The 71,640-nt window shown below is 42.3% G+C and overlaps 2 protein-coding genes and 2 non-coding genes across 9 annotated transcripts; 3 read left to right on the forward strand and 1 right to left on the reverse strand.

Moving 5' to 3' along the window:
• Positions 1-2,119: 2,119 nt before the first annotated feature.
• Positions 2,120-30,883, reverse strand: LOC140916751 (P2R1A-PPP2R2A-interacting phosphatase regulator 1-like). Of its 3 annotated transcripts, none has more exons than XM_073358486.1 (10): positions 30,414-30,883; positions 20,484-20,562; positions 13,208-13,264; positions 10,845-10,888; positions 10,708-10,762; positions 10,056-10,148; positions 9,305-9,393; positions 7,512-7,576; positions 5,742-5,838; positions 2,120-4,058 (listed from the first exon to the last, which is right to left on the reverse strand). In XM_073358486.1, exons 1-10 carry the CDS (start codon positions 30,866-30,868, stop codon positions 3,899-3,901), a joined length of 1,194 nt encoding a protein of 397 aa, XP_073214587.1. In that variant the 5' UTR covers positions 30,869-30,883; the 3' UTR covers positions 2,120-3,898. The 3 variants fall into 3 exon arrangements, with proteins under 3 accessions (XP_073214587.1, XP_073214588.1, XP_073214589.1); XM_073358487.1 differs by having other exon boundaries at positions 10,056-10,130; positions 30,414-30,874; XM_073358488.1 differs by lacking the exon at positions 10,056-10,148 and having other exon boundaries at positions 30,414-30,873.
• Positions 30,884-39,498: 8,615 nt separating this feature from the next.
• On the forward strand, positions 39,499-55,532 carry LOC140916753 (PABIR family member 2-like). 4 transcript variants are annotated; one of them, XM_073358492.1, is made up of 10 exons: positions 39,499-39,703; positions 41,539-41,617; positions 43,497-43,553; positions 44,046-44,089; positions 44,169-44,223; positions 44,435-44,536; positions 45,327-45,415; positions 47,126-47,190; positions 52,155-52,251; positions 53,536-55,532. In XM_073358492.1, the coding sequence occupies exons 1-10, from the start codon at positions 39,588-39,590 to the stop codon at positions 53,684-53,686; spliced, it is 855 nt and encodes a 284-aa protein (XP_073214593.1). In that variant the 5' UTR covers positions 39,499-39,587; the 3' UTR covers positions 53,687-55,532. The 4 variants fall into 4 exon arrangements, with proteins under 4 accessions (XP_073214593.1, XP_073214594.1, XP_073214595.1 ...); XM_073358493.1 differs by lacking the exon at positions 53,536-55,532 and adding an exon at positions 50,407-50,564 and having other exon boundaries at positions 52,155-52,240; XM_073358495.1 differs by lacking the exon at positions 39,499-39,703 and adding an exon at positions 40,008-40,040.
• On the forward strand, positions 50,456-50,586 carry LOC140917829 (small nucleolar RNA U109). Its single transcript, XR_012161019.1, has one exon. It is a non-coding gene; the product is annotated as a small nucleolar RNA U109 (small nucleolar RNA).
• Positions 53,300-53,444, forward strand: LOC140917828 (small nucleolar RNA U109). The gene has a single exon (XR_012161018.1). It is a non-coding gene; the product is annotated as a small nucleolar RNA U109 (small nucleolar RNA).
• Positions 55,533-71,640: the final 16,108 nt, after the last annotated feature.

Raw genomic sequence — 71,640 nt, forward strand, 5'->3', positions numbered from 1 at the left:
AGCCAAGAGGTTGAGGCTTCAGAGACCATAGTTATCACAGGGGAAATGGGTTTTTTTGGTGCTGGCTCCTTAAGATGAGTCTACACTCTCGTCTTTTTGGATGTCTTCTCTGAAGCCTCCAAGGTCTTCCCTTTCTTAGGTTGAAGGGGTGCTGTATATGTCGAGACAGATGTACGGGGGTCTCCTGACCTGACTCAGAAGCTGGTCAAAGGAAGCATTCCATCATCAATAGTCTTGAGTTTCATATTCCTGTTTTTCCTTGCCCTGGATTTGATGGCCAGGTAGAAGTGGCACTTTTGGGAGACTTGAGGCTCCCGCAAAGCAATGGACACACTTGGAGTGGCCATTGCCTACAGGTATAACCTCTAGGCAGGGGAGGGGCAGTGTTTAAAACCTGGTGAGCCAGGCATGCCTGGCCAGGAAAATAAGGCTCCCTAAGGCGAGAAAGGAACAAAACAATCCTCTTACTACTTACCTCTAACTATAACTATCACTAACAACTTACTGTACTACCTGATCCTAATGAACAGCTATAGAAATGCAGAATAAAAGATAGCTGAGGCACACTCAAGGTGGACATGTTAAGGCTCCATCTCAGGCAGAGATTGAGAAGGAATTGAGGGCAGTTTGCCCCCCTCATCCTTATATAGCCTTGGTGTCCACTATGAGGAGACATAGGGAACATATGCAGGCCAAATGGACACTAAAGGAAAATCTCTGATCAAGGTCTTGAGAGGTGCATGTGCACCTGAAGTAGGAGCACCCATAGGGACTCAAAGAAGCTTTGTTCCTATCGCTAAAAACAACATTTTGTTTTAAGAAGGCCGTCTAATTAGAGTTTATCACTGGTCACAGACTCCTGAAAGTTGGAACTCCATGTCCAAATTCAGTTGGACCTGCAGAATACTATAGTCCTGGCCCAGACTATGAGTGGGAGAATTACAGAATTACACTCTAGGATAAGTAAAGGCATGAGGCCTGACACCTGAGGGAGTGCATTCAGAGACCAGAAATGGGAGAGACGTGAAGCTAGCCCTATACCGATGAGATTAGTTAAATCAAGCTTTAAAATTCACAACGTTCATCTGTTTTGGTATTTACATGGAGAATTAGTAAAAGGTAACTAACACTATATGGGTTAACATGACTATTAACCACTGACTAAAGCCGTGTATGTAAACACAATTATGTGGCCATGCAAATTAGCACAATCTGCTTATTCTCTGATCTTGCAGCCTGGTTGCTTTCCAGATTTTAATCTTTCATTTAAAGGGAAAAAAATTCTCCTCCCAATGTTTCCAAGGTGTGTTGCAGCTAGCTGATAGCATGGACAATGAGGAATCCAAGCACCTCTTTCCTCACAAATTGGAAGTGATTTCTGCTTTTGTACAAAGTGGGATGGAGGGGGAGCACACAGAGAAGGGGAGATTTCTCTTTTCCTCAGTACCAAAAGTATTAACTGCCTTCTGAATGCCAAATCACAAAGACTTCCCCACTCCTTCCTGGGAGCCAAAAGCCCCAGTGTCTATTACCTAGCTGTTGAAACTTCTAGAATGAGCTATGCATTTTCAGGACAAACATCTCCAGCACACTGAACATGGATAATTCTGGGGCAGCATCACATGCATTTTAGTTAATATCTAAGTAAGGAAGAGACTGTGCTTTTATATCTCTTCAAATCACTAGAACCTAGTTTGTTTTTAAATATACTTAATTCTGTCGAGAACTTCCAATCTGCTGTGTGGGAACATTGCAGAAACTAGGAGAAAGTGTTGTAGAATTTAGGTCCAGGTTGCCAAGAAGAGGATGAAGCATTGACTGAAATAAGCACTTTGATTGAAGGAAACAAAAACACCAATGCTCCCCAGGTGAAAGTAACAAAAATATTGTTGAAATCCTGGACACAGTGCACGTTCCAGAAGAAACAACAGCTTTACTTATTTTTTCAGTTCTCTTTATTGGCACTTATTTGGAAAACCAGCATAAATATTTCATAGAGAAGAGACATGTTGACCCACACACAATATAACTACCGTAATTACCTTTCTGTTCATGCATCTTTTAAAAGGATTGGCAATCAGATATTGAGGCCCGTTCATGAAAAATGAGATAAGCAAGATAAAAATCTATAATTTTGCCTTTATCACAGAAGAATGAATGCACAGTAAGTCTTTGGCATATGGCTGAGATTATAAAATAAAGCCATGCTGTATTAAAGCAAGCAAGCAGATGTTATACACAATTTTGTCTGTCTGCCATTGGGAAAGGTAAGCATGAGTCTCAGAACTTTATGAAAACTGATCTGTGGAGTAAGGAAGCTCAGTTGACAGTTGCAATAATTTAGATAAACATGGAGAGTCAACAATAAACCATGTTCACAGTGTTTGAGCTAAGAGTGAGACCACCACACAGATTCCATATCTCCATATTATACAGGAGAAATAAGTCCTTAGTTCTCACTCATCCCAGATTCTTCACATCTTCCGTTTCCTAACCTTGTATGCTGCTGCCCTGTCAAAGTTCTTCTCTGTGAAATAGCCATATGACAGGGTAGAGAACTACCACCGTACCTTGTTTTAGGAAAGGCTCACTACATTCAGTGCCCACCTTTAGCCCTGCATTACAGTTTTACTGTTTAGGAAGGAAAAGCTTTGCTTCATTATTAAGCCCTTGGGGGCTGGCAGACTCTTGCTTCTGTCTTAGGAGTCTTCTAGGTTTGCTATCATGGTGCTTCTGGACATACTAGCTTCTTTCAAATCCATTATAGGAATTCTCCAACATCTCTAAATTGATCGATTCTACACTTGTGATCAATAATTTTTCACTTTATAACATCAGAAATCTCTTTATGCTATGATACTGAGGAACTGGAGGCTGCTTCTACTGAGTTGCTATTACTCTACAGAAGAGATTAAAACACAGTATGTGGTCCGTAGCAGAGTTAAATGTTCATGGATTATCACTTCAGTCTGGACATACTCACTCAGGGTCCCTCCTTATGGCTTCCTTTCTCTCCAACTAAAACCCATTGTTAAGACTCTACCACCTCTAATTTTCTTATCTGAAGCATTTAATTTAGGGATTTTAAGCATTTCATGCACTGTCCCAATACACTATTCAAGTTCCTTCTGTGGGAAAACAGTGCTAGGAGAATGCCTATCACTCTAGATAGTCACACAGGGCGGAAAAAAGGAAGCTGGTGATTTTGGCAGGCAATTTTTTCCATGTTAAGTCTGTATTTAGTCACACCAGCAATTATGATTACAAATAAAATGTAACATATGGACAATTCATCCCATCTGGTTCTTTTCATCCAATCAGAACATAACATTGATTAACAGCCAAACAAATTAGGACTTAGGCACCAATTATATGTTGATACCCACATTTACCTTTTAAAAACAGCAAATGAAATACCCAAAGCTTGTGGAGTAAAATTAATATTAATCAACTGATCCCGTTGATTAGCTTGACAAAAAATGACAGAATCCGATCCGATAAAGGCTATCTGTTACCTAGATCAGCACCATTACAAACTAGTGACAACTGAAAAGATGTAGTTTAAAATGCCTTGTTTCCTCTTGTAGAATAATATATGTATTTGCAATTTATTATGCCAATCAAGATGATCTATTGTAAGTCAAAACACGTATGCAGATATTCGCATATTAAAGAGAACGTTTGGAGTTTAAACATGAACTGTATTTAGTAAAATGTCATACAAATCACTATAAACTTCCTCAAGGAACTATTATGGAAGTTTTCTAGAAATAAAGACATTTCTGGAAGTTCCTATGAGGAACAGGATCAGATAAGAAACTCAGTCACACATTGTAGAACGTTGTCTTTTTGCTCTCCAGCTTGGCTGTTTACCCTCCAGCAGAGGAGTAATAAAGTCTCAATTTGTGGGTAATTTAGCTGAAAAATCTATGGTCTTAAATGGAGATCTGGAATTGGAAAGTGAGGCTGGAGAATCTCTGGTGGTGACAACTTCAGCTGGTGAATCATGGGAAGAGCCAGCACTGCTTTGATTGCCGTCAAGAGTACCTGAAGTCAGACTGAAAAAAAGGGGAATGTAACAGGAGGATATGGAAAATACAAGAGCAGCATTTTTGGGGCAATGCATTAATTTACATAGGTTTATTATTCAACATCTTTAACATATATATGTGAAACAACTAGCTTTAAACATGCACTTAACTGTCTTTTAAAGTAACCTAACTATAGACTCTAATTTTACCTGATTGCCACTAAATAGGGTTTCATGGGACTTACTGCAGCTTGAATTCCAGGAAGGAATTTTACATTTTAAATGATATTAAACATGTCCTATGGAAAAATAACTGAAATATTGATTGCTTTAAGAGAGTAGGAGCAGGTCTATTGCTAATGCAAAGCAGTCTAATTTCCACAAAGCAATCATCTGCATTTTAATTAACCAAAATGAGATATTCTAATTCTTACTAAATTTCAGATGTTTAAAATTCTGGTTTTGATTAGCTATTAAGTCGCTTTAAAAGCAAATATTAGTCATCTTCAAGAACAGTTTTATATTTCATATAAAAATACAAAGAAGTCTACAATAATTTTGCTCTCCAGTCAAACCATAATATTTTATCAAGTAGTTAATTCATTCAGCTGACTCAAAGAATTGCTTATACATTAGAAACGGTCAGACAATGGAACATATACAAATAAAGAAATGACAATCATTCAGCCAACTCTATCATCATTTTTATCTTCTATTACAGGAATTCTCCAACTGGGTGCCCTGACAACACAACTGCCAGCAGGCTCAGTGGCAATGGCAACTTATACTGCACAATATGTGGTATTATTAAGGCCCTACTTAACTTGCAATATTGCGGAAATTGCAGATTCCGCAATATTAGGCTTCTACCACAAATTTGACAGCTGAAGCTCAGTCCCAGGCGGCCAACAGGGAGTCCCCTGGTGGCTGATAGCGAAAAATCATGGAAAAGTAATAATGGTCTTTATTATTGTAAATAATAAGGTCCATCATTATTTTTCCTCAATTTTCTATGGCCTGTTCACAACTCGGGCACAATTTTTTTTACAATCATCCCACAATTCAAGTAGGTGCTTAAGTATTAGGGAACAAGTGCATTAAAACGTATCTACCGATTACATTTTACAGTATCTATCATAGCAAAATTATAACTATGTAGGGTTATTACTATTATTTTCTCCTCTAAAAAACATTCAAAAAAACAACTTCACTCTTTAAACCAGATGTTCACTATAATTTGCTGCACAGTTCATTTTCTCTATCTTAGCACAGTCACAGATCATATGCAGAGAGATCAGACGAGCATTCACCATACGGAACTAAGAGCAAGAGTATAAAGAAGTGACAATTTGCATTAATCTGCAAAATTAAAAGGCAAATGATCTTAAGATCTGAAGCTATTTGCTCCAAAATAGCCAGTCATTGGGGGGTCTAGTTACGAAACATGCTTAACTCCCATAAATGCTAAGCATACCAATAGGAGAACAGAAATCATTTATCTGTTTTTGAAGTCCTTAAATTATAGGCACTGGTACCCAAATATCCAGTTTGTTTGCAATACTTACCTGGATATGCTGAAAAAATCCAAGGCTTATTATATATAACACTGTTTGACTTCAAGCATGCCCACCCATGCCTGATGTCTAGAAAAAGAGACTGAAAACATTTGAGCAGTTTCTGATGAAAGTTACAAGGCACCAGTAATGCTTACCATGCACCAAGGTCTGTCAGATGTGAAACTTCAGGAGAAAGCATGCTAGTAGTTCCTTGAAAAAATCTCTTTGGCTCATCTTCAGTATCCATTTCACCTTTAACAAAACCATGCAATCAGATTCATATTATGCATTAACACTTAAAATACAACTCTGTCCAGATTTAGAGGGATCATTAGCATAGCCACTTTAGATAAACTTCTATCTTAGATCTGGCGCAGATGAAAATATATTGTGACACATTCATACACATTCTTAACATTCAGGTGTTTTCCCCCTTCTCTAAAATACATATTAATTTGAATTTTCCAAATACACCTCAAGTATGGGTGGGATAAAGGTGCTTTACTATGCCACAGTAAAGATATTAACCTAAATATAATTAAACACTAACCTCAAAGGATAACATTAACAAAGAGACACAGACAATGACAATTTGAAATGCCCAGTGGATTAAAACTGTCAACCCCATTAACAATTACTAATTTGAACATGTAACTACTACAAACACAAATATTAAAATATTTACCTACTTCTTAGTTTCATTAATTGAGTAAGCAAGCGCTTTGAAAGTCAGTGAAAAAGCATCCTCCATTCAAATAGTTCTTAAGTTATCGTACTGAGATCCTCTCCTCAACACCCCCCAAAGTAATTTGTAAAACTCCCTCAATAATAATAATTTATTTTCTTATTGAAGTCCATTTTGAAATACGTGCAGTTCAAAGGGGCTGGGATAAATGAGAAGGGAAGGTCTCCCAGCAGCAACTTCCAATTCACAGATTCTCTCATAGAGAGAGAGAGATGCATCTCAAGAGTGTTTCACACACAACCTGGCCCACCACATTCCCTTCCTTCTATGGCAGTACAGCTTGGTTATCAGTACTTGAAACATGACTTAATGAGCCAAAACGTTACTGTTATGGAAGTGAAGGGTGAGAAAGCTTTTAAAAACAGATGCAATACAATGACTGTTGAAATGGAGGCTAAGAGAAGCAAGTGGAGGTGTACAGACTGAGGCACACCTTCCAAAACTTAAACAACTTTTAAATAAAATTACAAGATGAGATGGCTTCTGGGCATCTAGATGTTGAATTTTGAGGCCTGTAGTGAATGAGAATGCAGAGGTTTGTATACCTATAACAGGGCTCAAAAAAGAACTAGATAAGTTAATGAAGGATAGGCCCATCAATGGCTATTAGCCAGGATGTGCAGGGATGCAAAACCATGCTCTAAACTAAAGTTTCCCTAGCCTGTTTGCCAGAAGCTGGGAATGTGTGACGGAATGAATCACTTGATTACCTGTTCTGTTCATTCCCTCTGAAGCACCTGGCATTGGCCACTGTGGGAAGACAGGATACTGGGCTAGATGGACCCAGTATGGCCATTTCTGTATGGTTACCAAGAAAACCGTATGCTTGTGATTTTAACTCGATAGCATCTCTGTGCTTCAATTAACTGGGACCTTTCTATAAATGAATGGAATTGTACCAATATCTTTATATTAGAGATTCCATTGGTTCTTTACCAAATGTGTAATCTTGCATCAGTGGATGGGTAGTAGGACAGAGTGACCATTTTAATTATAGATTTATTGAACAGTTAATTTTTCAAATATTGTACTTCAACAGTCCAAACTCCTGGCCATTTCTTTATAGCATATCTTTTGCTAAAACTCAATTGTTTCCTAGCAAGTATCAGTCCGAAAACAGGACGATCAAGAAAGCTATTTGAACAATTTAAAAGTTAACAATTAGAAACACATGCTGTACCTTTTCTTTTCATTGGCCCAAGAACACTTGGGCGAATGCAGTGAATAGGACTCTGACTTCTCCTGCTAAAAGAGTATAAACAGTATATTGGTACATGATAACTGGCATAAATAGCATGAAAAACAACTAAAAGTGCAGAACAAGCATGTTCAGTGCAAGCTGCTCCCTTTAAGGCCAAACACCAACATAAAGGGAAGTAGACAATAGGGATAGCCCCAACAAAAAATATTTTAAAAAACAAACACAAGACATGACTGACCCTGAAAAGTTTAACCACAAAATACTTTTCCAGAAAGCCTGGTTTACAGACTGAAGTTTTCAAAAAGCATTCCCAACATTTCCTCTAATACAGACATCTATATGAGCCAGCAAGTTTCTCTACAATGTACTTTTAGTGCTTGCATCCAACTAAACCCATGAGCACACAAACCTGGTCAGGTTCTCCGACTCCTACTAAAGGTGGGTCCATGAGTAACTGAAAGTAAGCCGGTTTCAGAGTAACAGCCGTGTTAGTCTGTATTCGCAAAAAGAAAAGGAGTACTTGTGGCACCTTGGAGACTAACCAATTTATTTGAGCATGAGCTTTCGTGAGCTACAGCTCACTTCATCGGATGCATACCGTGGAAACTGCAGCAGACTTTATATATACACAGAGAATAACCAATTTATTTGAGCATGAGCTTTCGTGAGCTACAGCTCACTTCATCGGATGCATACCGTGGAAACTGCAGCAGACTTTATATATACATAGAGTATTCTCTGTGTATATATAAAGTCTGCTGCAGTTTCCACGGTATGCATCCGATGAAGTGAGCTGTAGCTCACGAAAGCTCATGCTCAAATAAATTGGTTAGTCTCCAAGGTGCCACAAGTACTCCTTTTCTTTTTGTGAAAGTAAGCCACCGCTCTAAACACAAACCTAGCAGAGTGCTGTCCTTTGTGAGGCTGTAGATTAGTAGCAGGACTAGTTAGTTTCATCATCTGTTTGCATTATGTTACTGGACAAAACACGGAGAGCCAAAATATTTGGTCTTGCACATACTGGTGAAGACTGTGAATGACCCAGGAATTTCAGGACAGAGAGGCAGCCCTGGCCACTGGTAAAGAAAATTAAAAATGCCCAAGGTCCCTGCAGTAACAGTCATTTCTGCCAGAAATACAAGGTCACTTACAGCAACAGATTTGGCAGTTAAGTTCCTTTTCACCTGCACTCAGAACCATACTCTCCACAGCCCAAAACAGTGTCTTCCAGCAGCCTGACCACCCAAAAAAGTTATCCTATTTCTGGCAACATTAAATTAAGGTGGGAGAAAGACAGTAATAATAACCCTCTCTGACAGGCAACCCATAACACCATGAGGCCATGATCTCTAATTGGGTCCTATAGATGCTATTATAATTTAAAAATTTTAATGTTTCCTCTTAATACTTTTTGCTAATCTACACAGGCTGGTATTGTCCCAGTTTCAAAACCTGGGAATTAATTCATCATCATCTTTTAACAGAAGTTCATTCTACTCTGTATGTGATTACGTGCTAAACAAAACCTATTGAAAAAATCTGATACAGGCTGCATTGTAACCCAGCTTCCTGATGTCAGGAATAAATATTTTGGTACTTTATAAACTCTAGAATTTAAGTTGTATGGATTTACTATGCGAGTTGGAGATCTAAATTACCAAAAACATGGTTTAGATTTACTATGTATCAGTTAAGTCCTGATATTTCAGATGCCTCAAGTGAACAATCCATATTAACAGTATGCAGAGTCAGTTTTACAGACTTGTACGTACTTTAAGAATCGTCTTGTTGGACTGGGACTAGGGCTTGGAGGTAATCCACTGCTACTCACCAAACTTTGCAAAGACGGTGAGAAACATTGCTGAAAACAAAATATATTGCAATATTTAAATATAAATATCATGCTTCATTCCTATTGCATCAAACTAATAATTCTTGACATACAGAGAACTAGAGGGACTTGAGGAACACAAGTAGGGCCTTAATGAGATAATTTTACCATTTTAAAACAAGCACCTCATCATTCATCTAAAATGACTACTTGAGCTATTTGACTGGGAAGGTATCACTTTTGGTTAAGTCTTGAAGAAAGTTCTAGAACAATTTAGACTGATTTCTCATGTACATACAGAGTGCATGCAAGTTGGTAGTATTATATTGATCAGAATATGTATGCATCTCTTTACCTTGGAACAAACCAACTGATTTAGTTCCTAAAAACCCCACTTTCCCCCAAAGAAAGGTAGACAAAGAATATGGCTTTTATTTATCACCAATGTACCAACAATTTATCAATAAATATACCCACTATGTATTGACATTTATGAGATGTTCTGTAGATAAATTCATGGGATGTACAGCTGTTAGCGTGCCTTTTTAATATTTTAGTTGTCTGTCTGCAGTGAATGCCCATGCAGAAGTCAGGGATATGGGAAGTTTCATCCCTTGCTAATGTTAGTGCTAAACAAAAACTTAACTATCGGTACTCATGAAGGAAGACCTCTACCACTTTATTTTTCTTACCTTCCCTATTCCTTTGGTGGGTGAAGGAGCTGGAGAAACTGGGACAAAGTCTATTTGCTTGGGAGAGGATGATTTCTGAAAATCATTGTCACTCTATAAGTATAACAGATCATGTAATTACAGCCAATTGCTTTAATGCAATATTTTCAAGGGCCAGGATATACATTAAATATTATACAAAGCATAGCTTTGTTGTGGAATGGAACCACATGATGCAAGTCAGCCTCACAAATGGCTACATGTAAGAATTGGTTACTATGACTACGTAGAAGACAAATTTCATACTTTTGACAAAACAAAATAATGTTAAGCGTTATGTGCCGATATTAAAGTATCTATAAAACAGAAAGATATAGACGTGAATGGAACTACCTTTAGACACATCAGGAAAAACTATGTCCAATAGCTGTAGTGACAGCCATGTGTCATTGAGCTACTGGTGATTTCATACCTTATTAGTACAAAACTTGTTATAAAGGCAGCAATAAAAAGTGTGTTACTAGACAGAAACAATTTGATGTTGAACAGCAAGCCTAATCTGTTTGATTTTCCTCTAAAAGAAATTTAAGATACTATGGACAACAAAATGCACCAATATGAGATGTCAGAATACTGAAGACAGAAACTCAAATCTAAAGCATAAACACATTACCAGGCTCAAGCTTTCCTCCCACGACTGGCTGATCTGCATTGCTGTTTGCACTTCACTGTAAAGAAGAAAAAAAAATCCATCATCACTGGCCTAGAGACACAGAGTTTAGGTATTCTCATTTGCATACTAACACTCACCGTTCATGTACTGTTTCTCTGTTCATCAAATCCATTCCTTCTTCCTGAAAAATATTAATATAAGAGAGACACAGTTAAGAGTTGTTTTATAGAGCTTTCTTTTGCTAAAAGGATTCAGACAAACTCTTCCTCTTCAGGTCACAATCCGGATGGGCATCTCATCTCATTCCATACACCATTAGCATACCCAGTGAGTGTGCAACTTGTGCAGAACAGAGCATTTTACTGATGGTTAGCAAATTGTTCCACATTATGGAATTTTTTATTGTTTCTTCTAAGAAACTAAGAAATTCTACAAAAAAAACTTGTTAAAATGTATTAAGATAGCAAAACAAAGCATTTTTTTTTAAAGAAAAATAAATTGCATGCACAAACTTAATTCACTCCTTGTATGTATGCATGCATTACAATACTGTTTTTAAATACACAAGCATGTACCATTCCTCAGAACTCATTCAATGCATAGATTGGACAGTGTGCAGTGAAACATGGTAGGAATCCACTTATTGAACAGAGGAGGAATAAATATATGTTAGATGATTCATCCACTGCTTGCTGGCATCCTAGGTATTGAATGATGCAGTCTATGTAATTGAAGACTATGAAGAAGGTTTTTTTTAAAAGGCACCAAACGGATGCTAAGTGCCTAACACCCATTAATGCGTTTGTCAAGCTCCTCCTATCGTAATACATATTTTCAAGGAGTGCAGCTTTAACTCTGACATATCCTGATTTAACTTTAACCTTCAGTGATTCACAAACTATTTTAATGGAGTTTTTATATGGAATAATTACTATGACTATGCAAAAATGTAGGACTCAAATTCCCCAAAATCTGAAAGTTAGCAAACAATTACTATACCATTCTATAGCTTAAAGTTTTAATAGAAATACAGTGTCAAATATGAAGTAACATATATTGCGCCATCCCTGCACCTCCCTTCCATCCCATTTGTGTGTACATATTAACATTAGTCCTTTCCTATATTAAGAATAAAAGGAACTCTCTGATGACTCCTTGTCCTTGTTAATGCTAAGAAATGAATAAATTACACAATAAAAATGAAACAGGCAGTGCATTTCTTCAGGATTACTATATGCCTCAAGTGTTTGAGGAGGCAGGAAGCTGGAGACCAAGTACCTTCAACCACTTGCAACACGTACCCTGGAAATATAATGCCTGGAGAGTTAAATTGCTTTTACAAAGTGAGAAAAATAAAAGTCACAAGATTTACAAGCATTTGGAAATCATGTGTTTTCCAAAATGAGACTTTAAAAGGGAGTCTATCATATGGCACAGCTTTAACTAAACATTTATTTTAATAGCTTAAATCCCTATAATAGAGCTTGTACTATTAGAGGTTTCCTTCTGGAAATTTACATTTTATGATTCTTCCTCTTCTTCCAAAAGAAAACCAAGATAACTGTTTTTGTATTAAATCTAACTGTACTTTGAGAAACAGGCTTGTATTCAAAACAGAAGTGCATTCTTACTTCACCATTTTAATGCACTTACTGCATTAATACATTTGGGGAAGGTATGGTAACCAGGGTTTTTTGTGGTTTTTGTTTGTTTGTTTTTTGGTTTTTTTAAACAAAAAGTGGACAACTCAGCACCACCAATGTTTCACAAGAAGGAAGATTAGGTGGTTCAGAAAGTGTGAAGTTGTGGGACTGTATACCATTATCCTGATATCCCTCAACTTCACATTAGCTTGTCAGCTTTGAGAGTCTCCAAGCTTAACATGCAGCAATCAGCAGCAACCTTCTTACCCTGATGGGTGCTGCACCCATCTGCTTCTGTACTGAACATTGGTATATCTCCTGTCAGTTTCTCTGACTGATTAAATATAGCGTGCCATGCTGCACTACACAAAACTTTTAGGTTTGCCCGATCATGGAGACTGAGATTTGAACACCACAGACTCCAATGAATATCATTTATGGTTATGCACAATTCAGTTGGGAGGAAGGCAGACAGTATATCTGAGCCCAGAAAAATGCAACTGACTCTAAGTTCTAGATTGGAAATGGGGCTGCAAGAGATAGGGACCACCAGCTTTCTTTGTGGGGAGAAAGATGTCTGATGGCTAACCACTTTTATAAATAGGACAAAATCCTGGTTTCAGTATAATATATTAGGACACATTCTATATTTTCTGTAAACTTTTGTATCTCTGAAAACTGATTCAAACTGCACCTTGAATTGACAGATTTTTGCTGAACACTCTTTACAAATCAGCTATTACTTCCAAGTGAAGTCATCAGTGATCATTAGTAGGATACACCAGCTTGTGTAAAGCCAATAAAGCAATCTTTTTATGTCTTGTTATTTACAAAACAGAACTAGAATCATCTCTTACCTGTTTGATTTGATGAAGGCGGCTGCTAGGAATACGAACAGGAGATGATGGCACCAACTGCAAAACAAACACCATACAGCTGAAACATTTTTAAAAACTGCAAAATCAGGGAGGTTAGACACTATTTTTTTTTCTAATATGTTATTTCATTCTCTAAAAGATAACAGCCACTTCAATATCACCAAAATAGCATCTAACACACTTTGCATATGTTAAATGCAATACATTTTGCATACAATTATAAGTGTATATTAGTTTTATAAGTGAGAGCACTAGACTATTTAATTATGAAATTGCTCAGCTTAGAAATGACTCCTAATTATTGCGTGCCAACCTCCATCCCACTTCAGTCTCACACTACTAAAAACCCTCACCTTCCACGAACTGTATTGGCAATACTGGCCACCCATCGTGGTTGCAACAGTACAATAGGTAAAGTAGCATAAGCACTTCCATCTTAAAGCTGTTGTACGTTGCTCATAATGCTAAAAATAAAAATCTATTGAGCAGGAGTTTTCCAGGGCTGGTCTCTGCCTGCAGATGAATATTTTTGACATGGAAGAGCAAGCGAGCTTCGGCCACTGAAGTGTAAGGAGAGTGAAAATATTTCTCCAGCTCTTCTGCCCTCAACAGCTTAAAATGACAAAGTTAAAATAGGAGAGTGAAATGGCTTCACTGAGTAGGAGTGCCTTTGAGCACTCTGTTACCATTTTCTCCCTTGCTGCTGCATAGGACAAATAAAAAACAAAACCCATAAACATTTTCTATTAACAAGGAAAAATCTGAAGGATCAAGTACTAAATCAATCTGGCAGAGACATAAGCCACACTCTAGGGGCTCTAGATTCTTTAGTTTTATACTTGAGTTGACTGCTAGTTTGATAAAAATGATAAATGTATTAACTCCTAGGTATTGAGCCAACAACTTACTGTGTAGTTCATCAAAGAAAGCAAAACTTTCATGATGATTCTCAGCATAGACATTCTCAAGTTGTGGGACAGGTCTTACTTATTAAATCTTTTTACTGGAATTTCTTAATCCACCACTATATAATACAATTAGTTACAAGCAAATTTATGTTGAATCAATTATTGAGTCATTCTCTTTCCCTTACCATTACACATTTGAGTAATTTATGGTGCTCATGACCATCAGGGACCAGAAGGCTTAGGCATGAATCACACAGTTCTGCTAATGACTTATTTCTTTTGAACAAAGATCAACTTTGCCACGTTGTATTGTGGCTTTGTAATGAGGATGAGTGTTACAGGGGTGAGGGCTTCATTCTTTCAGACTGCATGGAAACTGCCAGGTGAAAAGTAAAGGGAATCACATAGCATAAATTACATGCACTTTCTAGTTAATTAAACTCCACCCTGTAGATAGTGGGCTTCCTCAGTTTCACACAAAACATGCCTTAAGTTTTCTACAAGTCCAATGCTACAGGATGTGGATCAGCATTCAATCACCAGCTAGCTGTATCCTACTTCAATTAGTGCCATGGAGAATGCAAATTGATCCTCCTAGGAAGACAAGGTGAGTGAGGTAATAATATCTTTTATTAGATAAACTTCTGTTGGTCAGAGAGACAAGCTTTTGAGCCAGACACAGCTCTTCTTCGGAGATCCTCCTGTTTTTAGAAAAGTCACACAGAGAATAGAACTTTTACTGTTTGCTTTATAAACTTGGACTGCATACACTCAATCCAAGCAGCATGCACTACTTGCTTGGGGAATGAGCATATTTAAGAGATGGTCTCTCAAGACAATAAGCTGAACACAAGACCAACAAAACAGCCTGCTCACAACTAGTCCTGGAAGCAGGACTCAATCAACAAAGAATTAAAGGAAGGTAGCGTAATAAATGCCAACAAACATTTCCACAAAAGCATTAATGGTAATCTGGGTTACCACTTGCAACTCTGAAGCTCCTGGCTGGTGAAAGATGCAAAATCCTGCTACTAACCTAGAACTTAAAACCACTGCTCAGTGCAACTGACTTCACAAATTACTGCCCAGCATCTAATTTTCATTTTCAAGTTAGCTGGTCACAGAGTTCACAGAGAAAAGTCTCCAGTTTCAACTGTCAGCTCAGTGCTCTGAACCACTCACTCTCAATCATCACATTTTAGGCCAGAGAACAGACCAGTGAGTTATGAGGAACTCCAAGGTGAGGGCTCCAGAGGTGGAGGAACCAGTTTCCCATTATAATCCTTTGGGCTGGGTTTGAGAGGAATTAATGGATTCATGTCAGGGTGTCCTATCCACCCTGTGACCTTTTGATGTTCAGACAACAATAGTATCAAATGTTAAAGCTGAATTCAAGCATTATGTAAACGTCTTGGTCTTCTCTTTTCGGATGTATAGTGCTGGTTTACTTGTTTTATACACTGGAACTTAGAATTTATTTGGTTTGTTATAAGAAAAAATGATTGAAAGAGTTTAATAATAAATAAGAGCTCCTTTTGGACTTCAATACCACTGAATTTTCAAATAGCTACAATTGTGAAAGATTTTCTTCCATCTGCAGAGAACCGCAAGACAACAGCTCATTTATCAAATTTGGACCTGGATAAGTGGAATACATTTTTGTGACCTCACAGCTTGAAACTCCTACGTAGAAATGTAGCTACTTGCCCTGAAAAAGTTTCAACTGGTACAGAATACAGAAGCCCACCTGCTGAGCAACATAGGATGCCACGAGCATATCGGCTCAGTGCTCTATTTCACTGTCTCCTAATGACCACTCCAGACTGAATTAATGAACTTGCAATTTATTATTTACAGTTAAAAACTAGAAACAAAACTCTGGTCCTAATAACCTGGACGAGCCCACTGAACATAACTCAGGGCTGCCGATGTAGTCCTGGTTAGTATCTGGGAACTGCAGCCCAATATGCCTGGTCTAAGAGTGTGTTCCACACTAAGAGAGACGATGGCTTGAGGTCTGAGAGCTGGAGGTGGGTGCAGGCAAAGAGATCAGGAGAGGTCAGAGGGTGTTGCAGTTAGCCTCCTAGCTGTGGTATCTCCACACCCACAGAGATGGGACTGGAATTTTGTATGGAAGCACAATCAAAGCATGAGAAACCCTGATTATAATTCTAGACATACTCCCAACTGTTTCCTTAACAGCAGACTAACACAGACTAGGCAGACAGTGTTACTGACTGCACCTCAATCAGGAGGAACTTAAATCTTCTTAATATGCCAAAAGTGTTAATATAGTATTAAAAACACATTGACTACATGATTAAAATTAAAATACAGTCACATTCTCAGACCCACTTTTCCCTCACTACTAAAATTTAATTTGCATGAAAACTTGGATGAACTTTTCTGAATTCCAAAGGTTAATTTTATGAAAGGAAGAAAGTACTTTTTAAAAAATCATTAAACACCCCATTAAAGTTAACCCTGTTTAGTATTTTTAAAAAAACATTTCCCCATGCAACCTAAGACTATACCTATGTCATCTACTATTCTCAACCACTGTAATAAGCCACCATATGATGCAAGTTTCTACATTACTGGTTCTGCCATTAGAAAAGTACATTAGTAGTGCTTTAATGCACACCCTGGCTGGTTTATTAATAGAATATAGCTCCTTCATGTTATGCTTCTTTTTCAAATCTTTTTAAAAACACAAGTTTTAGGGTTTTATGCAATGTCCGCTGAAAAAGATTACTTCATAACAGAACACTGTGGTTTTTCAGGTCAACACTACCCTCCTTCTGTCAGTAGTACAGTGGTACACTACCCTCCATCTGTCAGTAGCACCAGAAGTGCTTGCACTGACTAAAGAGGGGCATCATTGAGGTCTGAGAGCTCGGGCTTGCAGCTCCCCACCGAGCTCCCCGCTGGGAGCTTGCTGTCTCAAGGTGACAGTCTGAGCTTTGAGCCCCATGTAGGGTTCACAGCAGGGAGACAACCAGCCTTTCTTGACAATTTCACTGCTGCCTCAGGCTCAGAGAGAGGGGCTCACAGCTGAAGCTGTGAAATCAACAAGAAAGGCTGGTAGGCTCCTGCTGTGAAATTGAAAATGACAGCTAACAGCACGCAGTGTCTACACAAACACTGTGTCACCCTAATTACACCGACATAAGCACTATGCTTCTCATCGAGATGGAGTTAATATGTTGGTGTAGTAGGGCACTTATATTGGTGGGTGCAAGGCTGTAGTGTAGACACTGACATAGTTAGGTCAAGCTGCCTTACGTTGAACTAACTCTGTAATGTAGACCAGGCCTAAGACGATGTATACACAAGAAAAAAGCTGGGAATAGCTATTCTGCACTGGTTTCTTAGGGCAGTAGCGCCTCTGGTGAAGATGCTCTATGCCGACGGGAGAGCACTCTCCTGTCAGCATAATTACTCCACTTCTGCGAGAGGTGGAAGCTATTTCGGCAGGAGAGCATATAACTTGCATTACTCGGGGGGGGGGGGGAGTGTCTTTTTCACACCTCGAGCGATGTAAATTACATTGACTCAAGCGGTAGTGTAGACGTGCCCTTAATGCAAAATAAGAGTGTCCACATAGGAAAATGGTGTAGAATAGCTGTTCTGCTGTAAATTTAAACCCTAGCTAATTTCCTGAATAGAAAAGTCCTAAAGTGAACAAGGAATTGCTTTAGGGTTCCCACCTCAACCTTTTAAGTAAGATTAACACTTTAAGATTATCAGTTTATGACAAAAGGCAGGTTGAGGGGAGGGGTGAAGGAAAGAGGAAACTTTATCAAATGGATTTATAGATTTTAGATTCCTTTTAAACTAATACCTTTAAAATAAAGGGTAATATTAAAGATGTATCTCCACTGAAACAAATTAAATGCTGATAGTCTGAATTTTTTTTTCTGATGAGCAGAATCAGACATTACTGCATTACTGACAGCTGGTGAATTGTCCTAAGATCAAAAAGGCCCAGTTAGCTGATCTGAATGGGGCTTGGAAAGACAGCATACAGTGTCATACTGTACACTCAAGTGTGCTCCACCATACACTACAAGGACTGCATACATCTTAACCAACTCCCATGATTTCTGAGCTAGATTCCACCCAATTCCTACTGTGCATGGCCAGACTGGTAGAGCATTATGAAAGGGGGTGAGGCACTCCTAGTGTATGGCACTCTGAAGGTGTAAGGAAGGATGTGAGATCCCCAGCAATACCAGATGTGCATGACTGGAGAGAGGATTCTTCAGCTGAATTGGTGACCTGCTTTAGACCTCTTTTCTGGCCATGATGTAGGCTATTGGCCTTAATAAGGAGTACTTTATGCCCTTTTCCTGCAAGGCTACTCTGCTCCCAGCCAGGGAAATGGGCTCTCAATCCAAAGAACAATGACATGTTTCCTTGCCTTTCACAGTTCTTTCTTGCATATACTCTCAATTATCATCTCTCCCTTTCCTGGGAAATATCTGTCTTTTACTAAGTAAGCAGATACCTCATTCTCTGGAATATTTTTACTACTGCTGTTGGTGTGACGGTCCATTGCTAACAGTCACTTTTCTTCGCTCCCCAACCTTGTTTATATTGCCTGCTTCATCTTCATGTTTTGGGTCACTTGTGAGGGCAACAATACCCTTTTCTAAACCACTGTAGATCTTATTAAAAAAAAAAGTAACAAAATCAAAAAGGTAACTTCTATGAAGTACATGAGATATCTTTAGTTCAGTTAATCTTCAGGACAGACTAAGGAACTAGATCACCCCACTTGCGCCTCTTTGGCTTTGTATCCAGGTCAACCGAAAAAGAACCTTAGTGTTTCAAAACTGTTTTTCTTAAAGGGCTACTGCCCTCTTTGTAAGTGCTGACTCTTGCTAACCACTGGTTAAGTGAATCTCTTCAACACCGTAGGAAAAACAAGTTAACTGCTGGAAAGGAAAGCAATTTATCTTTGGTCTGAAAGCAAGGATAGAAATTTCAGCCTAAAATTTAACTTCAAACAAATGCCTGAATAGAAAAGGCTTCTGACTAAATGTTTCCTCAACCATAATTACAGTGTTACTGGCACTACATCATGTTTTGTTTCTTAAGCGGCAGGCACGTTGCTTTTATGTTATGCTCATCTGTTGAGGCCTTTAAATAAAGGATCTCAAGACTACTACAAAAACAAATCCTCTCCAAACCAGTTGTTTGGCCTAGTTTTGAAATGGAATTTTAGTTTTTGTGTGGGCAGAGAGGCTGTATGGAAGGGGTGGACAGGAATTAAAAGTTATCTCCACTTAAAGTAACCCAAATAGCAACAAACAATCATCAAGTTAGCATATGTCTGAGCATCTTGTATACTGTATGTAAGAAAAAGAGAAACTGACATTAACACAAGACACTCCATCGGTCCAGTACATTAGTTGTGAACTGTATGCAATCAACATGTAACTATACTTACGCCAGTTTCTTAAAATTAGAACATATTTCAGGAGAAATGTAACAGTTTTTGGTTAAATTTTTTAAATCTAGGCAAAAATTCCTCTTGTTTAAAAAAAATGAGAACTGTTTTTCCTTCCCATGCCCCCCAGAAATGCATCAATTTATGTATCTGTGGTTCTTTCAATATGGTCAAGAAATCCTTTAATATGCCAGCACTGACTCCAAAATACTACTGGAGCAGTCCAAACCACTTTTTGACCATAACTCAGACTATAATGATTTACTTAAAAGAAACACTATTTGAAAATAGAAGTTGCATCTTCTTTGGGTTCATAAATAAGTATTGTACTAAATTTTGAGGCAGACATTTACTAACAAAGTCATTTAAGTTTACAAAATTGTGATAGTGGAAATTTGTTAATTAAGATTGGATGTTTTTCTAAGATATATACTCTAGTTCAAACAGGCATTAATTCAGTGAAGTCCTATGGCCTATGTTTTACTGGAGGTCAAGGACAAAAATATTTCAGATAAATTATCATCACAGTCCTTTCTGGTTTATAATCTACGATGCAATATAAATGTAAAGTCAGTGGATTTATTTAAAAACAAACATTCAAAGCAGAGATTATTGAGACCTAAGAATAACTGACTGATACTTCTGAATATACCAATTCTCTTTCCAAATTGGTCTTCTTATCCAATCTTAGAATATCTGCTTAAATAAGTTATGAACTAGGTTGTCTTCAGAATGACACAAATGTGTTTTCTAAAGCTAACTGATCTTTAAAAAGAATTTCACTACAGCTGCAAAATATGTAGTGTTACTTTTCAATTTACACTCTTATCTTTAATCCTGTTTAGACCCAAAGAACAAGTGGGCAACATGTTTGCGCTAAGCATTTTCTTACCAGACTATGACGATTCATCACTGTTGTACTGTTTCTGCGGGTTCGCAAAATGTTGGCCTGGAACACCTGTGAATTATCACTGTGAAAAGAAACACTTGTCAAATTTAAGAGCCATTTCCCTCTCCTTCACCTCCTAAAAAAAAAAAAGCCTCAATATAAGCTATGTAAGTGTGTGCTTTCATCCTCTCTTAACCCAAAGTCTCTCCCCCCAAAACAAGTTCCAACTACCACAGTTAATGACATTAATCATGCTGAGTCCTCACTAGAGTGGCTGCAAATTTTGTATGGATATGTGTCTTCTATGGAAATGTATGAGTTTAGAGTGTAGCTCTCTATATGCAGTCCTTAGCACCAAACACCATTCATTCACTAGAATTTGAGATTACGCATAATCAATAGATGGACTGACGCAAGCCTCCATACCAGTATTATCAAAGACAAATCACACTGCAGGTCAGAAGTTTTGTCACTGGGAGCACCTTATAAGTTACAACCCCTCTTCACCAAGGTGCTGATACAGCACTCAAAATGTAAAATTAAGCACTCAGTATATCCATTTAGAAAGTTCTAATTATTTTTTGAAGTGGTATGTCGGTAAAGATGAAGAGGAGGTTACTTACCTGTAACTGGAGATTCTTCGATATGTGTGGTCCCCATCTGTATTTCAGCATGGGTTGTGTGTGCGCACCATGTGCCTGGAGCTGGACAATCTGAAAGTAGTGTCCACTGATCCACGATCACACCCTGGATCACCTCATGCCTCTGACCAAGGGATAAAGAGAGGGGGAACTCTCCAGTTCCCTCTCTATTGTGAATCAGAGGCAATCCAAAGCAGAGGAGGAGGGCAAGTAGTGGAATACAGATAGGGACCACATATCTCAAAGAACATCCAGTTACACGCAAGAAACCTCTTCTTCAAGTGATGGTCCCTATTGTTTTCCACAGTGAGTGATTAACAAGCAGTAAATAAGAAGCGAGGATGTACACCACGGGTTCTCAAACTTTTTTTTTGCTGGGCCCCCACTTTGAAAATATTGCAGTTAAAGGCACTGAAGCCTTTCAAAAAGTGTTAAAGTAGGGTGACCTTTGGAGCAGGGCACCCGGCCAGCAGTCACCACTCTCTGGCCAGCCAGCTCTGAAGGCAGCACCTCTGCCAGCACTAGTGCAGAAGTAAGGGTGACAACACCATACCATCTCGTGACACCTCCACAATAGTCTGGAGACCCCTATTTGGTCAGGACCCCCAGTTTGAGAAACACTGATGTAGACAGTAGGGTTGAGCAAAGGAGTCACCAGCAGAGGAGTCCTGGACTAAGGCACAGTATGTCTCACAAAAGTGTGAACGGAGCCCCCACCTGGCTGCTTTACAAGAAGGGATACCTCCTGAAGCAATGCCATAGTTGCTGCTTGTGCTCTCATTGAATGGTTCTTATTCTATGGGGAGCAGGGAAGGTTTGATAGTTGATAGAGTAGACGGAGATCCATTTGGATATCCTCTGAGTGGAGATTGCTTGTCCCGATTCTTTCTGCTATAGTGATGAATAGTCTCTGGGACTTCCTGATTAGGCTTGTTTTGTGTAGGTAAAAGGCAAAAGGCCCACTAGACATCAAGAGCATGGAGTCTCTGTTCCTCTAAGGAAGCATGCAGTTTAGGGAAGAACACAGATATGTGGATTGATCGGTTCAATGAAATTCAGCAATAATTCTGGGCTGAATGTGGGGTGTAAACATAACAAAACCTTATCTTTACGGAACACAGTGTCAACAGATTCCATCGCCATCACTCCAAGCTCATCAACCCTTCTGGCTGAGGTGATGGCTAAAAGGAATGCAACCTTGATGGAGAGAAGGGACACTGAGCAGGAAGATAGGGGCTCAAAAGGGTGGCCTTGTGAGTCCTGAGAGAACAAGATTCAAGTCCCATTGAGGAACAGGCTTGTGAACAGGTGAAAAGGTTCTGATTAGGCCTTTTCAAAATCTGGTGGTCAGAGGGTGAGTGAAGACAGAGTAACCCTGAGAAGGAAGATGGTATACATTAATCACTGTCAGGAGGACTCAGAAGGAGCTAAGGGATAGGCCTGATGCCTTTAGAGAAAGCATGCAGACTAAAATGAGAGGAGTATCTGCATTTTCTGGAAGAATGTTCCTTTGATGTGCTCAAGAAGAAAAACATCTCCACTAAGTCCAGGTCTACACTACAGACCTATATCGGTATAACTGCATCGTTCAGGGATGTGAAAAATCCACACCACAATGATGTAGTTATACCGACCTAACCCCCCATGTAGCTAGCACATCGACAAGAGAGCTTCTCCCACTGACATAATCTACCTCCCCAAGGGGCAGTAGCTAACTACATTGAGGGGAGAAGCTCTCTTAAAACTGCCTAGTGGACTCCTTCCTATTATTAGAAAGTATGTCTCATACGGCTGTGGGACATGACCATTCTAAGGAGGATCATCCAAAAACCAAGCCCTGAGGTAAAGTGAACATGGATTGGGGTGCTTGATCTTGCCATTCCTCTGGGTCAGTAGCTTGGGAAATGTTGGGAGATCATCAGTGCTCAGGATGACATGCGCAGGAGATTTGAAAAATAAAAACTGTCTGAGCAATAGGGGGAGATCAGGATAACCCATGCCCTGTCCTGATGGTAGGAGCAGTAGCAGAGAGAATGCATAGTTCAGGTGATCTGACCAAGGAAAAAGTAGAGTATTGCCTGGAGAGTGGTGACCTAGGCTCGTCTGGAGCAGTATGCGACGCATTTTCTGTTTGTTACAAAGGTGAACAGATCCCTAGATGGGATTCCCCATAGATCAAAGACTTTGTGCAGTACCAAGTTGTGGAGTTCCCACTCATGGTTGACTGCAGAATGTCTGCTGAGAGTGTCTGGGAGCATATTTCATTTTCTGGGAAGGGAGGCTGCTGATAGGGTGATTTTGTTGCCAATGACAGACAATGAGACCAAAGCATCTGGCATGATCGGTCACTACTGTGAATACTTTGGTGAAGACTCAGTAGATGAGGGGAGGAAGAGGGGTGTCTCTATGCTGAAAGAGAGCACTCTGTACTGAAAATGGTCGAAGCCCATCATGAATATGAGAAAGCATCTGTGAGTGGGATGAATATCTACATGAAAGTAGACATCCTTGATATTGAAAGCTGTAAACCACATGTCCTTTTCTAGGACTGGTATTATAGAGCCCTACATGACCATACAAAACCTGAGTGAACTTGAATGAAATGAATGGGGTAGCAGAGGTTGAGAATCGGTCTTCATCCATCCTTCTTTTTGGGTATAAGGAAAGAATAAAAGCTGCTCTCTTGGTATTGAGGAGGGACACGTTCTATCACTCCTTGCTCTAATAGGGAGTCCAATCTCTTGCTTGAGAATAGTTTCCTGAGAGTGCTCCTTGAAAGGTGGAGGAGGCAGGGATGCAAACTTGATCATATAGTCAGAGTGGATGAAGTTCAGTACCCACTGGTCTGTTGTCACTGTACTCCAGGTGTTGAGAAAGAGTGCTAGACGACCTCCAAATGGTGTGTAAAGGTGGGGCAACATTGGGCTTAATGCCTCACAACTCTTGAGATCCCATCAAAAATAGTGCCTTGCCAGTAGGGTTGTGATTGGGATGCTGAGCCGGTTGCAGAAGGTGCGGGGAAGCAGGTCCTTTGAACCCTTTGCCTTTTGTGTGGTGGTTCATAGGGCCTCTAATAAAAAACTTGTTGAACCCATGGGTCTAGGTCTAGATGACTGTCGATGGAATTTCTTCACAGGGACAGGTGTATATAACCCCAGAGAGCGGAGGGTAGCCCTAGCATCCTTCAAGATGACTCATCTGACTGAATAACTGTAATTCATTGAAGGGGAGGTCCTCCATGGTATTCTGGACCTCATGAGAGAACCCTGACACAGTGAGCCATGACCTTCTGTACATAACAATGGCTCTGGAGGATGTGTTAGTGGCATCGACTGCAGATTGGAGAGAAGTCTTTGTTACTAGTTTGCTTTAGTCTATCAAAGCCTGGAAACAAGCTCTGTCCTGTTGTGGAAGTCTGTCAGTTAATTCTGCAAACTTGGGTAGTTCAGAAAGTCATACCTGACCATTAGTGCCTGATAGTTGTCTGTCCTGAACTGGAGGCCAGATGATGAGAAGACCGTTCTGCCCAGTAGGTCTAGGTGCTTACCCTCCTTGTCCACAGTGGTAAACCAGGGGTGTTGCTGTCTAGCCCTTTCAGAAGCTGCTTGAACCACCAAAGAATTGGCAGAGGGGTGAGAAAATAAGAAATTAGCCCCTTTGGCTGGCACATAAGAGTTTTTCTGCCCTTTGAGGGGTGGGAGCACAATGGCTGGGGTGTGCCAAATCTTGCTGACTCCAATATAGCTTCATTAACAGGGAGTGCTATTTTGTTGGATCCAGATGGGTGGAGGATGTCAAGGAGCTTGTGTATGGATTCCTTAATCTCCTCAAGAGGAATCCGTAGTTCACCTGCAATTCTACAAAAATGACCCTGGAACTGCCTGAATTCTTCTGGGGGGAGGGAAAGAAGACATAGGGGTTACCGCTTTGTCTGGACACAAAAATGGTAATCTTGCTGGTTCCAGTGGAACTGCCAGATCCAGTGCATATTGTTCTTCCTCCTCTGAAGGATCCTGGGGTGATCTGACCGCCTCCTTCAAGGGGAAGCAAGAAGAGACTCCTTATCGACTCTGCAGGGTGGGTGTCAGTCCCAGGACCCACAATGTGGCCAGCAGGAAGTCTCGAAAGGGAGAAATGGTGGCCCCCATGACATGAGGTGCCAGCAGCTCCAAGCTAAACGTAGAGTTTGGTCCCAAGTTGGTGTAAGTCTTTTGGGAAATGGAGGATATATAGGGTAAGGAAACGAAGGCTCCTTGGGTGGATCACTCTCCTGATGAGGAGAAAGCTGAGTTCTGTTCCATAGGTGGTACCGTTGGTACTACTGAAGGAAAGCTGTACCTCGGGGAAGGAGCGGGTGATAAACTTCTCCAAGTGATCGACTCCCCAGGTGGTGTTATGACATCTCTAGAACGAAACAGACCCAATGGAGGGGATTCCAGATCAGGGGGAAGCGAAGATGTTCTGTGGAGCAGCATGGGACCCAGGTCTCTCCAGTGTGAGAGGAGTTGTCTTTGCCCAGATCATTGTAGCTGGAGAGGGTGCTAACAAAGATGGTGCCAGGGGTAGGCAGTGAGCGGTCTATGTCGGTGCCTGTAGATCGCATTTTGGTACTGATGGAGCCCAATATTTATGGGCTTTCTTGTCAAGCCTCTGGGACTTAGGACATGCTAAGTCCTCTTGGGATGAGGTGCCAGGCTTGCTCAGAGCTGAATCCAACTTCTTCTAAATGGATTTCGAGGAAGACTTAATCTCATGCATATGAGAGTCCTTCCTGGGTTCCTGAGAAGATCTCGCCAGTGGTTCTGTAGAGGTAGATTATCTGGCACCAGTGTTGGAGGCTCACTCCTTGCTGAGTTAGGCCAATGCAAATGTGGGTGGGTGGGAAGTCCCAGCCTGGGTCCGATTGAGACCTCAGGCCCTTTTCCATGAGGTGTTTTTGAATGGAGAGTTCCTGCCCTTGTCAAATATGGCTGGGGAATGAGTGGCAGATACTGCACTTCACTACGATGTGTGCTTCCCCAGGGCAGTACACAGTGCTGGTGGTCATCACTGACTGAGAAGGATCATGGGCAGGAAGTGCAGAGTTTGAAACCAGAGTCCTGGGCATAGTCTAGTACCAGCATGGGGCAGGGGGATGTGAGGGGAGGGAGTGTTCCCCCAACAATTAATCTAGCACAAAAAACTATGAAAACACTAAAACTATAAACTGTACAAGATGCTAAAAACTATTTACAAATCTAAATCTTATCTTAAGGGATGAAGACGAAGCTAAGGACACAGAGAAGTTCCAACCTGGACCATGCAGCAGTGAGAAGGAACTGGAGAGGCGGTCAGTCTGCCTCACCTTTTATCACCTCAGTCAGAGTCATGAGGTGAGCCAGGGCACATGCACAGACCAATGGACATTACTTTTAAATTCCCCAGTTCTGGGTGCATGGAACACATGCATAACCCACAGTGGAATACAATAGGGACCATCACTCGAAGAAAGGGCAGATTAATTTAAGATTAGTGGTCTGGATTATTTAATGCAAAATGCTCTCTTTTTAAATATACTCTAGTAGCAAGTTTTTCTGCCATTTCCTACATTCCTGATAGCCAAAACGTTGCACTTTATGAATAATCAGACTGTATGAACTGAACACATTTTTACAGTAATTAATACTATAGTTTAAAGCCCAGTCCTACAATCTGGTCCACATGCCCACACACAGTCCCACTGACTTCTGAATGTGTCAACCTGATTGCGAGATTTGTATCAAAGTGCAAAAAGTCACCTACTTTATCTTTTGCTATCTTAACTAATTTCTGATCTCAAATGGATGGACACAACTACCACCTTATAAGAAGCTTTTTGTCTTTAAAAATACAAGCTGGACAGTGGCATTAGCTTGTTCTCCAAGGTGGGAACTGAGCTGTAGTTCAGTAGAGAAATTTTCAGAAGCTGAAACTCTCATAGTTCAAAATGCTTGTTGTATCTGTTAGACAAAAACAACTTTAGAATATTTTTAGTTTGTTCAGTCATACGATCAGTTGTCCTTTAAAAAATTGTAAAGATTTAAGATTCAAACAGGGATCGTTCCATATTGATAAATTTAATAATCTAAATGTTTGATGATGACAACTATTCCAACTGTAGTAAACAACATACAAAACAAGAATTTTACAGCATTACAATTTATACACCCATTTGTTTTCCAGCAACTTTCAATGACATTATGTTGGAAATTAATATAAAATAAAGCTACTAAATAAGGCTTTACATTCTGCAGGAAAAAGCTAGTATCAACTTGTTCACAGAAGCTATTTCAGAAACTTTCCATTCTTCTTTAGGAATCCAGTGCAGGCCTTTTCACCAAAATTATACCCCATCTTTATTTGCCCATATTTGGCAATCGCAATTCTTGAGGAAATCATGAAGAAAATCTTCTCACTGGTTTCTCTTGCATATGCTAATTATTTATCATCTGATACAGGAAGTGGGTCAGGGAGAAGTTGAAAGGGGCTATGACCCAAAATTTAGAGATGAGCTTTTTCCTCGGCTGAGATTAGTAGTGAAGAATTATCTATGGCATCTAATTTATAGGTAGACAGACAGCAGTCATAAAGAATACATCCTAGATTTAGGAATGGAACCAAAACACAGAGAAAAATAGTTAAAGGGCCATGGAGGGCCAGAAGAGTGGCCACGGTTGGACAATTCCAACTACTCCTCTTTTACTGACTTTGTTTCTTTAACATGTAAATGCTAAACAGAAGACTAGACACAAAGGCCCTGATCTGCAAACTCTTTCTGCACAAGCAGCAGTGCTGGTCAAAACTCAGAATTTCCCTTTCATGGGAAACATTTTAGAAACTAGTAAGAGTCAAACACTTATAAGATGATATTCACTTAACATTAATGATGACTGGGAATAAAAAAAAATGAGCACAAAATTCTTTACTGTTCTTTTTAAACCAGTTATAGTAAATTTTGTCCTTAAGAGTAGAAAGATTTACACCATTCTCGGAGCTAGCCATCTACTAATAGCTTCTTATAAATCTCATGTTTATAATCTACAAAATGAATTTAGAAAAAATACTAAAGATACATGTACAAGGCTGCATTTTAAGTAGTCTAATGTCTACAATATAGTTCCTGAATCTCTCACTATAGTGTTCCACTTGCCAACACAAGCTACAATTGTCCAAAGTAAAATTAACAGGCCTGTTACCACACACAACTGTCCTCATCTTTAATGCAGAAGTGAAACCCCTAGAGGTTAAAGGGCCCAGTAAGTAATTTTCCCTCATGATTTGACTAAACTCTTCTCAGATAATTTATTATTCTAACGTTTGTATAGTGCCTTGCATCATGAAGGATCTTAACAGCACTTACAATCTTAAACTGAAACACAAATAGAGTGATTACTGTTCTATCCACGGCTGCCACCACTGCCACAAGTGAACGCAACAGCTGTTTTAACTCCATGTATTACCACTACAAAATAGTTTAGAATAAGAAGTAAAAAATACAGTGTCTAACTGAAACATCAGGGAAAGTCTAGTCAGGCAAATTCTAACTAGCTACCTACATATTTCCACACATACAAGGGCCAAAATAGTGGCCCTCAGTTTTACAGTTCTCAGTTTTACATCTTATCCAAAAGAGAACAGAGCACCAGATACCACTCTGAAGCATTAGTAGTAGATCTACAGTTTCATATGGAAAAGCATACCAAATCATAATACCACTTTCTACAGCATCAGCATATCTCATCCAAATATTAATTAACTCTGCTTAGCTATTGAGATGCAACTGGATACAAAACATGCTTCTGTTTTAAGTATGAGAAAGGCTGTATTCCACTACATTTTATAGAAACTCAAGCTGCTGTTGCCTCAGAAACAACAAAATCGAAGTATGGCAGTGGGCAGATACCTTGACATAAGGGCCCAGTTACATCAGCTAAGGTGGAAAACTGCATATTAAATCCAGTCCAGGAATCCACTGAGGATAGGTCAGCCAGTTGGCTCTTTCCATCTCTGGCTCTCACAGAAAAACTAATTTGGTGATGATGCAGTGGACATATGCTCCTGATCCCTGGCGAATGGTTATGTATTTGACAACATATGTGTCAGTGAGAAGTGCATTAAAGCACATTCCAAAGGGAAAGAGTGTTTTAAACTTTCATCAGGAAAATCAAACCCTGCATTTAACCTGAACAACTATGATCAAATATCAAAAGTGAGCTTGCTCCCAACAGCCACTTTAGGGAGGCAAGGTGAAGATGGAGACCAGCCTGGGCACTTCCTCAGTGCATTAGCTCCTGGGGAAAGGGACTGGAAAGCACGCGTGGACCAAAACCTACTCTCCTGCTCTGCCATGCAAAAAGGAGGCAAGAAATCTGTGTCCAGAGAATAGGCCTCTTCATTTCACCCTGGAATATGACAGGAGGAGTCTGTGGATGAGGTGAGGAACTCTCACCACAGTCCAGGCCTGGGGTTGGGGGGGGTGGAGGGGCGCCAGGCCCGGGTCTCGCTCGCCCCTCAGCCCGGGGGATGAGGGAAGGGGGGGAGGGGCGAGCCCGGGGGATGAGGGGGGAGGGGCGGGCCCGGGTCTCGCTCACCTCAGCCCGTGGATGAGGGAAGGGGGGGAGGGGCGGGCCCGGGTCTCGCTCACCTCAGCCCGTGGATGAGGGAAGGGGGGGAGGGGCGGGCCCGGGTCTCGCTCACCTCAGCCCGTGGATGAGGGAAGGGGGGGGAGGGGCGGGCCCGGGGATGAGGGGGGAGGGGCGGGCCCGGGTCTCGCTCACCTCAGCCCGGGGAAGAGGGAAGGGGGGGGGAGGGGCGGGCCCGGGGATGAGGGGGGAGGGGGGAGGGGGGGGCCCGGGTCTCGCTCACCTCAGCCCGGGGATGAGGGAAGGGGGGGAGGGGCGGGCCCGGGTCTCGCTCACCTCAGCCCGTGGATGAGGGAAGGGGGGGGAGGGGCGGGCCCGGGGATGAGGGGGGAGGGGCGGGCCCGGGTCTCGCTCACCTCAGCCCGGGGAAGAGGGAAGGGGGGGGGAGGGGCGGGCCCGGGGATGAGGGGGGAGGGGGGAGGGGCGGGCCCGGGTCTCGCTCACCTCAGCCCGGGGATGAGGGAAGGGGGGGGGAGGGCGAGCCCGGGGATGAGGGGGGAGGGGCGGGCCCGGGTCTCGCTCACCTCAGCCCGTGGATGAGGGAAGGGGGGGGAGGGGCGGGCCCGGGTCTCGCTCACCTCAGCCCGGGGATGAGGGAAGGGGGGGGAGGGGCGGGCCCGGGTCTCGCTCACCTCAGCCCGTGGATGAGGGGGGCGCTGTTCGATCTCCTCAAGCTCCCCCCGTCGCTCGGGGCCGGCGCGCTCCCCGCCGGCAGCTCCAGGTCCAGCTCCATTTTCTCTTGAGCCATCGCGGCGGCTCCGGCTGCTCCTGCTCCGCCGCGGGGCCCATTCACTGGGGGCGGCCGCAGCGGCTCCTCATGCCGCCCCCCGCCCCGATCCGGCCCGGCCCCCCCTACAGGCCCCGCAGAGGCCGCTGCAGGCAGAGCCCGGGGGCGCTGCGAGCCGGGCGAGGGGGGCGGCACCAGCAGCGCCCCATGCTGGGGAGACGAGAGGGGGCGGCCCCTTCCCCCCTCCGCCGCCGCCGCTTCCTCGGCCCCTCTCGGCTCCCTGCGCGCGGCGCCGGCCTTGCCGCCTCCTCGGGGAAACAAGCGACCGGGCCCAGGGAATCGCTGGGAAGCAGTACGCATGCGCCATAGCGACCCAGAATGACAGACGCAGCAGAGTCAAGAGGTGTCAGCACATGCGCAGTGTAACCGTAGTGAGGCGCCCGGCGCCTGAGTTGCCATTGCGCCTGCGCAGTACATCAACGCCCGGAGAAAGCGGTTAAGAACATCGGGACTGCCATTGTGGGTCACATCAATGATCCAGGCAGCGGAGTCTCCTGTCTTCTGCTGGCGGCCGGGGCCAGGGGGCAGGAAGGGAATAGCACACGTTTCAGATCAGCGGCACTGCTATGGGTACCCGCATGGCCCCACAGGATGCCAACATTGTTATGGCTGACTTAGAACAACGCTTCCTCAGCTCTTGTCCCCTAACGCCCCTACTCTACTTGCGCTACATCGATGACATCTTCATCATCTGGACCCATGGAAAAGAAGCCCTTGAGGAATTCCACCATGATTTCAACAATTTCCATCCCACCATCAACCTCAGCCTGGACCAATCCACACAAGAGATCCACTTCCTGGACATTACAGTGCTAATAAGCGATGGTCACATAAACATCACCCTATACCGGACACCTACTGACCGCTATTCCTACCTACATGCCTCCAGCTTTCATCCAGACCACACCACGATCCATTGTCTACAGCCAAGCTCTGCGATACAACCGCATTTGTTCCAAACCCTCAGACAGAGAAACACCTACAAGATCTCTGTCAAGCATTCTTACAACTACAATACCCACCTGCTGAACTGAAGAAACAGATTGATAGAGCCAGAAGAGTAGCCAGAAGTCACCTACTACAGGACAGCCCCAATAAAGAAAATAACAGAAGGCCACTAGCCATCACCTTCAGCCCCCCAACTAAAACCTCTCCAACGCGTCATCAAGGATCTACAACCTACCCTGAAGGACGACCCATCACTCTCACAGATCTTGGGAGACAGGCCAGTCATTGCTTACAGACAGCCCCCCAACCTGAAGCAAATACTCACCAGCAACCACACACCACACAACAGAACCACTAACCCAGGAACCTATCCTTGCAACAAACCCCGTTGCCAACTGTGTCCACATATCTATTCAGGGGACACCATCACAGGGCCTAATCACATCAGCCACACTATCAGAGGCTCGTTCACCTGCACATCTACCAATGGGATATATGCCATCATGTGCCAGCAATGCCCCTCTGCCATGTACATTGGCCAAACTGGACAGTCTCTATGTAAAAGAATAAATGGACACAAATCAGACGTCAAGAATTATAACATTCAAAAACCAGTCGGAGAACACTTCAATCTCTTTGGTCGCTCGACTACAGACCTAAAAGTGGCAATTCATCAACAAAAAAACTTCAAAAACAGGCTCCAATGAGAGACTGCTGAATTGGAATTAATTTGCAAACTGGATACAATTAACTTAGGTTTGAATAAAGACTGGGAGTGGATGTGTCATTACACAAAGTAAAACTATTTCCCCATGTTTATTTCCCCAACCCCCTACTGTTCCTCACACGTTCTTGTCAACTGCTGGAAATGGCCCACCTTGATTATCACTACAAAAGGTTCCCCCTGTCCCACCCCACTCGCCTGCTGGTAATAGCTCACCTTACCTGATCACTCTTGTTACAGTGTATATGGTAACACCCATTGTTTCATGTTCTCTGTGTATATAAAATCTCCCCACTGTATTTTCCACTGAATGCATCTGATGAAGTGAGCTGTAGCTCACGAAAGCTTATGCTCAAATAAATTTGTTTGTCTCTAAGGTGCCACAAGTACTCCTTTTCTTTTTGCGGAATAGCACAAGTATCAAGTGGTCTACTGTGCAGGGGACTGCTGCTGCTGCTGCTGTGTGTGCATGTCCTCCTTCCCATTATTGATGGGCTGTGCTTGACCCATGCAGTTCCCGCGAGCTCCTGCTCCCTGCCTGTAACTTCAGAAGGTTGGATCCTTGGGGACTTTGTTGTGGATTGTTAGCTGAGAGCCCCTGGGCTGGAGGCAGGAACTCAGTGGCCTGAGAGCTGCTGTCTCACGAATACTCTTTAATTAAATTAAATTAAAGAGTGGGAAATTCAGAACCTGTAATGGAAATACTTTTTATGCAATGTGTAATTAAGCAATAAGTAATTAAACACAGGGCATGAAGGACAGAGGCTACAACAGAGATACACAGCAGTGCCACGTGAAAGTCAAGGAGCTCAGGCAAGCCTACCAAAAGACAAAGGAGACAAACGGTCATTCCGGGTCAGAACCCCATACATGCCGCTTCTATGATCAGCTGAATGGCATTCTAGGGGGGGACCCTACCACTACCCCACCACTATCCGTGGACACCTGATAGGGGGGAGTCTCACGCAACACAGAGGAGGATTTTGTGGATGAGGAAGAGGAGGAGGAGGAGAATGCGCAGCAGGCAAGGGGTGAATGCGTTCTCCCTGGCAGCCAGGATCTTTTCATCACCCTGGAGCCAATACCCTCCCAAGGCGGGATCCCCAACCCTGAAGGCAGAGAAGGCACCTCTGGTGAGTGCACATTTGTAATTAAGGTACAGGATTTAAAAGCAATAGTGTTTAATGTGTGATTTGCCCTGAAGACTTGGGATGCATTCGCAGCCAGTACAGCTACTGGAAAAGTCTGTTAATGTGTCTGAGGATGGAACTGGAATCCTCCAGGGACATCTCCTTGAAGCTCTCCTGGAGGTACTCTGAAAGCCTTTGCAGAAGGTTTCTGGGGAGGGCTGCCTTATTTCGTCCTCCACGGTAAGATACTTTACCATGCCAAGCCAGTAGCAAGTAGTCTGGAATCACTGCAGCACAAAGCATGGCAGCGAATGGTCCTGGGTTTTAGTCGCATTCGAGCAACATTCAGGCGATATCTTTCTGTGTTAGCCTCAGGAGAGTGATATCATGCACAGTCACCTGGTTGAAATAGGAGACTATTTGTAAGGGAACAGTAAAAGGACCCCATTTATGCTGGGCTGTTTGTGTTTGCCTAAAAGGGATCATCCCTGAGAATAGCCACGCGGCAGGGGGAGGGGTGAAGGGATCATGCCAAATAGCCACGCAGAGGGGTGGGGGAGATGTGTGCTGCACATCCACCCAAAAACCGCAGTCCCTCCTTTTAAATGGCAAACCCAACCAGCATTGCTTGCTATGGGAAAGGAGGGCGCTGCAGTTTGAAAACCTTCCCACATGTTATGAAGGCGTTAGAAGCCAAACCCGCGTACCTTTTGGCTTACCATGGCTGCCTGGAAACTGAATTCTGTTGCCCAGCCATGTGTGATGTGTCACCATACTGGCAGGCACTCAATATAAAAGGGAATATGCAACCTTGTACCTAAAGCACATGTGCTGTCTGCTGTGAATTGCTTGATTCACTGTGAAAGAGTCTCCCTTTTGTTCTCAGAAATGTATCATCTTAAATTTTACTCTCTCTTTTTATCCCTCCACAGGTGCAAATGTTTCTATGCTCCCCCTATCATCTCCGTCCCTGAGGTTATCACAGATTAGAAGAAGGAAAAAAACACACTTGCAATGACATGTTTTCCGAGCTCATGCAGTCCTCCCGCACTGATAGGGCACAGCTGAATGCATGGAGGCATTCAGTGGCAGAGTCCAGGAAAGCAATAAGTGAGCGCGATGAGAAGAGGCAGGATGAAATGCTGAGGCTAATGGGGGGAGCAAACGGACATGATGAAGCATCTGTTGGAGCTGCAAGAAAGCCAACAAGAGCACAGACCACTGCTGCATCCACTGTACAACCGCCTGCCCTCCTCCCCAAGTTCCATATCCTCCTCACCCAGATGCCCAAGAATGCGGTGGGGAGGCTCCAGATACCCAGCCACTCCACTCCAGAGGATGGCCCAAGCAACAGAAGGCTGTCATTCAAACAGTTTTGATTGATTGAAATAAATTTGTTTGATTTGTAGTGTGGCTACAATAAGCAATGTGGCCTTGTCCTTCCCTCCTCTCCTCCTCCCTCACCCCACCTGGGCTACCTTATCAGTTATCTCCCCTTTCTTTAATTAATAAAGAAAGAATGCATGGTTTCAAAACAATAGTGACTTTATTTCCTTTGCCAGCTGTGATTGAAGAGGGGAGGGTGGTTGGCTTACAGGGAATTAAAATCAACAAAGGGGGTGGGTTTGGAGCAAGGAGAAACACACACAACTGTCACACCGTAGCCTGGCCAGTCATGAAACTGGTTTTCAAAGCCTCTCTGATGCACAGTGCGCCTACCTGTGCTCTTCTAATCGCCCTGGTGTCTGGCTGTCCAAAATTGGCAGCCAGGTGATTTGCCTCAATCTCCCACTCCACCATAAACGTCTCCCCCTTACTCTCACAGATATTATGGAGCACACAGCAAGCAGTAATAACAATGGATATATTGGTTGTGTTGAGGTCTAACCTAGTCAGCAAACAGCGCCAGAGAGCTTTTAAACGTCCAAAGGCACATTCTACCACCATTCTGCACTTGCTCAGCCTATTGTTGAACTGCTTCTTACTACTGTCCAGGCTGCCTGTGTATGGCTTCATGAGCCATGGGAGCAAGGGGTAGGCTGGGTCTCCAAGGATAACTATTGACATTTCAACATCCCCAACAGTAATTTTCTGGTCTGGGAAGTAAGTCCCTTCCTGCAGCTGCTCAAAGAGCCCAGAGTTCCTAAAGATGCGAGTGTCATGCACCTTTCCCGGCCATCCCACGTTGATGTTGGTGAAACGTCCCTTGTGATCCACCAGTGCTTGCAGCACCATTGAGAAGTACCCCTTAGGGAACCCCAGAGCAATAAAGCCATCCACAAAGGTCTGCACATTTCCCAGAGTCACTACCCTTGATAGCAGAACATCAGTGATTGCATTGGCTACTTGAATCACAGCAGTCCACACAGTAGATTTGCCCACTCCAAATTGATTCCCGACTGACTGGTAGCAGTCAGACGTTGCAAGGTTCCACAGGGCTATTGCCACTCAACTATTGCATCTCAACCATCAGGGCAGCTCTTATCTTGGTATTCCTGCATTTCAGGGCAGGGGAAAGCAACTCACAGAGTTCCAGGAAAGTGGCCTTACGCATGAGAAAGTTTCACAGCCACTGAGAATCATCCCATACTTGCAACACTATGCGGTCCCACCAGCCTGTGCTTGTTTGCCGGGCCCAGAATCGGTGTTCCACTGTATTAACCAGCCCCACTGCTGCCATGATGTGCCAATTGCGTGCTTTCAGGAACATGTGTCCATATCCTCCTCACAATCATCCTCGTGCTGCTGTCTCTTAGCCAGGTTCTGCACCTACTGCAGTATAATGTGCGAGGTGTTTACAATGCTCGCAACAGCAGCAGTGCGCTAAGCAGGCTCCATGCTTGCCATGCTATGGCGTCTGCATGGGTAACCCAGGAAAAAAGGCGCAAAATGATTGTCTGCAGTTGCTTTCACAGAGGGAAGGAGGGAGGGGAGACTGAAGACATGTACTCAGAACCACCCATGACAATGTTTTTGCCCCATCAGGCATTGGGAGCTTAACCCAGAATTCCAATGTGCAGCAGAGACTGCAGGAACTGTGGGATAGCTTCCCACAGTGCACTGCTCCGTGAGTTGATACTAGCCACGGTAGTGAGGATGCACTCCGCTGACTTAATGTGCTTAGTGGGGACATACACAATTGACTATATAAAATAGATTTATAAAAATCGACTTCTATAAAATTGACCTACTTTCATAGTGTAGACATACAGCTGTGAAGCTATCTTCCAGAGATTAGACAAATCCTGACTCTTTTATTAAATGCTCAAAACTTTTCTGTTTAGTAAACTTCTTCCACCATAAACAAAACAACACTCACATCACTTTCAAAGCTGGAGGGGGGGAAAACAAAGGGTTCTCTCTGTCTGTGTGATGCTTTTGCCGGGAACAGAAAAGGAATGGAGTCTTAGAACTCAGTAAGTAATCTAGCTAGATATGCGTTAGATTCTGTTTTGTTTAAATGGCTGATAAAATAAGCTGTGCTGAATGGAATGTATATTCTTGTTTTTGTGTCTTTTTGTAACTTAAGGTTTTGCCTAGAGGGATTCTCTATGTTTTGAATCTGATTACCCTGTAAGGTATTTACCATCCTGATTTTACAGAGGTGATTCTTTTACTTTTTCTTCTATTAAAATTCTTCTTTTAAGAACCTGATTGTTTTTTCATTGTTCTTAAGATCCAAGGGTTTGGGTCTGTGTTCACCTATGCAAATTGGTGAGGATTTTTATCAAGCCTTCCCCAGGAAAGGGGGTGTAGGGTTTGGGAGCATTTTGGGAGAAAAGACGTTTCCAAGTGGGCTCTTTCCCTGTTATATATTCGTTAGACGCTTGGTGGTGGCAGCAATAAAGTCCAAGGGCAAAAGGTAAAATAGTTTGTACCTTGGGGAAGTTTTAACCTAAGCTGGTAAAAATAAGCTTAGGGGGTTTTCATGCAGGTCCCCACATCTGTATCCTAGAGTTCAGAGTGGGGAAGGAACCTTGCCAATATCCCTTATAACGATACCAGCAAACCCTTTTTACTGTAGACCAGTGATTTTCAACCTTTTTTCATTTGCGGACCCATCAAAAATTTGAAATGGAGGTGCAGAACCCTTTGGAAATCTAAGACATAGTCTGTGGACCCCCAGGGATCCACACACCACAGGTAGAAAACCACAGTTGTATGACAACCTTTTATAGACACCTTATTAGATATAGTCTGCAGACCAGCAGGGGTCTGCAGACCACAGGTTGAAAACCACTGCTGGAGATAAGGCCTGAGTTACACCTCACTGAAATAAATGGGACAGTTCACACCTAGGGTTGCGAATACCAACCCTCCCGGTTTCGCCGGGAGACTCCTGGAATCGGGCTCTATCTCCCAGAGGTTACTGAAGCCAAACCAGGAGATTTTAGGCACTAAAAGTCTGGCGGCGTAGCGGGGCTAAGGCAGGTTCCATGCCTGCCCTGGCTGCGTGCCGCTCCCGGAAGTGGCCGGCACATCCCCGCTGCCCATGGGGGAGGGCAGGGGGTCTCTGTGCGCTACCCTCTCCCTCATTCCGCAGCTCCATATTGGCTGGGAACTGTGGCTAATGGGAGCTGTGGGTGCATGCAGAGCACTCCCAGAGCTTGCACCCCACACCCCTTTCCCCAGCCTCAGCCAGGAGCCCCCTCCCGCACTCCAAACCCCTTGGCCCCAGCCCAGAGCCCGCACCCCAACCCCCTGCCCCAGCCTGGTGAAAGTGAGAGAGTAGGGTAGCCAGTTTTGGTTGGATGTATCCCTAGAGATTTCATCACATGATATAATCATTCATTAAAGATTAATCTTTAATTCCTGGATACTCCAGACCAATCCTGGAGGATTGGCAAGCCTAAGTGAGGGCGGGGAAGAGCCCACGACACAGGGAGGGAGGATGGAGTGAGAGGGTCAAGGCCTGGGAGAAGGAAAGAGGTAGGGCAAAAGTGTTTGGGTTTGTGTGATTAGACAGTTTGCAACCCTATCAGAACTATTGTTCCAAGCTTCCTGCAGATTCAGAAAAAAACCCCAAAACCTGAGATTCTGGAGAAAAAGACAGCATCTTCATAAAGGTGCTGGTAAACCATACTGTTGCATACTAGTGGATGTGACGTTTCTCACTTACTATGTTACAGGGCAGGCAGACAAAGACAGAAATGCAATCAAGTCGAGCGTTTGACCTTGCTTTGCTTGGCCAGCAAAGGATAAGATCACATACAGCCAAACGCTACGTGAGAAATCCTTGCAGGAATCATATTGTACAGATTTGGGCAAATTTTTGTAGCAAATTCCTGAAGATAAGGGTGTAAATTGTGCACCGATGCTGCCCCAAATCCCAGATGATTTCCTTTGTCTTTGGCAATCATATAAACACCTAACAGATTGGATGGATACACAAAGGTGCTCCACCAGACTATGTGATGTGGTTATGGTCATATTCTAGTGTACTAGAGCAAACCATAGGAAAGCGGCTATGAGGTGTTGCCACCATGGATAATATAGTAAATATATAGCACAAGCAGAACCCGTAATTAACAGGTTCCAAGAAAATTCCACAAGGCGCTAGTGGTTAACAGGGGGCCTCGAACCCACAGTCCCTACATCCAAAATTCAAAAACTCCGGCTCCAACCATTGCATACAACGTCAAATTTCTTACTGCCTATTGGGCCATTTCAAACACACGCCCTCCCGGTTCAGCCAATCAGCGTACCCGCCCTTCCCTGGCGCCCGGGCTTCTCCTTGAAATCAAAGCTCTCCGGAGGAGGCTCTTCCACGCATGCGTATTGGTATGATGCAGCTGCAGAGCCCATGCGCGTTTCCAGCACACCAGTTTCCCCCACCCCGCCGGCTGCGTGTGGCGCATGCGCAGCGCTTCCAGTAGCGGCGCGTTCTGTGTGGTGCTGCTCTAGGCCCGGTCGCTTGTTTCCCCGAGGAGGCGGCAAGGCCGGCGCCGCGCGCAGGGAGCCGAGAGGGGCCGAGGAAGCGGCGGCGGCGGCGGAGGGGGGAAGGGGCCGCCCCCTCTCGTCTCCCCAGCATGGGGCGCTGCTGGTGCCGCCCCCCTCGCCCGGCTCGCAGCGCCCCCGGGCTCTGCCTGCAGCGGCCTCTGCGGGGCCTGTAGGGGGGGCCGGGCCGGATCGGGGCGGGGGGCGGCATGAGGAGCCGCTGCGGCCGCCCCCAGTGAATGGGCCCCGCGGCGGAGCAGGAGCAGCCGGAGCCGCCGCGATGGCTCAAGAGAAAATGGAGCTGGACCTGGAGCTGCCGGCGGGGAGCGCGCCGGCCCCGAGCGACGGGGGGAGCTTGAGGAGATCGAACAGCGCCCCCCTCATCCACGGGCTGAGGTGAGCGAGACCCGGGCCCGCCCCTCCCCCCCCTTCCCTCATCCACGGGCTGAGGTGAGCGAGACCCGGGCCCGCCCCTCCCCCCTCCCCCCTCCCCCCTCATCCCCGGGCCCGCCCCTCCCCCCTCATCCCCGGGCTCGCCCTCCCCCCCCCCTTCCCTCATCCCCGGGCTGAGGTGAGCGAGACCCGGGCCCGCCCCTCCCCCCTCATCCCCGGGCCCGCCCCTCCCCCCCCCCTTCCCTCATCCCCGGGCTGAGGTGAGCGAGACCCGGGCCCGCCCCTCCCCCCTCATCCCCGGGCCCGCCCCTCCCCCCCCTTCCCTCATCCACGGGCTGAGGTGAGCGAGACCCGGGCCCGCCCCTCCCCCCCCAACCCCGGGCCCGCCCCTCCCCCCCATTCCCTCATCCCCGGGCTGAGGTGAGCGAGACCCGGGCCCGCCCCTCCCCCCCCCCATTGCAAGGGCACTGGAACAATTCCTGCAGTGGCCGTGCTGAGAGCCATTGAAGCAAACTGTGTATATGATGGAAACGACTTCAACCCTGGGAGTGCGGTAGCCGCCAGCCCCCCCCCCCCCCCGTGGTCCATAGGCTCGGGTTGAGGGACTTGGGTCTGGGGTGTGCCCGTTCCTGGGCTCAGAGGGGATGGGGGCCCGGCTGTGGCATCCTCCTGCCATCCTGGGGCTCCTCTTCCCCATGTCTGAGAGGAAGCTGTGGGTTTTGATGGTTGCTGCCCTGCTGTTAGACGTAGAAGATCCATCCCCTTACCTATCAACCCTTCTTTCCCCATAGAATCATAGGTTGAAAGGGACCTCAGGAGGTCATCTGATGCTTATCCAACTGATCCCTATTCCATCTTTGGTACCGTCTCCAGCTGGGAGAATGCCCACAAGGGGCTGCTCCCCAACCATGGTGCAGTGCATTGTGCAATCAGGAGTTCCATAATCCATTGGGCTGGCCCTGAAATGGGTCTATTATACAGCCTTTTTGTCAGGTGCACGAAGTCTTTGAGCAAGCAAGACAGGCACTCCCCTTCCATCCAGTCCGTAGTTGCTTCACTTCCTGTTGATGTTTATGGACAACTAATTCCATATAATTCTGCAGGTTCTCCATGTAGGTTAGGCTCAGTTTAACTGTCACCTCTTCAAATCTTTTGTGGTTCTTTGCAATGCTAGAATTGTGTTAATGGTATAAACCCTAGTTGGGGGAAGCAAGAGTGTGGATGCCAGTCTACTGTCTGCTTGCTAATCTCAGTCCAAGGGACTAGTCTGCTGAATACCACACACTAATTAGAACTGTGCAACCAAACCTTTTCTGAAGATCATATTTGTAGCTGGTTTTAAAACAAATTTTTTTTAGACTTAAGGAATATGGCTGTCTACAAAAGGCCCCTGAGCAATCTGTCAAAAAACACTAGCATTTCAGATACTGAAAAGTAGAATGAGACCATTAATTTCACTCAGCTAGAGAGAAACTTGAGTCAAAAGCTCTTCAAAAAACAACACTGAGTCTGGTGGCACCTTAAAGACTAACAGGTTTTTTTGAGCATAAGTGGCGGCTTTTTTTAACCTACAAAAGCTTATGCCCAAATAAATCTCAATCTTTAAGGTGCCACCGGACTCCTTGTTTTTGTGGATACAGACTAACACTGCTACTCCCTGATACTTAGCTAGTCAAAGGTGACAAGCTAGTATCCTCCATGCCCTTACCTTCTCTAGTTTTTTGAAATAATATGCCAAATAGAATGGGAACATGTCAGTATCTTGAAAAATGTAATACAAAAAGATTGTATAACTGATGTGTGCCTTAAATTAAAGTAACTATTGTAATCTCTTTCAGTGATAATTCACAGGTTTTTCAGCCTTATGTGTTGCGAACCCGCAGGAACAGTACAACAGTTATGAACCGTCATAGCATGGTAAGTAATCTTAAACGCAGTGTTCACACCTCAACAGTGTGTAATTGAGTGAGGGGAAATAAAAAGTTTAAACTTCATTTAAAGCTGTACTGAAATATTCTTACAGACCTCTTGGCTGCAAAATGGATTTCTTTAAATTACTTGAAAATTTCCTCTGAAAAATCAAGAAATTTTGTAGATATAAGCAGGATACTCCACAAAGCATATTACTGATTACTACCCTGCCTTTTTGTTTTGGTTAACATTGCCCATAGTTGGGATACCATAGCAGAGTGGAATCCAGCATCTCTTCTGGTCTCAAAGCTCAATGCATGGAATTTGCCTGTGGGAAAGAGTAATTGCAGTCTCATTTTAAAATAACCCTGCACAGTTGAACTGTCTAAAAAAAAAAAACACCACAAACCTTCTACTTACTTGACTCTCTGATAGGGTGATGAGAGCTGGAGGTGGACAGCAGGCTTCACAGCAACAGATTAAGAGAAGTTAATTTTAGAATAATTCATATGCTGAATGTTACTCTACTCCTTACTGTTTAGAGTTTTCAGCATACAGTCCTGTGATTATTTCACTTTAAGATGTTTGACTCTTTAAATGTTTCCTCATCAGTTGTTAACTTGGACAAATCATGGGAAATAGCATTACTGTTTTTCAGCTAAAATCATTTTATTCCTATCTTTATAGGAAGTAAAGAGTAGGTCTTGGCTCTTTAAAGAGGTTATGGGACTTGAAAGGTCCTAAAATCAATAAAATATCTATTGCCTCTGTCTTACATAGCAAAAGAATAACAGAATTCTGGGTCTAAACTTTTTGTTATGGAGCTGTCACTTCACTGTCTTCCCCATGCCTAATGTTGTTGTTAGTTATAGTAAACGCTTATTTTATGGTAGTGCCCAAAGCCCTAAATTAGATCTATGTGCTGTACAGACCTAGCTATGAGACAATCTTTGCCCCAAAGGGGTTAAGTTTATTGCAAAGGGCTATTTCCAATATTTAAATTCCCTACAACTTTTCCTGCTGGCACTTCTGAAAATTTGTGATACCATTATAGCTTATCTGAGAGAAATTGTTTAAGGTATGTGAATAATATCTTACCACTTAAGTACAAAGTTAGATTTTTGTAATGTTCTAACTAAATGGCTCTCAACCTTTTCAGACTACTATACCCTTTTCAACCTTTTCAGACTGCTATACCCTTGTCTTGCATGCTCCCAAGTTTCACCTCACCTAGACTTCTTGCTTACAAAATCATACATAAAAATATAAACGTCACACCACCCTATTACTGAAAAATTGCTTTTTCATTTTTACCATATTATAGAATAAATAATTTTGGAATATAAATATTGTACTTATATTTCAGTGTATATAGTACATATAGTACATAGAGCCATATAAACAAGTCATTGTCTGTTTGAAACTTTAGTTTGTACTAACTTGGCTAGTTCTTTCTATGTAACCTGTTGTAAAACTAGGCAACTACCTAGATGAGTTGATGTACCCCCTGAAAGACATCTGCGTACCCCCAGGGATATACGTACCCCTGGTTGAGAACCACTGTTCTAACTCATGCTCACATTCTTATTCCAGTACCCTACCTTAATTGTTTATTATTGCTACTACATTTGAGGGCAATAGCCAGTGGCTTCCTACAGTTCTGAGAACTGTGCCATCCACTGATTAATGGAATGAACTTCGTAAGAAGAGAGCACTAGCTATACTAAGGTCAACTATCATCTTACTACAATGTGGTCTGAGTTCTGAGCACTTATTGACACCTGGTTATCTTAATTCTAATTTAAAGAGAACATAGGTAACTGAGAATAAGTTGTATGCAGACTACTGATTTATGATTGAGAAGTGGATGTTTACTCTTTTCTAGTTGCTGTCATCATCTCCCATTCGAATTCCTAGCAGCAGACTTCATCAAATCAGAAGGGTAAATTGCATTATTCTACTCCACATGTGATATTTTATCAAAATATTTCACTCTCCTTCTCTTCGTGAAGTATTTGATATGGAAATGATACTGCTGGCATTTCTTCTCCATTAAATCATTTAGCTCTGTTTCATCCCCTAACCTAGAGTGTTAGTCTCTAAGTTGCCACTAGTACTCCTTTTCTTTTTGCGAATACAGACTAACACGGCTGCTACTCTGAAGTCTGGAGTGGTGTCCTCATAGGGCTTGTTCTTTCTTCATATTGAAGTGCTTCAGCACTTTCAAAGCTACTATTATGATCTACGTATTGGGCTCTGGGATGAACAGGGAGACATGGTGAGTTGGGACGGATGACAGGCCTTTCCTTCTGGAGTGTTACTCTGGCTTGTTTAAATTCTAAAGGCAGATGACTGAACTAGGAAGAGTTCATTCAGCTTTGAGTACCATGATGAACTAAATATTATGAAAGCTTATAGCACTTATCTCCTGCAGGAGGAAGGAGTGGATTTAATGAACAGAGAAACAGCACATGAAAGGTGAGTGTGACTGAAAAATAAGAAAGTATCCAGACTCTTCATCTTTGTAGCCACTGATGGGATTTTTTGTGTTTTTTAGGGAAGTGCAAACAGCAATGCAGATAAGCCAGTCATGGGAGGAAAGCTTGAGCCTGGTAATCTCTTTACAGATGTTTAAATTTTTAATTCTACTTCTACGCTTAACCATTGGCTTTAAGGAAAAAGTGGAAATGACTTTGGAAATAATTTTAGAAAACATAAGTTTGGTGTTCAAGTTGTTCCACTGATTTGGCCATTGAAATGTTGTGGCTTGGGTTCTAAAGATATGTACTATATCAGCGTAAGGGCAACATTTTGTATTTACAGAGTGACAATGACTTGGACAAGTCCGAGAAATCTTCCTCTCCAAAGAGAATAGACTTCACCCCAGTTTCCCCAGCACCTTCACCCACCCGAGGAATAGGGAAGGTAGGATAAATGAAAAACAAGGAAGAAAACACAAATTTCAGATTAAGATGAACTGCAAAGGATTTTTTTTTAAACTCCCAAAATAATTTACTCTTTTTAAAGAAGAAAGTCTAACACCATTGTTAAATCTAACTACTGTTGACTTTTCTCAATATCTAAAACTTACTACCTAACCCTGCAAAATCTGACCTGCTGACTTCCTGGTTCCTTCACCACGTTGAGTGACTTCAGCAGCTGCATTTTGTGTGCTTTAGGGAGGGGAGATGCTAGGGAGGCGGCTGTGGTAATCAAATTGAAAGATGAAGGCCTGGATGAGATTTTAAGCTGCCTAAAAAGAAAGAAAAGGATGGATCTTAGAAATACTATGGAGGAAGCAGCAAGATTTGGATACAAGCTGTGTATGTGTGGAGGAAGAGAGGGAGGAGTGCAAGACCCCAGTGAACAGGTCTGAGTGCTGGGAAAGATGGTGTCAGCAGTGATAGCTTGGGGTCATTGGAGCCTTTTTGGGAGGAAAGATTAGGAGTTCAGCTGTGGCCATGTTAAATTTACAAGGATGGCCCTTTCCCTTTATTCTGTGTTGCTCCTGGGTCTCTTCACTGCAAACCCGGGAAGGGTGCAGTGGAGACAAAGACCCTCCCCCAGCACCACTTCTTCTCCCTCTCTTACCAAGCTTCCAGTAGGTGGTTGTTGGCCTTGTTACTTTCACTGGGGATTTTGGTTGGGGTGGGAAAAATATTGATGATTTAAAAGCAAGTTGCAGAAGTATTTTATTGTTTAATTCTTTTCCCAGCAATGTTTTTCACCATCCTTACAAATGTTTGTGAGTAGTAATGGATTACCTCCAAGTCCTATTCCTAGTCCAACAAGGCGATTCTCAAAGTAAGTCAATTTGTCTCAGTAACAAATGCATACTGACTTAGTTTCAATAATAATCTGGCAGTTTAAGACAGTTCAGTATTAAAATTCAGGCCTGGAAATTGATTTGAAGCAATTTTCATTTGTAATCTCAACTGGAATCCATTAATAGAGTGACTTCTGGATGGTTCTAGTTTTGTCCTGCTTTAAAAGGTGGCTGAAGTTTCCTTTAAAAATGACCTGCTGACAAAATATTGAAAGCTTTTTTTCTTTTTAAACTGCCCTGATGTTGAAATTAGAGACCCCACCATTGCCCCACATCCCCCAAAATTTTGAATGTTCAACTTTGCAAGAGGAAGTTGAATGCTAGCATTCTTTGAATTCTTTAAATTTAGATTAGACTGGGTCCTTCATAGAGAATCTCCTAATGCTTATGAGGCAAACTTTTTAAATCCCTCAGATGTATACAAGCAGTATACCTAACTTACAAATGGATAAAATGAGACTGACATTCCACAAGTAAAGAGAAATTAAATGATCTACCAAAGATCATATGGTAGATATCCTTGTTAGGGGGCTTATTCCTTCACCCACTTCCTTCCCTGGTCCTTCTTGCATGAACAGAGAGCAACTATACCCGAAGTCCAAAGGTGCAAACAATTCAATGTTTATTGGGGTGAACTTCCAGCAAGCATGATTCCAGTTTCCTTCCTTAGTGTCCCCCTTCCCAGCTCTGACACCACAGAGCCTTACACCTGTGTTCTTGTTCCCATTCCTGCCCTTAGCCAAACATGATTCCAATTTCCGCACCCCCATTCCTTGTTCCCATTTCTGCCCTCCCCATACCCACCCCCTCACTTCCTGATTTACTATATAGTCTGCAGTCAAACTTGAGTTTTGCTTTGCTATACCTTAACCAATCATTTTCCTGAAATTTAACTAACCAATCTGAACATATTGTAACATGATTATTTAATCAATTATATCCCACCACCTTAGTTTACACCCAGCAAAATTAATTATACAGCAGACAAACAATCACAGAACCAGACTTTATACAGACAAACAATGGCAAAGTGGGAACTATAATGACAAAAAATACAGAAGTGAGGATTTCACATCCCAGCTATTGATAAGTGAGTTCTTGCCAGACAGGATGCTATCAAACTAAGTTTCCTTTTACATCTTCTAGGCACTTCCCTTTCTCTGGAGGTGACAGGCATTATCAGGACAGGAGTATATTCCTAACAGCCCAATAGCACCTTATTTCAATGTGACTAGTTTGGAGTGTGAGGATGTGACCGGTCGCTTCCCAGCTTATGGCTGCCTCTGCTGCTTAGCCAAAGGCCTTAGCCTAAAAACAGGGCCTCAGACTGTCGCAGTAAGAGAAGGACCTTACACCGGCAGACAGTGATTTTGATTCTTTTATACCTCTATAACTAGCCAAGTGATAAAAATACACCTAAATTCTTAGAGTACAGGCCTTTACTGACAGGCCTGAATATCTATATCCTAACAATCCTTCTCTAACGAGACAACACCATTCAAAACCTAACTTTTCTGTTTAACTACAGTATCAGACTCCCAATTGCCTACGTATTTGAACTGTACAGAACTGTTTTAAAACAGGAATTCACTTTTTAAAATGTGGTTGTATATTGATGTAGTATTTAAAACATTTAGTTCAAGCTTAAACTTTTTAGAATTTATTGATACCAGTATTGGCTCTTTTAGCAGGAGGAGTCAGAGTCCAATCAACTGTATCAGGCCCAGTGTTCTTGGTCCCATTAAAAGGAAAGGTATGTTTAAATACTTCTGATATTGTAGAGATGATAGACTTTCTGCCTTTAAATCCTAATGCTAAGCTAAGCAGTAGCCTTTCCTCAAAATATAGTGCGTGCTCCTCCATGATGTATTGGAATTTGCCAATCCAAACTTCCAGCTGTAAAATAAAACAAAAGGGCTTGCCTAAAATACTATAAATCTGACTTCTACTAAACTTTACAATTACTTTTAAAATAGTCACTTGTATTTACTATTTAAAACTTGGAATGTTTTTCACCTTTGACTATTAGTAAACATGGGCTGGAAACTGGAAAGATTGACTTGCTAAAAATCAGATGTACATAAAAATCTATGCTAGATGGGCAATCATTTTTAGCTGCAGGAAGCTGTAAATTAAGACTCATTCTAAGATAAATATGCTTCACCTTTAAAGTTTTTTTAGATTCTCTGGCAAGGTGGATCAAAACATAGTTTAAAAAACATCAAAATTGGATTTTGATTTAAATTAAATAAAGGTTTGTCTTTAAAGTAAACCTATTTAAAATTAAACTTGAAATTGACAACCCTATGTTTTACTAGGCTACTTTATACGCTAATGTCATTTAAACTAAATACAAAAATTATTAAGCAGTACATGTTTGCTGCCACGTTTTAAAGACAGTTATACCACTGAACTGGTGGAAGTCAGTTTAAGCACCTGGAGCCAGAGTCTAAATATTTAAACTAGGTTTGGACTCGCTCTTCTGAGGGTATAGAGAAAATATTTTCTTTTCAGTTTATGCATCCAGTTCAGTTATTACTTCATTCAAAGTTAAGAAACCCGTTGGGAGTTGAAAAAGCAGGAAAGCTTGTTTCTTTCACTCTATGAACAAAATATGTGAGAGCGCATTAGGTCTGCTAGTTCTAAAACCTTGAAGGACATGGTGACCAAAACCAATCAGTTCAATTCACTAACTAGAGATAATACTACCTTTGTTTTAATAAACCAGTTAGTGTTAAATACAAAACATGTTTTGATTTCTCTTATATAGCCAACATTTTAAGGTAGTTTTATTTTTTAAAATACTGTATTTATGCATTTAATTGAATTTGAATTTCTAGCCAAATAGATCTCGACACAAACCACAAGTAAAAAGTTAATCTGGTAAATAGAAATTTATGAATTATGCATTTTTAGCATAAAATGTAATCTGAATAAATAAATTCAGCTATATAATTGCTTAAATATAGAGTATCCTTCTGGTTAGCAAAAAAATTTAATATAAAAAGCTTTATTTAGTTGCATATCACCATGGTTCAATGGATACCAGCTAATGAGAACTGGCCTATCCTTAAGAAAATAACAAGTACAAATGCAAAACATAATTAAAATCAGTGATTTAAATCGAGGTTTCCGGCTTGAGTTTAAGGTTGAGGGTTGTAAATTCAATCCTTGAGGGGGCCATTTAGGGATCTGGGGCAAAAATTGGGGATTGGTCCTGCCTTGAGCAGGGGGTTGGACTAGATGACCTCCTGAGGTCCCTTCCAACCCTGATGTTCTATGATTAAAATTGGCGTCTGCCTTGTATTCTGGGATTACTATATTACTGTGGCTCCCTCTGTATTTAACCATTTTTGTTACGTTAGAAATATATCTGGCTTCCATAAATGATGTTCTGAAGGAAATAGATTGTATAGTGGTACATTTCAAAAGTTTATTCTAATTATGGAAGTATTCCCTTTTATATGTTTACTGAATATCTTTGAAATTTTATACCCAGTGTTTGTTTTATACTATGAAAGTTCAAAAGATGGATATTTTGAGAATTAGAGGGATGGAAGTAGCATAGAGTACATGATAGTGTTTTTCCTTTGAAAAATCTGCTTTTCTTAACAAGAAATGTGGTGGTGGTATGGTGTTTGAAGTAAAATTTATATAAATTCTCCATATTATTATTATTTGGCACTACATTAAACTGAGGGATTTAAAAAAAAACTATTTACCAATGCTTATGCGGCAAGTACTTCTCCACCTACCCCATCCAGTTCTGTTGATCTTTCCTTACTCAACCACACTAGTGACATCTCCTTTTATTCTCCCTAAGTGTGTATTTATGAAATTGTGAAGTTGGTTGTTTGCTTTAAAAAAAAAAGTGGCAAAATAAATTGACCTACTTCCAATCTGTCAAATCTGGTCTAATTTATTTCAAATTTGATTTTAAAAAAACCCTGCCTTTACTGCAGATGCCACTTACTTAGTTTTGAGGGGATTCCTTTGTGGATTTTAGAAAGGGCGTATGCAAAAAAAAATCAGATTTCTAATAGAAACTGAGTTGCAATATTAAATGTGAAGCAGCTTTTAGCACCCATAGTGAAACTCACTGAATGTAAGATGCCAAAGTACATTAAAGTGCACCACTTAAAGCAAAAGCACAGTACAAGTAAAGTCCAAACTAGAGCCTGCTTTCCCATTCCCCACTCCACTTTGGTGCTTTTTGGAGCAGTTCTCACAGATGAAGAGCAAACTCATTTCTACTTTTACTGGAAACACAAACCAGTTTTAATTATGCATAAGGCTATGATTTGGTCGCCAAAGTCATGGGAATCCGAGACTTCCAGTGACCTCCGTGACTTCAGCCTGCAGTGGTTGGGAGCTGCAGGGTCCCCCGCAAGGGCAGGGAGCTGTTGGGTACCCTTGTGGCCTCTGGCAGCTGCCACAGAGGACCCTAGCCACCACCCAGCTACCCCACTTTAGGCGGTGTGGGGACCTGCAGATGCAGATCCCCATTTTGTCACAGATATTTAGTAAAAGTCAGGGATGGGTCATGGGTGCAAAAAAAAAAAAAAAAAAATCACAAAAGCCATGACCCGTCCCTGACTCTTACTAAAATATCCGAGACAAAATCTTAGCCTTAATTATGAATAGTCCTTAATCATAAATGTCACTAAGTACACCTAATTCCTTCATATCCTCCTGAAATACATAATTCTGGTTGCTTTAATTTTAAACTCTTGAATTGCTTAGCGGTCCTTAGTCTGCATTTATTACATGGTAACATGTATAGTCATAGCCATAAACTGAAACAATCCCTAATAGGAAAGTCTCGGCATATCAAAGTGTTATATTGTACAACTGTGAAATGCTAGCTGTTAAAATATCTTCTAGTGGTAAAAATGATGCATGTTACTATGCAGCCTTCCAGTAGAATTTCACATTTCTTGAAAGAGTTGTCTGACCTTTTTCTTCTCAGTTTGTGTGAGGATCCAGAGTATTTTACATCTATGTTCTTTAGCTTCAGTCTGTGTGATGGAAGCCATCATTATTTCATCAAAGGAGAATGAACATATTCCTTGCATGCTACAGAAAATGAGTTTTCAGGGCTGCCAGTCTTGGAGTAAAGGCTGAGTGGTAGTGTATTTCTCCTACATTATGTACACAAAGTTAATTTATAGTATGTTTTTAATGTGAAACCTTTCAGTTAGTTCCCCAAGTTGACACTAGAACTGCTATAAGTTAACTGGAAGCTGAAAAAGTAGTGCCCAAATTTCAAATACACTTTTGCTGGTAGACTGTGAATTAAACTACATCTGAAAACTCTCATGAACCTGGCAATAAAAACGAAACTGAAAAATACTAAAGTATCAGATAACTGAACTTTATATAAGAAACTGATAAATGAACTGGGTATCGTCCCACAATATAAGACAGTGGTGGGCAACCTGCAGCCCGTCAGGATAACCTGCGCTGTTTCCTGCAGCTCCCATTGGCTGGGAACAGCGAACTGCAGCCATTGGGAGCTGCAGGCAGCTGTGTAAATGTAAAAGAAGGTCTGACAGCCTGCCAGTGGATTACCCTGATGGGCCATAGGTTGCCCACCACTGGTATAATATACTAAACATATGGGACCCAATTCTGCCTTTCACATTACAATCCCAAAGAAGTCCATAGGTTTACATGGGGGGGTGAGGAAGTAATCTGTCTCACAAAGAGGAAGCAGAAGTGATTAGATGTTGTGCCTAATGTTTTTTGTGTAAGGCTTTGTGAGTGTGCTTTCATGTTTGTCAATATTGGCATGAATATCCAAAAGGGCATCTTTGGGTCCATTCTTGACCCATGCTGTTTAAATTTCTCAAAGTTACTGATATTGTGACAATACAATTTTTTTTTAGTGAACAAAATGGGAGTGATTGCCTGCTCTTAGATATTAAGAGAACGATATGCGGATGGCCAGAAAATGGTCCATATAGCAGCCCAGTTTTAAACAAGTTATTCAGCTGGCTGTAAAAATGAGTCCTTTTAAAACCACTTACATTTGACATTTATATTGCTTTTAAAAACATATGTTTAAAGCATATACAAGCTATATAATTCTAAATATATAACAATTTAAGCTTAACATCTCTGAGAAATAACCTTTTAAAATAGAGTATGAGACACTGCACAAGACGCAAACTGCTATTCAGCATTTCAACAAACACTGCAGAGTGCTCACTTCTGGGTTGGAACCAGGCACCTATTTAATAGCACAGAGCAACACTACACATTACTTCAGGACAGGGAATGAAGAATACAGTATGCAAATGAAACTGCAAAAGGAGTTGATATAGGCAGAATGAAATCAGGGTTTGAATTTGGCAAGACACTGGGTCTAGATCCCAACTCCTATGAAAAGTGCTGTGAGATCTTAGAGTGACCAGAACCTTTGTTTTACTGCACTTTCGGTAGCATCATGTCCCTTAGACAATGTTGAAGCATTAGTTCAGTACATACTCAAAGGTTGGACTGAATAATCAAATCACTTCCTATAGCTTTAGGGGTGTTAGGGCTCTTACCAAGCTTAATTAGAGATCTGACCAGATCACAGTGCAAGATGTTATGCATGTAATTACTTACTATATGGGACACCCAAAATAGTCTTGGATAGAAAGAACTTTGAAGTTACTCTGCTGAGATATTTCACAGAACCAAACAAGTTTGACTGTTAATTACTTTTCTCAGGTGAAATGGAAACTGAAAGTCAGCCAAAGAGACTTTTCCAAGGAACTACCAACATGCTTTCTCCTGATGTTACACATCTGACAGATTTCAGTTCATGGTAAAATATTGTATTATAAACACTGAAACACCAAAGCAGAGGTCCTTTAGATATCTTCAGCACCTTGGTTTTTCAGAGAAGTTTTAACTTGTGCTAAATAATTTGCATTTGCAGACTAGTAGAAACTATACTTGGCATTTCATCACAGCAATAATAAAGCTTCCCCAACTCTCTGGAATTAAAGTTTTCTTGCTTGCTGTTTGGCTGATTTGATGAGCTGCCCATAAGTGGTTCACTCTTCTTGGTCACATCTGAACATCTCACAAGAACCCCTTTTTGATACCTGGAATAGGCAGGGAATCCTTGCTGCTCACAGGTCAGATGCTTCATAGTAAATGAAATTATTGTGTGGTGTCCTTACTTTCCCTCAAAGCAGAAATCACTCACTATTGACTATAATTTGCTGTCTGCAGCACCTGCTAGGTGCCCTTCTGTTTCAGAATGGTATAGTGAGCAGAATGATATATTTGGAATTATAGTATCACATATCTCCTGTGCATTCCCATAGGCTAATAGTTGATATGAAGCTAAATTCTTATGATATTCCACAGTTAAGATTATATTGATGTGTCACTCACATCTTAATTTGATGCATCTCTGTCTGTTTCGTAGAAACAGGAAGGTGACTTGTCTGGCTTGAATCTTGTCTCTTTCCAAGGAGACACATCAGATAGATTAAGTGGTTCTAAAATAACAAACTTCTTCCTGAGTTTTGTAGAATTGGAAAGCCACCTACAATCAGTGAGAATTGTCATTTTTTCAACTCTTATGAAGTTCCAGTTTGCAAATAAAAATCTGGAATCATGATAGCCTTTAAAATCCAAGTGTGAGAGAATTTTCTTAAGGAAAAAAAACTATTTTGCAAGATCCTGCTTTGAAAGAATTTATTTGAGAGCAAACTGGCTAATCAGTGGCATCAGAATAGCTATGTCATTGGAATCTTCATCAGAAAAAAAAATTCCTTCTTTCCCTTGTAATTGTTAAAGGCACTACTTCTGTTAACTGACTTTTCTATTCTACAGCTGGCTGAAGTTTGTATCAATTTATAATGCATGTTTTTAAAAAAAAAATTCTGCTCCTCTTTCCCTTAAGGAGCATGAATGTATCCATAACATGCTAGAGCAAAATAAGGAGTCTTCAGGGCTGCCAGTCTTGCAGTAAAGGTTGAGTGGTAGTATGTCTCTCCTACATTTTTTTTTTTTAATTTTTTTTCCAAGTGCATTAACTTGGTATGCCAATTCATAGTTCACATGTTCTTAAGTAACCATTTTCCTGTGTCTCCAGTTTGTCTTCAGATATTCTCGATAGGAGTAGCAGCAGTATTGGTTCTTCCTCTGATTCACTGGCTAAAGGCAGCATTACCACAGAATCTCCAGTAACATGCTCAAACTCATGCTCTTCATTCATTTTGATGGATGATCTCTCACCTAAGTGACTTAATCTGTTCTGACTCAGTGTTTAGCTGTGCTGTACATTTGTACAGAGAAATGAAGAACTCCGATCCTTGAGAATCACTAACATGAGGATTAAAATACTAATGGAAAAATTAATGTAATCTTATTTCTTGACAACTCTTCCCAGTGGTTTTGATTTAGCCTTAATGGACACTTTAGACCATATTAATGTCTGGTTTTGATTATTTTACAAACAAGATGTCTGTTCAGTTTATACTAACTCTTCTTTGTTTTAAAGAAAAAACCTTTTGATTCCTGAACAGATATCTTTTTACAATATTAGTGTTATTTCTACGACAATACTGGGTACTGTTACTGCCATGGTCACCTTGTCTGGAGAAACAGGCGGTGGTTGCAGAGATGTTTGGAAATGCTCATTTATTCGTTGACAGATTCTTTTTAGTAAATTAGATTTTGCTAGATTTTTATTTCATAAACACAATTTCTGGTTGGGGTAAATATCTAATTTCTCCCACTAACCCAAAGTAAAATTATTCCGCCAACTCTGTAGCTGGGAAGAAATGCTTGGCTGTCTGTAGTGCTACTGGTAATTGCTTCATTGCAGTTGAACACTATGGTTCTAGAAGTTGTTTGTGTTTAAAACAAAATGCAGACCCTTCTAGGGTGACTAGCATATTTATCAATAGGGGAAATACAAATACCCTGTGAAACATGGTTAACATAACTGCATAGTTCTCTCCCCACCCCCTTCATCCAGTAGATTCTATGGAATATGGTAAATATTCATAGTTATTTGGCCAACGAGAAATAATCCCTGCTTTGATCTAAAATGTATGGTGCAAGTAACTAAGTTACTTAAACTACTGAGTAAAGAAGAATGTGTACGGCGCCATCAATGTCTCCTGTGGCATTGAGGCCATAGGTATTTTTGTGCCTTAGGGGACATTGTTAAAATTAAGGAATGTAAAACTGGTGGGTGGGCAAAGGATGTTGTTTGTAGAGTGCTTACCAGATGCTGTCTTCAGTGCTGCTTTCTCTTAGTGCTTGCTGTTTTTCAAGGTGTTTCTTCTATTGGGAGGTGCTATGGAGAATCCCAATTATTTTGTAAGATAGCAGTGTGTGTGTTCCTGTCACAGCTGCTGTATAGCTTTATGCCTTTGTCTGCCTTACAGAGGGCAGGCCACTAAATTAACTTTAATTTCTAGGAAAAGGCTTTAAGGTTGGATTGGATACTAGCTCTGCATATCATTTAAGGAGTTACATTTGAGTAGTAGTCTTGATACAATACCTTGGTCAGTCTGAGGTAATACAGTAGTATACTTTTTAAGAAGACCTTACTGGGCTAAAGTAAATCCATTTGTAATCTACTGTTATTTATTATTTATAAACTATGTAAAAAAAGTCTGTGGTGGTGAATTATAGTATTTTTTTATGATTGAATAAGGTTTTTTATGTTCAGTAACAATTGCTAGTTGGTTTCTATTTAATATGCAACATTGTCTGCCAGAATCTTAAGCTTCCAGTTTGAATGTTTGTAAGGTAACACAAATGCTTTTGTCATCTAAAAGTACAACTTCTGATTTCTGAAAGAAAATAGCACTGAATGTAAAGTAAGTGTGCTTTAAAGATGAGCACAGTCTCTGGCAATACTGTCTGGCTAAGAATGGGGAGGGAGCACCATATTTTTTCCACGCTAAAGATGTTTAGTTTCCAATAGCCCTGTCCTACCTAGCATTTTACTTTTCAAGTGTTTGTTTTAAATTGTACTAAGTACCATAAATGGCCAATCGAGGCACTTATCTGTATTATCACTTCACTTGTGGAGCACTAGTTTCCCTGCCTCAAATAAATGTGCATATTGTAAAATATTGTCCAGTGGTGCCATTTTTAAATGAGCTCTGCAGTATTCCATGTTTGTGTATGCACAGTGCTATTTCTTGCATTTTGGCTGTATCTTGGATTGCTTTAACTTAATGAATTTTTATCCATGTTAATACTTTGCAAGGCTGTTCTGATATTTTGCAAAGTATTGATCAATGGTCTCTGAAAGTACAACGTATCATTGCCCCAATTTCATTATACCATGCGTTTATTGGTACTATGACTTAGAAATCTGCACAAGGGGGGTAGCAAAACAATAAAGCTTCTGCATGCTTTCTTATAGCTGAGAACACAGCTATTGCTTTTGGGGTCGGGGGGGGGAAGCTGACTAATCTATCTGTACAAGTGATTGTATTCAAGATTTCTGTTTTTGTTAGTAGTGGGGAGTCATAAAATGCTGGCCTTTGTAGAATGTAATCTTCATAAAACAAATGCACAACTATTCCATTTTGTTACAGCATTTTTTTAAAAATGGTCTGGCTGCTCTCCACTCTTTGGAGGTCTCTACTGCTCACTAAAACTGTGTTAAGATACTGTCTGCTTGTTCGATGATGAATGTTATCTTGTGGTCCTGACAGGCCTAGTCTCAGATACTCGATTTTGTTTCACACAACTAGCTATATGTAAAACCACTTCCTTTTAAAACTAGACATGTCAATCTTCCTTTGAAATACACTTTAGAATAAATTGCATCTGAGCAACCAGCATATACACATCCAGTTATGAACCAATTTTGAATCATATGTACTCTAAAGCTATTAAGGAAAAGACACCCCAAACTGTTAACCCAGCCCCAACTATAGAAATCCAAAAGGTGTATGGAAAACAAATATAGTGTATTACTTATGCAGAGTACCTTATTTTCTGTATTCTCATCCATACTTCTCAGAATGGTCAGGGTTAGCTGTAATAGTTGAAAGAAAGTCCACTAATCAAAATACCTGAAAATGTCAAGGTAGGTCTGATTTAAGCAGCCTTCTGGATACTCTATCTCAGAACATATAGTTATACACAGGCCAATCCGGATGTGGCTGGTTGGTGGTTATTCTTAACTGGATGCTGCCCTAAGAACTATCAAGTGGACTAAGCCCCACTCTAAGAAGTGGATCATCTTTATTCTGTTACCCCTTTTCTGATTTGGTGACTTGTGTGTAGATACCTCACCTCACTGTTTCTCATGCTAATACTGATTTTAAATGTGGGATCATGGATGAAAGCCTGTGCTTAAATGTCTTTTTCTGTCTGCATTCTGTATGTTTAAACAAGCTTCCCTACACTATTTGTATGTAAGATAGTTGGATGTGAAAATGTCAATAGTTGGTGGTACAGACTTCACTGGGGAAATCTAGTCTTACCATGCATAAGACAAATGAATCCTCCTGCTGAGTGGTGTAGAAACACTGAAGGGAGAAGTTGGTCACTGACTAAACTGAAATGTGTTTGTAAGCACTAACCAGCATATTTCACATTTAAATATTTTTCAGAAAGTCTAAGGTCTCAGTCCCCCAGTGAGAGCTGTGGGCAGACTCCTTTGCCCTCAGAGCCTTAATTAAGTGTATGGGGCTCTGTGTAGGCTTATTTGAGCAAATCTCACTGCAGGATTGGGACACAAGATTTTTTTGTTGTCTGTAGATAAGATGGAATCATCTGCTTCATGTTCACTAGTTTGCAGATGCAAATTGTGAACATTCTTGTAGAGCCAAACACCAATCCATTTATCATGCAAAGGCAGAGATGAGGGATCCTCTTTTCCCTGAAGGAATATCATCCACCTACACTCTTCCTGGCAACTCCATAAAGAAGTAATTTTGTATTAAAGTTGCATAATCCTTTTATGAAGTTACTATCCGAAGTGGATAGTACAGCTGAATTTTTTCTCTTAACTAAGCTTTTGCAGCCTTTGATCACTTTGCCTTTAGAGTTCAAGCTAAACTATATTGCTTTAGAGCTATTTGGTAAGGTTATTGTAAGAAAAGCTTGGTTTACAGGATCATTATACAGCCAGTGTCAATAGTAGTGTTGCATTTCTCATTTGTCTTAAAAATAAATATTCCACCTGTGTCTTGAGAGGCCTTTTAGACTGGGAGGATATTCACTTTTATGCCACTTAATCTCTGGCAACCACCAAAAAAGCCCTTTTTTCTGTCTGTAACAGAGTACATACTTTTGTAACAGGGTGCCTCTTCTGGCAAATAGCATTTTTCAGGTCCAAAGCCCCCTTCTGTCACTCGTTTGCACACTTACAGTTTCTTTCTCTCTGCAGTTTGGGGTGCTCCTGCTTCATGACTTGGCCCTTTGGCCAAGTCACTGTGTGCTTTTCTCCTTTCCAGGGTATCAAAGTTTCTCCATGTAAACTAAGTCAGGCAACCTCCTCATGCTCTGGCTCGGCAGTGAACACTTCCCCAATGCTGGTAGGGGAACCCAGGCCTGCCCTCTACTCCAAGTTCCAGCTCGGGGATCCTCTAATCAGTGGCCAAGGTCTGCACCATCTTAAACCTTACTGCTATTCCCCTGAGCCTTTTCCTATACCCTTTCCTTCTTAATTAATTAATTTCCTTCCTTCCCTCTCTAATGTCCAGAGAGGGGCTGCAGCCCTCTGCTTCTGGCTTTATCCTAGCTGTGCCTGTTCCTTCTCAGCTGGGCTCCATCAGTCAGGGGTTACTTAGGCCACAGCTGAGGGGAATTAAGTTGTCTATCTGATTAACTGTTCCATATTTTGCCTCATTAACACCTAGGCTAGTGTGGGGAGAATGCCCCATCACATTTGTTTAGCAGCCTAATGTTTCAAGGAGACAGGGTGCTTTTGCCTTGAATTTTTGAGGGTCTCACCTTGGAGTCTCTAAAGAATGGTTTAAAATGATCTATTCTAACTCAATGTTAATAGCATATCTCAACTGGGGAGACTTTAACCCCCACCCCCCAAATGTCAAGGGCTCTCCCTCCAAACCAAGTGGTAGGCCTGCAGCAAAATGGTGTTTGACCTCCCAGTGTGTAGTTCAGAAGTAGCATGTGATGTAGGGTGTTGCTGTAGGGCACTATTCAAAGGTCCTGCTCACTTGTAGGATTTTGATATTCTCCTCCCACCCCCCTTAAAAACAGAAACCTCACACCATCTGAAATTACCTTCTCCAAACCTACATTTTTATCTTGTCGTCGGTGGTGGCGATATCTCAGGGTCGAGGATGATATCTTTCACAGGTTTTATTTTTTATAGGTCCTTTGGTTACAGAGGAGTCCAATCCTTGAGCTGCAAATTCGTTGCCACATGTTGCAGGTGATGTTAGAAGGCAGGGTTGGGCTTCTGAGTTGCTGCATGAGAGTCATCTATCCTTTCTTTTCTGGCAAGTTTCTGCAAGCAGAGCAAAGCAATTTTCCTCAAAAGTGGTAGTTTCTTCTCTGACAAGTCTTCACCAGTTAGCCCTGTCCTGGGCTACTGTCTCCCAGTGTGTAGTATCGATGCCACATCTCTTGATGTTTGTCTTGAGGGTGTCTTAGAAGTGTTTCTTTCCTTTCTCCTTTAGTGAGTTGGTTGTACAGCAAGTGTTGTGGTAGGTGTGCATCAGGCATGCACACACAATGCCTGCTCCACCTCAGCCGGTGCAGGATAATCAGGGTCCCAACAGTGACGGTGTTGGCCTTCTGACGACAGTATGGTGATCCTCCCACTTTATGTTGACGATCTTCCAGAGAAAGTGCTGGTGTTCCAGGTTTGTCAGGTATTTTCTGTAGGTCACCCAAATCTTGCAGCTGTAGAGGACAGTTAAGATTACCACCGCTTTGTAAATAGGGTTGGTTCCCAGAATTGGCCTCAATCTCCCGGCAGCTAATGAAAGCCAGCCAGGAGATTTTAATAGGCTGCTAAAAGTCTGGTGGACAGCACAGTAGGCCTAAGACAGGCTCCCTGGCTCTGCACGACTCCCGGAAGCGAAGGGCACATCCCTCTGACTCCTAGGTGCAGAGGTGGCCAGGGAGTCTCTGTACGCTACCCCCACCCCAAGTGCGGACTCCACAACTCTCATTGGCTGGGAACCCCGGCTAATGGAAGTGGCAGGGGCAGCGTGCAGAGCTGCCTAGGAGCTGGACATGCTGGCTGCTTGTGGGAGCCACCTGAAGTAAGCGCTGCCTTGCAGGAGCCTGCACCCCCTCATGCATCCCAATTGCCTGCTCCAGCCCTGAGCCCCATCCCCTCCTGCATCCCCACACTCTGAACCCCTTGGCCCCAGCCCAGAGCCTGCACTCCTGCCCCAACCTGGTGAAAGTGAGTGAGGGTGGGGGAGAGCGAGTGACGGAGGGAGGGGGGATGGAGTGAGCAGGGGCAGGGCTTCAGGAAAGGGGCAGAGAAGGGGCTGGGGCAAGGTGTGGGTGTTTGTGCGATGAGACAGTTGGCAACCCTATTTGTAAATTAAAAGACTAGTGTGTGTTCTGATGATGTGGTTGTTGAACACCCAGCAGGACACTTTTATCTTGTACGCAGCAGCTCAGACACCACAACGGAAGTAAACTGACTCCTGCCAACTGGACTGATTTTGCTGATAAAGGACTCTTCAAGGGCAAGTGCAAAACTTGCAAGGCCCTGTACTATCCACCTCTGCAGGAAAGAGCTACATGGGCTAATCCCAGGCTCTCCATAACTTTTCAATGAAAATAGTAATCTCCTGCAAACATGCAGAAAGGGACCCCTTTTTCAAAGGCCCTAAACCAGTAGTCCCCAAATAGGGGCACACCCCCATGGGGGGTGGGGAGAGAGTGCCATTGGCTGGAAATGGGAAACCGTAGCCACTGGGAGCTGTGGGCAGCCATGTAAATGAACGGTCTGGTGGCCCACCAGCAGATTACCCTGACGGGCCGCAGGTTGCCCACCACTGCTCTAGGAGAAAAGAAATTACACTCGATGTAGCCAGGACTTTGCTTTATTACGTTAACAGAACGAAACCATTCAAACTACTATTCCATCTCTTTGGCTATAGTTTGGCCTTTAATGCCCTGATGTCGCCCCACACAATCTCAAAATGGATCACGCAGTGCATCTTTGTACCTTCCCACCAAACATCAAGGCTCACCCCACCACAGTGCAAGCAACTTCTTCTGCTTACTTCAATAGCTGCCAATATCAGAGATCTGCAATGTGATGTGGTGGACTAATCCACTGTCCTTTGCCAAGTGCTATGCTTTGGACTTAGCTACAAGGCCAGATACTAGGTTTGGGGGAGCAGTACTGCACTCACATTTGGACTATTGCAAATGAAACTCAGCATCTCCTCAGGCTGGTGGGAATGAGATCTGCCAGTCACCTACAATGGGATCCATACTGACACAGTCCTGAAGAAAGAATAGTTAACTCCAGTTACTGTAGGGTGGTTCTTTGAGATGATGTAGTCAGTGCGAGTCCCATGACCTACTCTCCATTCCTATTTTTTGGAGTCTTTACCTACCTTGGATTTCTAATTGCAAAGGAACTAAGGGAGGGCCACTGCAGCTCCACCCTCTATGCCCTTGGCCCTCACATGGTGCACAAAGAGGCACAGGCTGCATGTGTGGCTCCAACAACCAAGGTTATTTAAAAAAAAAAAAATCTCACATGAGGCACATGCCCACCTACAATGAGATCCATACTAACTACAACCTCTTGAGGAACCACAGTTACTGTAGTGTGAGCAACTGCTTTAACCAATTGAGGGAGTTAGGGTCCATTTGTTTTTCATTACTGTGTTGCTCTTTGGAATAATCTTGCAAGATGCAGTTTTAAAAGGAGGGAAGTAAAAGAGGTGGTGGGGAAAAGAGGACAAACATCTGCTTTTAGAAATACAGACTGGTTTATTCTTTGCTATCAGGCTCCTATTTATCTAAGATGTAGGAAATAGTTTTTTCAGTGCATTCTTAGCATCCCAGGAACAACATCCATTATGGTCCCCCTTATTGTAAGGTAGCAGATAAGAACTTTTTTGGTCACTACAGGGCCACAACAGTTTCATTTAGAACAAAAAGAGGATGTAGTCAGTCTCAGGTCACTGAGTAATACTTTGAAGTAGCAATCCCCTATGATTCAATAAGTCTGGTAATTATGCTGAGCTGTCTCAGACTTCCTCTCCTTGTGTTTTCTGTGGTTCTCTTGGACGCAATGGCAATACAAGAAAATAGTCTCATCTGTTTTCTCGTGGTGTTTAACAATTTAGCGCCCCTTCAAAGCCGCTTGGTTCTGATTTTGGGGAAAGGTGTTTTTCTGATTTTTAATATAAAATCTATCTACGGATTTTATACTGCTGCCCGTCACTGTAGTATCAAGCTGCCTTCCATATAAAACCAATAGCAAGGTCCCTAGTGAACTCCATGGATTCTGACACTTCTTCCTTTTGGGGTAGGGTTTTTGGTATTGATTGTTTTTGAAGATAATATGATGGCATTGCTCTAAAAGAGAAGGTTAAAAAAAATTCTCCACTGTGTACTATGCAGTGTGAAGTTTAATTCTGTAAAGCATAGGGACATATGGCTTGTGCCGAATGCTATATGAAATCCAGGTGCGCTGTATTTATCAAACAATGTGAGTTAAATGAACTTTGGCAGCAATGACTTGACCTTTTTTCTACATCTGAATCTGGTACTGAATGTTACCCTTTATGTTGCTCCCAAACCAGCCCTACTGGCTCCATCACTGACTAATTTGCCCTAAAACTAGTTGAATGAGTAGAAGTGCCAGAGTACTACTGGAATTGCCATAATCTAGTGAGTTGGGACAAATGTATTTCAATAAGAATTAAGGATGTTCTGGGTGTGGTGTGTGCCATGGTTTTCATGTGAAAACAGACTAGGAAAGAAACAGCTTTGTGCAGGAGAAGCAACAGCAAAGAGCTAAAAGGAACTGGAATCCTACTGAAAACCAGCTGCTTTTAAAAAGTGTTACTGCTACTGGTCACTCAGTTTACTGTTTTCAAAAATATATACATTGTCCTCAGAGGCAGTGATCCTGGCAGTGGGCCTGGGAAGAGAATAGGGGGACAGATGTCATTGTTACAAACAAACAGCAATCTAATCATGCAATAACCAAGTTCACCTGCTTGTCAGGATTCCCCAATTACTCTAGATGTTTGGAGACATTTTCAAACATTTTCACTAAATGGTACTATGATACTGTCGTCTTATTTCATTACAGTTAGCTCCTTTGATTGGAGTAAGTAGTTAATCATGTTATTTATGTGACCACATGGGGGCATACCACAGTTTGCAAAGCACACAGTAGCATCTTAAAATGTCAATAGCAGTGTCCAAAAAGTACAGCTAAGAGTTGTGTTCATTTTACTGTTGTGGGATTTTCTTAGGCCAGTTTGATTCTCTCTCATTCAGAATTTTAGCTGCTTCTTTCTAGAAAAAATGACAATTTCAATAGCTTGGGATGGATTTACTTACAGTGAAGGGATTCAAACTGATCAAAATTAAAGGGTAGAAGTTCTCTGTACTAAAAATAACAGTTTGGTTCCAGGGGAGATTACGCTCAAATTTACTAGTGATTGAATTAATTGGAAGGCTATTAATTAAAAGGCTCTATTCTGAGACTGTGAGCCTGGCTCTGAATGTGCTGTATATTTGTTCTCCTTGAACATGTTTAAAGCACTGTGAATAGTTTTTTAGAAGTCCACTCATATACTTCTATGGTTAGCCCGTTGGTATATCAATACAAACTGATGTGTGTTGGAGGGTAAGTACAAGCTTAGATTTTATCACGAGTACTTTTGCTCCATAGCCTCTGTTTGCCTGAAGCTGGGAATGGGCGACAGGGGATGGATCACTTGGTGATTACCTGTTCTGTTCATTCCCTCTGTGGTACCTGGCAGTGGCCACAGTCGGAAGATATTGGGCTAGATCGACTTTTGGTGCGACTCAGTATGGCCAGTCCTATGTTCTTATGCTGCTGTTTCCCTACCTTGGGCGTGTGACCCCCCTTCTGCTCCCAGCTCTCTCCCTAGATGCATACAACACCATATCATTCCTCCTACTTTTTAGGCTAACTGCACTGGGTGGGTGTCCGGTTACAGGTGTGCACTGACCACCGGTCCAATTCTGGCTGCATGGAACATGAGCTGAGTGCTACTATTTGTGATGCCAAGATTTTTGTTGTTGCAAGTTTAGGTGCAAAAGAAGCTAAACTCTTACCCGCCATCCTGTGCTCAGCACGCCTGGCTAAAGTACAGGTTCAGGTTATATCTAAAAGGGTCCCAGTCCCAATTATTAATAGTCAGACTGCTTCCCTTCCCTTTTACTTTCTCCATTCCAAGCAAGTCTCCTTTTCAGGTTGGTGGGTGATGGGGGACCGCAAATGTGGGATTTGGGCTTGCGGCCCAAGTCAAGGAACAGTCCTGTTGGCCCTCAGTGCAGCTTTAGCTTGGGAGTGGCTCCTCTACTCTTTCACAGCATACCTTCTCCTTTGCACGTCTATGCCTGGACGTGCAGATTCAGCAGGCATTGTACACTGCAGCAGGCTGCCAGCTGCCTCACCAAAGTTAATTCACAATTCAAGTCACTCCTGGTAAGTTTGAAAATAATGCAAAAAGATTTCTGAACTAGAGAGTGACTGAGCTGAGCTCTCTGTTTCCAATTCACCAGCCAAATGAACCTAAATGTTTACCCCTGAGAGCTCACAGCTATAACACTTTGTCCTTTTCTAGCACCTTTTGTACACAATCAATCTTCACAAAAGTCAGTATTTTTACTTTATAGAGAAGTAAATGGAGCACAAGGAGGGTAAGTGGACGAGAGGCCTAGGAATTGAACTCAGGAGTCCTGACACCCAGTCTGTTGGTCTGATCGCTACACACCACTCTGCATTTAAACTCTTCCCCTTTCAAGGTAACTGTACATGGTAACTACTGAAAGGGAGTACATAAGGAGCGGGCCAGGGCTGACTGCATCCTCAGGTTGCGGGATCATGAGCAGGGTTAGACAAGCAGATCCAATTCAGAAGCAGTTTAAAAGTTGGTGTATGTCTAGTCCAGCGTGGTTTCTGAATTTGTTTTAAGATGATCTCAGAGTCAGATGGAAGGGATGTGCGAGATTTTTAGCTCCTCTTTTGACATGCAAATAGCTTTCCTTAGAAGAAGGGATCTATGTAAAATCCAAACTGGGTTTACCTGCTGTACGTAACCTGTGTTTGATATTACAGGCCCAGCCGATAGGTTAGTTTTGTTCAGAACTTGTAGATTTATAAGGGCAAACAAATCTCTAGTGTAAAACCACAGAGCCAATAGAATCACACAGATGAATTAGGCCATTCCACGCTAAAACAAACTATATTAGGTATTTCTACTTCTGGCAGTGTGGCTGATTTTGCTGCCTGGTGGAAGCAGTATCCTACTGGCTTACACTTACAATCTCTGTATATTGTACGTTTGTAGAAGTGCAACCTTCGCTGTTGTCAGGCCCGCCAAATAGCATACATTGATGGTAGAACTCGTAGTTTCATTGTGGAGCATCCATATTCCTTTCATTCCATAGAATTTTCTTTCCTATTTCCTTGACTGATAGTTCAGCACAGGTGGGTGCATATTAAAAATGGAAATTAAAGAGGAAAAATGTAAAAGCAATCAGCCAAATCCATCCTTGTTGTAGCTCCTCTGTATTTGATGGAGTTGCCCTAGGGATGAATTCAGCACATTATAGCCAACTTGCCCCAAAGTTAAAACTGGCTAAAGTTTTACAGATGATCACAACTTTCCAAGCCTCCTCCCTAATCAGCTAAAACTTTCTAGCAGAGGAAATGTCCCTGTTCTGTGGAGACTCTGAGTTATTGAATCCAGAGCAGTGTTCTGTGTTCTGAACCATTTAAATTTTATCAATTATTATATCTATTAGAACAACCTGAATGGAACTCAACTGCTGCCTCACTCTGGTTGGAGTGAGAAACCCCATAAGGTCATTCATTGGCGATTCAAATCTGCATTGGCCTATCCTCTGAGATGCGAATGTCAGGCTGCCTGGAGCAGCTCACGAGCATGAATACCAACTCCAGGGCAGACTGTCAAGAAGCAGGGCCCAAAGCCAAAACTGGTTGTGAGTTCTATAGTTAGATTTCACCAACCAAGTTTCAAGTGTGAACTCCTCAAGCACTAGAACAGCCTAACCATAGAGTCACAGACAGGCCCCTGGGGTACTCCAGTCTCTCTTGCCACACAGGCAAATTTGCCTTTGAGAGAGATGGTCACTTACACCCAAAATCACAATAATATTCAGGTTACTCCCAGTCCCAAAGGACTGGTGCATGCATGCAAGGGAAGGAGAGCGTGCAGTTGGCTTCCCTATGTCCCCCTTTGTGTTCCTGCAAAGGCCAAGACACAATCAATGTTTGTGTTCCCAGAAAGGGCAAAGATGGGGCCTCAGCAGTGCAGAGCTGGTGTGCACAGGGGCGGTGAGTTATATGGGCCCATGGTGTCCGTGCTCCAGCAATTTCATTCATCCCCCAGAAAGTATGTGCTAATACAGCTGTTTCTGCTGGGCCATCATCAGCTGTTGATACTTTGATTATTGGCTGAAAAGGGGGAGAGAGGCTCTGTCTATATCATAATTTGCATGCTTATGGAATGGTCAGGAGTGCTTACAGCAGGGAATATGTGCTCTCTTTTATTGCATCATGTGTATAAATCAAAATTGAACGGAATGCAAGGGGCTCATGCGAGGAAAATTGTGGGCAGGCACTATTATGGTTATTTTTGAACGGACTATTATTGTTCATCAATACAAGTTATCTATGCACCGTGGGGGCACTTGACCAAAGGCTGAGTATTTCCACTGATCGGCAGCTGAAAATGGACCTTTGCTTCCACACAGCAACCCCCCTGGACGCAAAGGTCTCATTCTTTACTGCAAGGAACTTTTCACTAATAATTGTCAGAGCTTCTCAGACCTTTACAAAACTGCTGGAGCGGAGGGCACCTTACGCCAAAAGAATGAGTGGTATATGGCCACAGGAGCAATGAAGGAACAGACTAGGAAACACAGCAATTGAGAGAAGTTAAGGGGATGATGGATGGTCTTCTGGTCTAAACACAGGATGGGGAGTAAGGAGATCTGGGTTTATTCTTGTGTGACCTTGTGCACAGCTCTTAGTTGCCCTGTGTTTTAGTTTTTTATTACTATACATGACTTAAATGAAGGTGGAGTTTAGCCACTGGACATCAGATTAAGAGTGTTTAAGAACATTAGTTCTCTCTCTTCATTACTTCATAACATGAAGCAACAGTGTCCCAGATCTTCCCCATTTTCCATTACCTCCACATAGCAACAATGCCTAACAAACACTTATAATGTGCACCAATCTAACATTCCAAGTCTCTATATTTTGAGACCACTAGGGGGCTTGCTAGGACTTTCCTCCTCCCCCCCCACCCCCATCACAGTTTTAAGAATAAAGGCAGCATGGCATGCACTAGTGTGTGGAAGGCTCTCTAGTCATAGGTTTATAGTCGTTAGAGATGAGAAAGATCCAGATTTACTAGAGTTAGTTCCTATGCAGTCTGTCCCCCAATGGAGACTGTGAATGATTATATTTGCTCTTACACAAAAGGCTGAGAAGATAGGCTGCGAGTCCTCCCATCTCTGTGATGCGATGCCCCTGTGTACACCACCCAAAAAATCACGCGGGCAATGGCAGCAAGAAAAGCCAGACTCATGTTGCATTTGCTGTAAGCAAGTCTCTTTCAGAGCAACTGCTGGAAATGGCCCACCTTGATTATTGCTACAAAAGGTCCTTCCCCCCCCCACCCCCGCTCTGCTGGTAATAGCTCACCTTACCTGATCACTCTCCTTACAGTGTGTATGGTAACACCCATTGTTTTATGTTCTCTGTGTATATAAATCTCCCCACTGTATTTTCCACGGCATGCATCCGATGAGGTGAGTTGTAGCTTACGAAAGCTCATGCTCTAATAAATTTGTTAGTCTCTAAGGTGCCACAAGTCCTCCTTTTCTTTTTTCAGAGCAAAAGGAGCACAGATGCTCACTGTGACCCAGCTGTAAAGGGATAATCAGCCTTATTACATTTTCATTTGTGAATAATTGCAAGTTGGCCATCTACCTGTGTAAAGGGGGGGCTGAGTCACTATTGATGCCAGCTCCTTTACGCTGCTCCTGTGGTTTAAGGGGCACAGAAGTGGCTCCTGGAAAACTGCACAGAGCTGACACAACAGCTCCATGCTACTCCCCACGTAGAGGGCATGCCAAGAACATGGAGGGCTGGGGCACGGCTGGAGCACTCTGCACTTTGGCTGTTCCAGGCTCATGGATGGTCCATAAGGTGCCCTTGAAGCTAGAAGTTAAGTTAGAGCAGTCCTAGGAACTTGTCCTATGTAGCCATACCACTAACCAGAAACGTTCAAAAATCCTGGGCTCCCTAGAATCAGGAGGTTGGCTTAACACTCATGGGGATTTAAAAACAGTTGGGGTTTCATTTTATTATCATTAATTATTATTTGTATTATTGTAGCACCAAGGAGACATAGTTATGGATCAGGACCACATTTCTTTGCCTGCTGGTTACTGAGCCTTCTGTGCACTTGGGTCACATAGTCAAACTTTTCTCTCCTACCCTGAGGGCTAGAAACTTGCTTCAAAAAAAAAAAAAAAAAAAAAAGAGAGCTGATAGTCTCAAGTAATCACTTGTTGGACTACAAGTAAAAACATTGAATATTGCAAGACACACGATAAAATCAAGAGAGTTGGCAAACTATGGAATGCTGTGTTTTCCTCCAACAAGCCAAATCGTGAGTCAGTGGCAAAACTCCCAGTGGCTTCAATGGGATCAGGATTTGGCCTAATTAAAAAAAAAAAACAAAAAAACAAAACAAAACATGTGGGTCTATGTGTTAGCAAAACCCTGGCAATATCTCTTCAGGCATTTTCCTCTTTTCTGTCATGGTGCTAAAGCCAGCTTGACATCACAACAGCTGAGGGGCTGTTTAATGCAAAGAAAACAATGCCTAGACTCCCTGGGCCTGCTCTCATCATTGCTAGTGCCTAGAGAGGGCCATGGCAGTAGAGGAGACAGAAAGGGTTAATATAGGTGGAAGTCAAAGTGGAAAGCCAGAAGCAGTGTCCTGCAAGCTTAACCAACAGCTACTGAATTAAGATAGGTTTCAGAGTAGCAGTAGTGTTAGTCTGTATTCGCAAAAAGAAAAGGAGTACTTGTGGCACCTTAGAGACTAACAAATTTATTTGAGCATAAATTTTTCGTGAGATACAGCTCACTTCATCGGATGCATTCAGTGGAAAATACAGTGGGGTGATTTATATACATAGAGAACATGAAACAATGAGTGTTACTGTAAAGGATTCTGGGTGGACTCCTCCTGAAGGTCGAAACAACAGACTGGACTTCTACATAGAGTGCTTCTGCCGACGTGCATGGGCTGAAATTGTGGAAAAGCAGCATCACTTGCCCCATAACCTCAGCCATGCAGAACACAATCCTATCCACAGCCTCAGAAACAACTCTGACATCATAATCAAAAAGGCTGACAAAGGAGGTGCTGTCATCATCATGAATAGGTCGGAATATGAACAAGAGGTTGCTAGGCAGCTCTCCAACACCACTTTCTACAAGCCATTACCCTCTGATCCCACTGAGGGTTACCAAAAGAAACTACAGCATTTGCTCAAGAAACTCCCTGAAAAAGCACAAGAACAAATCCGCACAGACACACCCCTGGAACCCTGACCTGGGGTATTTTATCTGCTACCCAAGATCCGTAAACCTGGAAATCCTGGATGCCCCATCATCTCAGGCATTGGCACCCTGACAGCAGGATTGTCTGGCTATGTAGACTCCCCCCTCAGGCCCTACGCTACCAGCACTCCCAGCTATCTTCGAGACACCACTGACTTCCTGAGAAAACTACAGTCCATCGGTGATCTTCCTGAAAACATCATCCTGGACACTGGATGTAGAAGCCCTCTACACCAACATTCCACACAAAGATGGACTACAAGCCATCAGGAACAGTATCCCTGATAACGTCACGGCAAACCTGGTGGCTGAACTTTGTGACTTTGTCCTCACCCATAACTATTTCACATTTGGGGACAATGTATACTTTCTAATCTGCGGCACTGCTATGGGTACCCGCATGGCTCCACAGTATGCCAACATTTTTATGGCTGACTTAGAACAACGCTTCCTCAGCTCTCGTCCCCTAATGCCCCTACTCTACTTGCGCTACATTGAGGACATCTTCATCATCTGGATCCATGGAAAAGAAGCCCTTGAGGAATTCCACCATGATTTCAACAATTTCCATCCCACCATCAACCTCGGCCTGGACCAGTACACACAAGAGATCCACTTCCTGGACACTATGGTGCTAATAAGTGATGGTCACATAAACACCACCCCATACTGGAAACCTACTGACCGCTATTCCTACCTACATGCCTCCAGCTTTCATCCAGACCACACGTGATCCATTGTCCACAGCCAAGCTCTACAATACAACTGCATTTGCTCTAACCCCTCAGACAGAGACAAACACCTACAAGATCTCTATCAAGCATTCTTACAACTACAATACCCACCTGCTGAACTGAAAAAACAGATTGACAGAGCCAGAAGAGTACCCAGAAGTGACCTACTACAGGACAGGCCCAACAAAGAAAATAACAGAACGCCACTAGCCATCACCTTCAGCCCCCAACTAAAACCTCTCCAACACATCATCAAGGATCTACAACCTACCCTGAAGGACGACCCATCACTCTCACAGATCTTGGGAGACAGGCCAGTCCTTGCTTAAAGACAGCCCCCCAACCTGAAGCAAATACTCACCAGCAACCACACACCACACAACAGAACCACTAACCCAGGAACCTATCCTTGCAACAAAGCCTGTTGCCAACTGTGTCCACATATCTATTCAGGGGATACCATCATAGGGCCTAATCACATCAGCCACATTATCAGAGGCTCGTTCACCTGCATATCTACCAATGGGATATATGTCATCATGTGCCAGCAATGCCCCTCTGCCGTGTACATTGGTCAAACTGGACAGTCTCTATGTAAAAGAATAAATGGACACAAATCAGACGTTAAGAATTATAACATTCAAAAACCAGTCAGAGAACACTTCAATCTCTCTGGTCACTCGATTACAGACCTAAAAGAGGCAATTCTTCAACAACAAAACTTCAGAAACAGACTCCAACGAGAAACTGCTGAATTGGAATTAATTTGCAAACTGGATACAATTAACTTAGACTTGAATAGAGACTGGGAGTGGATGTGTCATTACACAAAGTAAAACTATTTCCCCATGTTTATCCCCCCCACCCACTCCCCACTGTTCCTCAGATATTCTTGTCAACTGCTGGAAATGGCCCACCTTGATTATCCCTATGAAAGGTTTCCCCACCCACCTGCTCTCCTGCTGGTAATAGCTCACCTTAAGTGATCACTCTGGTTACAGTGTGTCTGGTAACACCCATTGTTTCATGTTCTCTGTTTATATAAATCTCCCCCTGTACTTTCCACTGCATGCATCCAATGAAGTGAGCTGTAGCTCACGAAAGCTTATGCTCAAATAAATTTGTTAGTCTCTAAGGTGCCACAAGTCCTCCTTCTCTTTTTGTATCAGATTATGCATTATAGTACCTTGGATCAACTGCTTTTTAACCTGCTTTCGAGACTAACAAATTTATTTGTTAGTCTCTAAGGTGCCACAAGTCCTCCTCTTTTTTTTTTTGTGGATACAGACTAACACGGCTGCTACTCTGAAACTTAACCTGCTTTGAGATACACAGTAGGTTCAGGTCAGAGCCTAAAGAAGCTAAGGGAAGTTTTGCCATTAGATTCAATAGGAGAAGGAGAAGCATGACATGTAGGACATAAAACCAAAATTTAATTCTATGCTGTCAGCAAAGATGGAAATAAAGGTGTAGGAATGTGTAAAACCAATTTATAAGGGTCTCCTATATGCTAAAATACCTGTTCCATAATGTCTGCCATTTATTGTATGAACATATTGCGTAACAGCATTGGCAGTATTTAATTTTTTATAAAGTATGTAAAACAATAGATTAACAAAACAGTCACTGCTTAATTAATCCTGAAGCAAATAAA

The sequence above is a fragment of the Lepidochelys kempii genome, chromosome 9 (assembly GCF_965140265.1).
Source record: "Lepidochelys kempii isolate rLepKem1 chromosome 9, rLepKem1.hap2, whole genome shotgun sequence".
Lineage (NCBI taxonomy): Eukaryota > Metazoa > Chordata > Testudines > Cheloniidae > Lepidochelys > Lepidochelys kempii.

What these genes read in the sequence shown, in the direction of transcription:
- LOC140916753 (XM_073358492.1), top strand. Translation starts at nt 39,588, where the DNA reads ATGGCTCAAGAGAAAATGGAGCTGGACCTGGAGCTGCCGGCGGGGAGC. An exon ending in CCCCTCATCCACGGGCTGAG is followed by an intron (nt 39,704 to 41,538) that starts GTGAGCGAGACC and finishes AATCTCTTTCAG; the next exon opens with TGATAATTCACAGGTTTTTC. An exon ending in TGGTCCCATTAAAAGGAAAG is followed by an intron (nt 47,191 to 52,154) that starts GTATGTTTAAAT and finishes TACTTTTCTCAG; the next exon opens with GTGAAATGGAAACTGAAAGT.
- LOC140916751 (XM_073358486.1), bottom strand. Translation starts at nt 30,868, where the DNA reads ATGCGTACTGCTTCCCAGCGATTCCCTGGGCCCGGTCGCTTGTTTCCC. An exon ending in TGATGAATCGTCATAGTCTG is followed by an intron (nt 13,265 to 20,483) that starts GTAAGAAAATGC and finishes TTTGTTTTGCAG; the next exon opens with TTGGTGCCATCATCTCCTGT. An exon ending in GGGAGGAAAGCTTGAGCCTG is followed by an intron (nt 10,149 to 10,707) that starts GTAATGTGTTTA and finishes TTATACTTATAG; the next exon opens with AGTGACAATGATTTTCAGAA.